The sequence below is a fragment of the Microtus oregoni genome, unplaced genomic scaffold (assembly GCF_018167655.1).
Source record: "Microtus oregoni isolate MIOR12 unplaced genomic scaffold, Mior012 000046F_ref0000063, whole genome shotgun sequence".
Lineage (NCBI taxonomy): Eukaryota > Metazoa > Chordata > Mammalia > Rodentia > Cricetidae > Microtus > Microtus oregoni.
Genome location: NW_024543220.1, coordinates 6,071,266 through 6,143,354, shown reverse-complemented (window position 1 = coordinate 6,143,354; position 72,089 = coordinate 6,071,266).

The following is a 72,089-nucleotide window of genomic DNA, read 5'->3' as shown; positions in this document are numbered from 1 at the left end:
TGTCCTAGAACTAGCTCTTGTAGACAAGGCTGGTCTTGAACTCACAGAGATCCGCCTGCCTCTGCCTCCTGAGTGCTGGGACTAAAGGCATGCGCCACCACTTCCTGGCAATAATAGTCAAGTTTGTAGTCATGTTAGTTAGATTTTCTAGATATATAGAGATATATTTCAATTAGATAGACATTCTTCATATCTTTCAAAGACTTGCAGAACATGGCATTTAAGATGTTTTAATAACTTACGATTTTTCATGACAATGAGACACATCTCCTTCTGGCAGCACCAATCTACTTCAAGAGGAAGATGGGCATCGAAGAGGCTCTGTATGGAGTTTGATAGCCATTTGGACAAGAAACTGCTCTTGCCTGGACTGTTGCATAAACTGGACACAAAGAACCCACAGAAAGAGCACTGCTGAACTTGCCTAAAGATGAGATGGTCTTTCGGGGTTCCTGTTTCATGAAAGGGTCTGCGAGACATTCCACAGGACACAGCAGAAAGTGGCTGACTGTCTTTGAAATTTCTTGCTTCATGGAAATGTCTCTGGATACTATGGGCCTGTAGGCCAAAGATGAATGCCCCAACAGTACAAAGAACTTTGCGTGACTGTCCAGGCAACGAGATGTCTCTGTCACTTCTAGAGTTTTCTTATTTCTTGCTTACTTAGGTAGTATTATATCCTTCTGGAGTCTTTGATGTAGTTGAAGAATGGATAGTTATAGTTTTCCTTAGTTGTGATAAAAGATAAAGTAGATATAAATATTGTAACTGTAATCCTTACTTGATAACTGTTTTGGTATATGTAATTTTTCTATGTTAAAGTGAAAGCCTTCTTTTTTGTTTAAACAGAAAAAGGGGAAATGATGTGGGAGTGTCATCTATCTGTTGCTTTCATTGGTTAATTAATAAAGAAACTGCTTAGCCTTTGATAGGCCAGCCCTTACGTGGGTGGAGTAGACAGAAGTGAATGCTGGGAGAAAGAAGTCAAGGCAGGCAGTCACCATGATTTTCCCACTCACAGACACAGGTTAAGATCTTTCCTGGTAAGCCACACCTTGTGGGGCTACATAAATTAGTAGAAATGGGTTAGATCAATATGTAAGAGCTATCCAATAAGAGGCTGGAACTAATGGGCCAAGCAGTGTTTAAAAGAATACAGTTTCCATGTATTTATTTCGGGTAAAGCTAGCCGTGCAGACCTCGGTGGGAATGCAACCCACCGCAGCTCTTACAACAGCGCTAAGCCTATGTATAAAGTTTAATAGTTTCAATATAGCTATATATGCATATTCATACATTCTCATAATTACAATTTATGAGAAAAGCGACAATGAATCTGAAAGAAAGGATGAGCTATATGGGAGGACTTGGAGGCAGGAGGGGGAAAAGAGAAATGATAAAATTATAATCTCAAAAACAGAAGAAAAATAATTATTTTATATGAACTTGTAATAAACCAAATAGATTAAAAATACTATAATAGTTTCAGCATAGAAGATGGGAAACAAAATTAGCTCCTCTTTATATTAAGCATGCATGTTTATGAATATAAGTGTATTGTGCATATCAAACATTCTTGTAAATTTCATCCCATATTTTCATCCATGATAACTATTCTCTCTGAGAAGTAGTCTCCATTGTAATTTGATAAAATCCAAAATCATCTGCAAGCAGAAGCAGCTCCTTAAGTCATGAGTTTACTGCCACAGCACACGACATTTTTAACTGTGACTGGAAACATATACATTCTTCCTCAGATGCTTTAGCCAAAATATTTCATCACAGCAACTGAAAAAGAAATCAGGACACTCATAAATAAAGGGAATTTATGGTGTATCAAAGGGTAAAGTTGAAATAGATTTTTTTTCAAATTATATTAGAATTGTGAATTAAAAATTAGTGCTGAATGTTCTCTCAATGTGCATCAATGTTAGGTTTGTCCCTTACATGGCCTTTTAATATTCCAACAAACATCACTGAGACATTATGCTATGGTATCCATTTTACAGAAGGTGAAAGTATTTCCTTCTTTTTTAGTTGATGACAGCATCAAACTCATGTTCTTTATTAACAGTTTTGCATTCATGTCTGTTAAGAACAGTAATAGCTTTCTTGTTACGATGCCCAAAGTTAGAACCAGATACTCGATGAAACTACTGTACAGATAACCTATGTCAATGTCTGACAAGGCCACTTATCAAGTTTTGATTACTATAATATTCTTTAAATGTACTCAAACATCAAAGCATGCTGAGTTAATGATAAACATTGAGGCCTTAAGTAAGCCTTTTACAAGGTGTATATTTCTAAAACCTACTCTTCTAGAGGTATGATCTTCAGAAAAATGTGCTATTCAAAATGTAGTATGTGACTCTTCCTTCAATTCTGATCTCTGTGCAGAATGGGGCCTTAGATCATTCATGTGTGTTTCTGCCAAACCCATGGATTAAGTCTTTATTGTGAACACAACTGCCTAGGCTCAGTCTCCAAGACAGATCTAATGCCATATGCACATACATAACCATCACCAATTCTTTCACTAAAGAATGCTAAATGCCAAGAATTTGTATAATTATCTTTGATGAGAAGCAAGGTCTTATGTTTTCTAAGCATAATCATCATCATCAAATATAAATATATATATATTGATCTTATCAATATAATTATATTATGTAGACTATACATTGTCTTGTTCGAACAGAACGAATCATTGCAGGTGATTTCATCCCTGTTGTGATGAACCCACTACTTGTTGACAAGGTTTCCAGAGTAAACAATATTCTAGAGGAAGAATGTATAAAGAAGCAGTTATTATTATATAGAGTTCAGGCCTGAAATTATATAGAGAAATGATACAAATCCTATATTTACTATAGCTTTGTGCTTTCCCTAATAATACTGTGGAGAAACAAAGCACAGTGGTAAGTGAGAATATCATTGTAGGAGAAATCAGAGAACTGGATATTGAGGTACTAAGTTAGCTAGCACATGAAACAAAACCATGTTGGGAATTTTTTGTGAAGTCACAATACACTTCATTTATAGGAGAGGGCTACAGTAATTAACATATTGCAGTTATCGACAGAGGGATAGATGAAATAGCTCAAAGTAATAGACTAGAAAACCCAGAGATGGGCTTACAAATATACTGTCAATTTTAATCTTAGATAGTAACATCATAAGCATGACCAATTAATTTTAATTTTAACTAGGAGAATGAAAAAAATCAGTGGGGAATGAAAATTCTTCTCAATAAACGCTGTCACAATTTGATGATATGAAGAATAAAGTTAAATGCCTAATTGATAGAAACAAACATACAAGAATCCTAGAGAAAAGTTGTTGACCTATGCAAAACTTTTGGTGTGTGCCATGAGTCTTTGATTTGGGTATAATTGCAAGCTATCCTTCCATCTCTCAGACATTATGTTGGTACTAAATGTCTAGTTTCCCAAGTGTGCACTTATTTGGAAACCGAGTATTTTAATGCACCCATAAAACACACATACACACACACACACACACACACACACACACAGAGAGAGAGAGAGAGAGAGAGAGAGAGAGAGAGAGAGAGAGAGTCAGGCATAGATGGAAACAGACTGACTGACGTAGACAGAGACAGTGCGAGTGTGTTTGTGAGAGAGAATACTCGGCAATACTAGAATAATTGGCAATTATTAAGAAGGATAGGCGTATGATAGACATCAAAAATTACAAAACAACTTTAAAACACTAGAAAATTTTTGAACATTATTTTCATGAAATTCATTGCAGGCACAATGCATAATCCAGTGACTTTACTTCTAGAAATTTACAAAATACATGTCCAAAAGAAGAAATACTATGAAAATCATATCAATTTTGAAACATTAAAGCAGTGTATCCATCCATAGGAAGATGGGCATACCACATAATTCTAATTTTTTTTTCTTTTGTTACTATGAAAAACAGCAACAGCAACACAAGGAGGCTTACTTTATTTTATAGTTTGTAGTTCATTACTGAAGGAAGTGAGGGTAAAAGCTTGAAGCAGAAACTATAAAGGAATGCTGCTATCCATCTCTGTCAGCTACCTTTCTTACACAGCGTGGGCCCAGCCTGCCTGGGAACGACTCTGACCACAGTGAACTAAGCCTATCCACAGCAATTAATAATAAAGAAAATGCCTTGCAGAAATAACCTCCAGCCAGTTTGCTCCAGGTCTTTTCTCAGATGACATTTACCTTCCCAGGTGATATTGACTAGGGTCAAGTAACAGCTGATATTATCACTAATATGGGCACATTAATTTTCAAATTGTAACAGGCATATTGCTATAAGAAATTTCAAAAGCCAAAAAAAATAGAATTCATAGTATATGACTCTACCTATAGATGATGTACAATAATAAGACAATATACTAACAACAGAGAATTCAGTAGTTGGTAACACTCTAGTGATAGAACCAGTCATATAGCAGAAGCAGACAGGGATAAAATATGTACTCATAATGGTGGAGAATGACATAAAATAAATAGCAGATGAAATGGAATAAGTGAAATTAAAATTATGATAATTTAAAAAAAAACAATACCTTAGATCTATAAATGTGGAGTTTACCATTTCAAATATGAGAGTTTGATTTTTAAGCCATGTTGGTAGGGTAAAGAACTGTGGGTACTTTTAAAGTTGGATAAACACATTTGCTTTACGATATGGCTGAATCTATGGGGACCAGGGAGTAAAATGTGCTGGTTTGAATAAGAAATAGCCCTCCGAAATTTGGGGAAAAGAATATTATGTCTACAATGACACAATTTGGGAAGCTTACAGGTATGGCCTTGTAGGAAGAAGTACTTCATTAGAGGTGTGCTTTGAGAGTTAATTGCTTATTGCCATTTACAGTTCACTTTCTCCACTTTGTGCATGTGTTGAAGACAGAAACTCTCAGTTTACTGCTCCAATCAAGATGGCTACTGATGCCATAATTCCTTGCTGTAACATGATGGACATTTATCCTCTGCAATGATATGCTCAAATAAGTCCTTCTTTCTACAGAGTGCCTTGGTCATGGTACTTTATCACAGCAATAAATATGTAAGTAATACTAAGTACACATATGTCTAGGTACACAACTATATTTTTATCTATATGCATCCATCTATTTTTAATTTCCAGATGTATTTTACCTTTGAGTTAAACACTACATGAAGTATTTCAGTGATTATGCCTAAGCTAACTAATTTAAATACTTTGCACATGTGAAATTTTAATCATGTGATTTACTGAAAACTTCAGAGGCATTCGCTTCCAAGTAGGCATCAGTACTTGAGAGTCAGAGGCGAGGCAGAGGCAGTCGGATCTCAGAGTTTATGGCCAGCCTGGTCTACAGAGTTCCTTTCCTGAGTTCCAGGAAAGCCAACAGTACTCAGGGAAACAATGCCTTAAAAAGAAATTGTTTCCCAAGACATTGTAGAAATGTTTGACTTTGTTTATGAGACTATGCTAATTTAGTGTAAATGACCAATGACAGTATAATTGGTGCAGTTGCTAGCATTTGATTTTAGTTTTCTTGTACATACATGATGAGAATTTATAGAATTAGATGATCCAAAGCATACTGAATATAAATTTTAAATAAATGTTGGTACCAAACCCATGTTTGAGGATCACAGAGGGCTTCAGTAGGCAGGTGTTTGTAAAAGGTCATTTGCATTTGTCAAGGCCAAGACACCTGTTTCTACTTAAATGACTTAATATGATATGAGAAGGTAAATTCAGCCATCTTCCATGAATTTTTTAATGACTTCCAGGTGTTAAAAGAAAATGACATTGCATTTTATCAAGAGGAAGCTTTGCTATACTAAATTTTTCCATTTATAGAAGTTTTGTATGAATTTGGTATTTAACTTTTCCACGTCTCTGTTGTAAGACATTTTTATAACTTGAAAATCATCCATACTTTCTTGTAATATTTTATCAAACATATATGCTTGGCCCTGTTTAGTTGCTGAGGAATCCCATCTGGACAGGTGAGTGTGTGCTATCCAGGGGCAGACTGTCCCGGAAGAGAGCACAAACCACCCTCCCCCAGCTCCTTCTGCAGGGCTGTCTTTCTTTCGCACGACCGACCCCCCCCCCAGCACCCCTCCCCAACCCTGCCCTGCTGTATGCTAGGACCAGCGCTCAAGAACAGTTTTAAGCTCCTACACTAAGGCTACCCACCCAGAGCGGTGAGTGCCTGCCTACATGGCAGGCTTCAGGGTCCCCTGTTAGGGGGCCTGGGCACCTTCAGCTCCTGCGACAGGCTTCCTGTGCTCTTCTGTATACCGCCCCCACCCTTGCTCCATTCATCCTTTTGGCCCTGGAGCATTGGGCTACCAGCAGCCCTGTTTAGTTGCTGAGGAATCCCATCTGGACGGGAACAGTTCCTGCTTCTACACTGAAGAGATATACCCAGAGAGTCAATCACAGCAAAGACTGGACCAAGACACCAGGCCTCTCCTGGCTCCATTTGAAGGAAGAGATGGGAAGGCGCCAATGCAAGAATTCCTCCAACAACCTGAAAGGCAACATGACACCACCAGAATCCAGGGATCCTGAAATAAGAAGAATTGTACACCCTACTCCAGAAGAAATAGAAGAAATCAACTCAAAAGTGGACTATATGAAAATAATAGAGGACCTTAAACAGGAGGTGAAAAACTGCCATAAACAATTAGAGATTACAAACAAAAAGGTAGAGGAAATGAATTAATCGCTCAAAGACACGCAAGAAAACCAAGAGAAACAAGAAAAAGCAATCAAACAGGTAAGGGAAGCGGTTCAAGACTTGAAGAATGAAAGGGAAGTAATGAAGAAAACACAAACCGAGGGAAGAATGGAGATGGAAAATTTGGGTAAATGAACAGGAACTACAGAGACAAGTACTAACAACAGATTACAAGAGATAGAAGAAAGAATGTCAGACACTTAAGATACCATAGAGAAAATAAACACACTGATCAAAGAAAACAGCAAAACCAACAAATTCTCATCACAAAACATTCAGGAAATCCGGGACACAATAAAAAGACCAAACCTAAAAATAATTGGAATAGAAGAAGGAGAAGAAGGGCAGCTCAACGGTCCAGAAAATATACTTAATAAAATTATAAAAGAAAACTTTCCCAACCTGAAGAAAGATGTACCTATGAAGGTTCAAGAAGCATACAGAACACCAAATAGGCTGGATCAAAAAAAAAAAAAAACATCTCCTCGCCATATAATAATCAAAACACAAAATATACAGAATAAAGAAAGAATAGTAAGAGCCGCAAAGGAAAAAGGCCAAGTTACTTATAAAGGTAAACCTATCAGACTTACACCTGACTTCTCTATGGAAACCATTAAAAGCTAGAAGGTCCTGGATAGATGTACTGCAAAAACTAAGAGGTCATGGATGCAAGCTCAGACTACTATATCCAGTGAAGATTTCGTTAACTATAAATGGAGAAAACAAAATTTTCCAGGATAAAACAAACTTAAACAATACGTAGCCACAAATCCAGCCTTACAGAAAATAATAGAAGGAAAATCACTAAACAAGGAGTCCAACAATGACCACAATAACTCAGCCATCTAGAGACCCTTCACCAGCGCAACTCAAAGAAGGGAAACACACAAACCCTACTACTAAAAAAGTGACCAGAGTTAACAATCACTGGTTATTAATATCACTTAATGTTAATGGGCTCAACTCACCTATAAAAAGGCACAGGCTAAGAGATTGGATACGAAAACAGGATCAAACATTCTGCTGTTTACAAGAAACACACCTCAACCACAAAGACAGGCACCTACTCAGAGTAAAGGGCTGGGAAATGGCTTATCAAGCAAATGGACCTAAGAAACAAGCAGGTGTGGCCATACTAATTTCTAACAAAGTTGACTTCAAACGTAAATCAATCAGAAGAGATAGAGAGGGATATTTTATACTCATAACAGGAACAATTCATCAGGATGAAGTCTCAATCCTGAATATCTATGCCCCTAATATAAAAGCGCCCACGTACGTAAAAGAAACATTACTAAAACTCAAGGCAGCCATCAAACCACACACACTAATAGTAGGAGACTTCAACACTCCTCTCTCACCAATGGACAGGTCAATCAAACAGAAACCTAACAGAGAAATTAGACAATTAATGGAGGTAATGAAGCAAATGGACTTAACAGACATCTATAGATTATTCCACCTAAATAGGAGAGAATATACCTTCTTCTCTGCAGCTCATGGAACCTTCTCGAAAATTGACCACATACTTGGTAGCAAAGCTAACCTACACAGTTACAAAAAAATATTAGTAACCACATGTGTCTTATCAGATCACCATGGATTAAAGTTAGAATTCAACAACAATGCTACCCCCATAAAGCCTACAAATTCATTGAAACTGAACAGTCAACTACTGAACCATACCTGGATTAAGGAAGAAATAAAGAAAGAAATTAAAGTCTTCCTTGAATTCAATGAAAATAAAGAAACAACATACTCGAACTTATGGGACACTATGAAAGCAGTGCTAAGAGGAAAGTTCATAGCACTAAGTGCCCACTTAAAGAAAACAGAGAAAGCACATATTGGAGACTTAACAGCCCACCTGAAAGCTCTAGAAAAAAAAAGAAGCAGACTCACCTAGAAGGAGTAGAAGACTGGAAATAATCAAACTGAGGGCGGAAATCAACAAAATAGAAACACGGAAAACAATCCAAAGAATCAATGAAACAAAAAGCTGGTTCCTGGAGAAAATCAACAAGATTGATAAACCCCTATCCAAACAAATCAAACGGCAGAGAGAGAATTTGCAAATTAATAAGATCAGAAATGAAAAGGGGGACATAACCACAGAAACAGAGGAAATTCAGAGAATCATTAGATTTTATTACAAAGGCCTGTATAACACAAAGCTGGAAAATGTAAAAGAAATGGACACTTTTTTAGATAAATACCATATACCAAAGTTAGAACAGGACCAGGTGAACAATCTAAACAGACCTGTTGGTCGCAAAGAATTAGAAGCTGTTATCAAAAACCTCCCTACCAAAAAAAGCCCAGGACCAGATGGTTTCAATGCAGGATTCTACCAGAACTTCCAAGAAGAGCTAATACCTATACTCCTTAATGTATTCCACAATATAGAAACAGAAGGGTTATTACCTAATTCCTTTGATGAAGCTACAGTCACTCTGATACCAAAACCACACAAAGACTCAACCAAGAAAGAGAATTACAGGCCAATCTCACTCATGAACATCGACGCAAAAATCCTCAACAAAATACTGGCAAACCGAATCTGAGAACACATCCGAAAAATTATCCATTATGATCAAGTAGGCTTCATTCCTGAGATGCAGGGCTGGTTCAACATACGAAAATCTATCAATGTAATCCAGCATATAAATAAACTGAAAGAAAAAAAACCAATGATCATTTCATTAGATGCTGAAAAAGCATTTGAAAAAATTCAACATCCCTTTATGGTAAAAGTCTTGGAGAGATTAGGGATACAAGGGTCATACCTAAATATAATAAAAGCTATATACAGCAAGCCGACATCTAATGTCAAATTAATCGGAGAGAAACTCAAAGCCATCCCGCTTAACTCAGGAACACGGCAAGGCTGTCCACTCTCACCATACCTCTTCAATATAGTTCTTGAAGTTCTAGCAATAGCAATAAGACAACATAATGAGATCAAGGGGATTCGAATTGAAATAGAAGAAGTTAAACTTTCGTTATTCGCAGATGATATGATAGTGTACTTAAGCGACCCCCAAAACTCCACCAAAGAACTTTTACAGCTGATAAACAGCTTTAGTAATGTGGCAGGATACAAGATCAACTCCAAAAAATCAGTCGCCCTATTATACACAAAGGATATGACAGCAGAGAGGGAAATCAGAGAAGCTTCACCATTCACAATAGCCACAAACAGCATAAAATATCTTGGGGTAAATCTAACCAAGGAAGTGAAAGATCTATTTGACAAGAACTTTAAGGCATTGAAGAAAGAAATTGAAGAGGATACCAAAAAATGGATGGACCTCCCTTGCTCTTGGATTGGGAGGATCAACATAGTAAAAATGACAATTCTACCAAAGGCAATTTATAGATTCAATGCAATCCCCATCAAGATCCCATCAAAATTCTTCACAGATCTGGAGAGGACAATAATCAACTTTATATGGAAAACCATAAAACCCAGGATAGCCAAAACAATCCTATACAATAAAGGATCTTCTGGAGGCATTACCATCCCTGACTCCAAACTCTATTACAAAGCTACAGGAATGAAAACAGTGTGGTACTGGCATAAAAACAGAGAAGTTGACCAATGGAATCCTATAGAAGACCCGGATTTTAGCCCACAAACCTATGAACATCTCATTTTTGATAAAGGAGCTAAAAGTATACAATGGAAGAAAGAAAGCATCTTCAACAAATGGTGCTGGATGTCAACCTGTAGAAGAATGAAAATAGACCCATATCTATCACCATGCACAAAACTCAAGTCCAAATGGATTAAAGACCTCAATATCAGCCCGAACACACTGAAAATGATAGAAAAGAAAGTGGGAAATACCCTACCACAGATGGGCACAGGAGATCGCTTCCTACGTATAAGCCCAGAAGCACAGACATTAAGGGCAACATTGAATAAATTGGACCTACTAAAACTGAGAAGCTTCTGTAAAGCAAAGGACACTGTCACTAAGACACAAAGGCAACCTACTGACTGGGAGAAGATCTTCACCAACCCCGCAACAGACAAAGGTCTGATCTCCAAAATATATAGAGAACTCAAGAAACTAGACTTTAAAATGCTAATTAACCCAATTAAAAAATGGGGCACTGAACTGAACAGAGAATTCTCAACAGAAGAAGTTCAAATGGACAAAAGACACTTAAGGTCGTGCTCAACTTCCTTAGCAATCAGGGAAATGCAAATCAAAACAACTTTGAGATATCATCTTACACCTGTCAGAATGGCTAAAGTCAAAAACACCAAGGATAGCCTTTGCTGGAGAGGCTGTGGAGGAAGGGGTACCCTCATCCATTGCTGGTGGGAATGCAATCTTGTGCAACCACTGTGGAAGTCAGTGTTTCGGTTTCTCAGGAAATTCGGGATCAACCTACCCCTGGACCCAGCAATACCACTCTTGGGAATATACCCAAGAGATGCCCTATCATAAGACAAAAGCATTTGTTCAACTATGTTTATAGCAGTATTATTTGTAATAGCCAGAACCTGGAAACAACCTAGATGCCCTTCAATGGAAGAATGGATGAAGAAAGTATGGAATATCTACACATTAGAGTACTACGCTGCGGTAAAAAGCAATGACTTCTCGAATTTTGTGTGCAAATGGATGGAAATAGAAAACACTATCCTGAGTGAGGTATCCCATACCCAAAATGATGAACATGGGATGTACTCACTCATAATTGGTTTCTAACCATAAATAAGGGTCACGGAGTCTACAATAGGTGAATCTAAAGAAGCTAAGTAAGAAGGTGAACCTAAGGAAAAACATATAGTTATCCTCTTGGCTAAGGGAAGTAGACAAAATTGCCGGGGAGAAAATTGGGATCTCGGGGGTGGGGTGGGATGGGGTAAGGGGAGATGGGGAGAGAAAAGTTAGAAGGGAAGGCGGGGGGCCTTGGGGAAGAAGGAGGATTGGGATAAAGGAAGGTTGGACAGGGGAGCACGGAACCACAATTTTTAGTTAAGGGAGCCACTTTAGGGTTGGCGAGAGACCTGACCCTAGAGGTGCTCCCAGGTGCCCAAGTCAAGGTCCCCAGTTAGTTCCTTGGGCAGCTGAGGATAAGGAACCAGAAATGACCCTATCCTAGAGCAATAATGACAAATATCTTGCATATCATCATAGAACCTTCATCTGGTGATGGATGGAGCACTGGACTGAGCTCACAAGGTCCCAATGAGGAGCAGGAGGGAGAACATGAGCAAAGAAGTCGGGACCACCAGGGGTGCACCCACCCACTGAGACAGTGGAGCTGATCTATTGGGAGCTCACCAAGGCCAGCTGGACTGTGACTGAAAAAGCATGGGATAAAACTCGACTCTCTGAACATGGCGAACAATGAGGGCTGATGAGAAGCAAAGGACAATGGCAAGGGGTTTTGATCCTGCTTAATGTGCTGGCTTTGTGGGAGCCTAACCAGTTTGGATGTTCACCTTCCTAGATATGGACGGAGGGGGGGAGGACCTAGGAGTTACCACAGGGCAGAAAACCCTGAGGGCTCTTTGGACTGGAGAGGGAGGGGGAAAGTAGTGGGGGGAGGGGGAGAAGGGTGGGAGGAGGGGGCGTAGGGGGGTAGGAGGGGGAGGTAAATGGGAGGCTGGGAGGAGGTGGAAACTTGTTTTTTTTTTCTCCTTTTCTCAATAAAAAAATATATATATATGCTTATGTATTTTATGAATGAAATTCTGTCTCTAGTAGTTTCAATGATTCCACTTTGACTCAAATTTTTGCATCAATCCTTATTTCAAAGTTTCTTAGGTTTATAATGCAAACAAGAAACTCCATATAAAAATAAATTGTTTTCTTGTTGTATTTTGTGTTGGATATATTATTAATGGATACAAAAATTAATTAACAAAATTATGTAAAGGTACTTAAAACTACAAAGTTTAAATTGTTCATCTAAACACAGAGATGAGAAAGAGAATGACTGTTGTGAAGAGCCCTTTTCTTTTCAGCGTATTAGTTCATTCTGTATATTGCATTGCTATATTGCCTTCAGTTCAAAGATGAATAGCGTTTATGCACAAAAAATCAATGGTTTTAGTTTTACCTCATATTCCTATCTTGTATTAAAGATAAGATGCCAGTTTTGTAAGATAGAAATATTGCCTTACCTACCTTTTTTGAGTAAAGGTAGGATGTATGCCCATAAATAAAGTTTCAAAAACAACCAAAAGAGTTTAAAGACAGGCTCTTTCTATTTTGATTTTAAATTTAAGTGCCTACACTGTAATCAGTCATGAATCTTATGCTAGGTCTTTAAGTATGCATGTAGGCTGGGGTATGATATTCATTAGAGACTGAAAGTTAAATGAAGAGAGTATTTCAGACAAGATACATAGGAAAAGATTGTACTCATGTGAATGAGATTCAAATGGTTCCTTTGTGTCAATCAAATTTTCCACAAAGACACTAGCTGTCAGTCACAATGTATGTTTCTCTTTGTTTTTTCCAAGGATTTAAATTAACACAGTTGGTGGTAATTCTTCATAAGAGATAGGTAGAGGATCTGGAAGCATATGCACCATTTCAGTAAAAACAGCACAAGCATAATATCTTCAAATTTCTCACATGCTTTGTACTGATGACATCTTTGAAATCCATATTCTATAAATAAGACAATTTATGAAAGATTATATTATACATTATATATATATATATGAATATAGAATTTGTTGACAAAACAACAAATTTATTGCCTTAAATGGGACAATAAGACAGTTTGTTATTTAGCCAATTGTGAATGATTGTAGTCCAGATATATAGGTTTTGGTTTCTCCAAGTCCTTCTGCCAATATCAAGTCATCTTTATAAAGTTTATATAGCAGCAGATCAGAGAAAACCATAACTCAAAGCACTTTTGATACATCAATGGAATCATGAAGTGGTAGCTAGATCAGAGTAGAGGAATCTTAGTTATCAGCTACAGATGTTATCTGATGATTGTTAGCCTTTTGGTAGTGGGAAATTGAGGTTTTAAAGTAAATGCATTTCTAAATGTTTTTTAATTACATTTGGAATGTTAGGTCAAACACGGGGTTGAGAAAAGAATGACTATTTAGTGGGATAAAGATAGGCAAAGATAAATTGTAATTAGTCTCTGCACATACAATAGTCTTCACAGTCACTGAAATTTTATTGTTCTGTCAGTTTTCACAAACATGTTTGCTTTCCAAGAGTTCATTTTCTTTTCTTTTTCTTTCTTTCTTTCTTTCTTTTCTTTCTTTCTTTCTTTCTTTTCTAGCACAGGGCTTTTCATTTGTTAGTCTGTATTGTCTAAGAGCGGCATTACTGTATAGTTACAAAGTATTTAATATATATGTACATATAAATACATATATGCATACATGCATACATACATATATATGTATATATACAATAACCATTACTTTCTATCTAACATTTCCTAAAGTTCATATATGATGTCTTTCACTTGCCATTTCAATTTTGTATTGTATATTTGTTTCTTTATATTTTTATTTAATTTAATACTGTTTAATTTTGTGTACTAACCCTAGTTCTTCCTCCTTTCCTCCTGCTGCACCCCTGTCTCCTCAAATCTCTTTCCCCATCCTTGCCTCAGAATATGTAAGGCCAACATTTAAAGTCCACAAAGTCTGGTATACTAAGTTGAGGCAGGACCAAGCCCATCCTCCTTATAGCTAGGCTCAGCAAAGTATCCCACAACTGGGAATGGGTCACAACAAGGCAGTTCATGCACCCAGGATAACTGCTTTCTACATTCAGAGGGCCTAGTTGGGTCCCATGAAAGCTGTGGGATAATGCTCTTGCACCCTGTAAACTTTTGTCACTTGTACTTGTTTAATAAAACACCGATTGGCCAGTAGCCAGGTAGGAAGTATAGAAGAGACAACTAGACTAAGAGAATTCTGAGAAGAAGAAGGCAGAGCGCTGTAGGATAATGCTCTTGTAGCCTCTAAAGTTTTGTTACTCATATTGGATTAATAAAACTCTGATTGGCTAGTAGCCAGACAGGAAGTATAGGAGGGGTGACTAGACTAGGAGAATTCTGGGAAAAAGAAAGGCTCATTTTACAGTCACCACCCAGATGCACAGGAATCAATATGAGAATGTCACACTGAGGAAAGTTACCAAACCACATGTCTAAACATAGACAAAAATTATGTGGTATTTTAAGTTGTAAGAGCTAGTTAATAATAAGCCTCAGCTAATAGACTAAACTGTAATTAATGCAAGCATCTATGCATTTCTTTGGGACTGAATGGCTGCAGGATTGGGCAGGACAGAAACTTCTGTCTACAAATACACCCAAACATTTGGCAAGAATTTTCACTTAAATCTGAGAAAGTTTCAAAAAAGAACAAGAATTCTAAACAGACAAAAGAACAGAATCAGCAAGTCTTCTGGGAAGCAATATTGCCTCAGTTGGGCTCTGTTTGCTAGAGGCAACAGAGCATGATTCCTTTAAGAGTAGCTTCCTGACTCCGCATTAGAATAAAAACAATGCAGTTTTTTTTAAGAGGCCCAGACACCAAACATTTAAATGAAGTTAATGAGCATCCTGGCTGCATGTTTCTTGATGGTAGCATGGGCCTAGAAACACCACAAAGTTGTAGTAAAAGGTGTGGCTCCTGCCAGTACCTCCACCATGAAGCTAGACTCTCAGGAAGCCAAAGCATGAGGCAGATCCAGCCGCCAAGCTGAAGTTTTAATCCTAGCCTATTTCTTAGCGATTTAAAGATTCTTGTGATCAGAAAAAGATGAAGATAAACAATAAAGACAGATTGAGATAGAAACAAAACCTGCAAATGGGGTTACAGTGTTTTTAAAAATATAAGTATGCATGGGAGAGAAGCCCAGGTGTGGTGATGCATGCCTTTAATACCTTCACTTGGGAGGCAGAGTTAGGCAGGTCTCTATGAGTTCAAGGCCAATTTAGTCTACAGACTGAGATCCAGGCCAGACAAAGTTACATAGAGAAACTCTGTCTCAGGAAACAATAAATAAATAATTAAATAAATAAATAAACAAATAAATAAATAAGTGCAAATAATAAAGTCACATAAAGATGGAAAATACCAGAGAATCTGTATATTATATGATATTGTGCTCTTTTTGAATTGTTTGACTGCTGATCAATAGCTGCTAAAGAAATATTTGATTATAAATGCTGCAGGATAAATCCAACCTATATACTTTAAAAATGCCTTGACTTAAAATTTTAAGTCAAAATATATTACTTTGGAGAAGAGCTTTTGATTTTTTTTTCCATAGGAAATGAGAGGAGGTGGATTCATTCTGCATTAAAAAAAAATAAGGTTTGATCAAGGAAAACTTCATGAAAAATCTCTTCAATGGAAATAGAAGACCCAGATGAGCCAACATTTCAGAGCATCTCTGTTAGAATTTCCTCTGAGTTTTTCATCCAGAATAGCCTCAAGACTGCTGGCTGAGACGATTTAGGTTCACAGAATACTACAGTTGGGACTTGACCATAATCCTAAATTTTCTTTTGGTCCTTTAAGATTATCAGCATGCCCAATCAGCAGGAAGTAGCCCAGAAAACTATGTCCACATGTCAATTACAGTCCATGTGTAATCCACATGGATTACAGATGTTTGTCTTTGTTTAGTGTATTGGATACAAGTTGTTATTGATAGTGGTCAGGAAAAAAGCTAAACAAATAAGATTAGATTTAGAGTTTTGTTTTGAAAAGAACAAAATGGAAATGCTGTGGGATAATGCTCTTATACCCTGTAAAGTTTTGTCACTCATACCAGCTTAGTAAAATGTTGATTTGCCAGTAGACAGGCAGGAAACATAGGTGGGGCAACCAGAGTCTGAGAATTCTTGGAAGAGTGAGGCAAAGGGACACAGTACCCAGCCAGATGCAGAGGAAACAAAATAAGAATGCTTCACTAAGAAAAGGTACCAAACCATGTAACTAAACACAGACAAGGATTATGGGTTAAATTGTGATTGTCAATAATAGGCTTGAGCTAGTAGGCCAAATAGCTTACAATTTTTATGAACCTCTGTGTGTTTGTTTGGGTCTGAATGACTGGAGGATGAGAAGGTACAGAAAATTTCATTTATACATTCAGGTTCCCAGCTGTCACTCCAGAGTATATAAATTCCTACTAGCTCTGGTCAATTGTTTCTGTGTCTTTCCCAGTCTTGAACTAGAAACCTGCCCCCTGCTCATATGATCCCTGCTTCCTCTCTTCAACTAATCTCCAGAACTCAGCAAAATATTGGCTGTGGATCACTGCATATACTTCCATCAGTTACTGGATACAGGTTCTAAGATAACAATTAGCACAGTCACTAATCAGATTATAGAGTAAAGCCAGTTCAGGCATCCTCTCCACGATTGCTCAGAGTCTTAGCTGAAGTCACATTTGTGGATTACTGGGAATTTCCCTAGAAACTGGTTTGTCCTAATCCAAGAAATGGCTCCCTCTATCAGGATATCTCTTTCTTTGTTCCCACTCTCTGTCCCTGTCCCAACCTGGATATTTTACATCCTCAAGTTTCCATCCCCCATTTCCTCTCTTCTATTTCCCGTTCCAGTTTACCCAGGAGATTTTCACTATTTCCTTTTCCTGGGGCCCTCCATGCATATACCTCTTAGGTTCTTCCTTTTTACCTAGTTTTCTTCTGGGAATGTGGATTGTAGCTTAGTTATCCTTTGCCTTACATCTAATATCTTTTTTGCAGTAAGGACATACTGTGCTTGTCTTTCTGGGTCTGGGTTATCTCACACAGGATGGGTTTTTCTAGTTCCATTCATTTGCCTGAAAATTTCAAGATGTCATTTTTCTTTTCTTTACAACCTTACAGCACATTTAATCTCTAGAATGTAAGAACTATTCACAACATATACAATGTTGCTATCATGCAATATATTAATAAAGAAATATAGTTTATCCCTCAGTCTTCACCTTTTCTAGGGTATAGGTTCCTTAAAGCAAACAAACAGATGAGTAGACCAGCAACAAAGTACAGAATTCATAGTTGTTCCCATTTTACCATGAGAAAACATTAAGTGGCAAGTAGGAGTGCATGATCCTTTTGGAAGATTTCAGGAAAGAGTCATTCATTGTGAACTGTGACTGAAGAAGATAGCTGAAGTGGAGATAAAAGTGTAGAGCAAAGCTCACTTGAAGTTGGAAGACAAGGCAAGGTGGATATAGGAAGCAAATTATTATGAGATATTATTGTGTTGTATAGCTGAGTAGTACTCCATTGTGTAAATGTACCACATTTTCTCATCCATTTCTCAGTTCAGGGGTATCTAGGTTGTATCCAGATTCTGGCTATTACAAATAATGCTGTTATGAGTATAGGTGTGCAAATGTCTTTGTGGTATGATTGTGCATCCTTTGGGTGTATGCTCAGGTGTGGTATTGCTGGTCTTGAGGTAGACTGATTCCCAAATTGAAACCACTAAACTGATTTCTAAAGTTGTTGTACAAGTTTGTACTCCAACAAGCAGTGGATAAGTGTTCTACTGGCTCAACAACCTCTCCACCATAATGTGACATCAGTATTTTGTTTTTCTTTTTGTTTTTTGGTCATAGACTTTCTGACAGGTGTAAGATGGTATTTCAGAGTCATTTTGATTTGCATTTCCCTAATAAAAAAAAAGATATTCAGCATTTCCTTAAGCGTTTTTGGACATTTGAGATTCTTCTCTTGATAATTTTCTGTTTAGATCTGCACACCATTGTTAATTGGATTATTTTGAATTGTGATATCTTGTTTCTTGAATAGTTAATGTATTTTGGAGATAAGCTTTCTGTCAAATGTGAGATTGATGAAGAACTTTTCCTATCTATAGTCTGTGGTTCTGTCTTACTTACCTTGTCCTTTGTCTTGCAGAACTTCTCATTATAGGAGGTCGCATTTATTACTTGTTACTCTCAGTGTCTGTGCTACTGGTGTTATGTTTTGGAAGTTGTCTCCTGTGATCATGCATTCAAGGTTATTTTCCACATTCTATTTTATCAGGTTCAGTGGAACTGGATTTATGTTGAGGTCTTTGATCCATTTGGACTTGAGTGTTGTGTATGGGGATAGATGTGGATCTATTTTCATTCTTCTACATGTCAACTTCTAATTATGCCAGCACCATTTTGTGAATATGCTTTTATTTTTTCATTGTACAATTTTGGCTAATTGGTCAACAATCAGGAGTTCATAGTTTTATAGATTAATAAAAGGATTTTCAATTCAATTCCCTTGGTCCACAAGTCTGTTTCTATACAAACACCAAACTGTTTTTATTTCTATAGTTCTTTTACTGAGCTTTAAGTCAGGAGTAATGATACTGCTGGAAATTCCTTTATTGTACAGGATTGTTTGGATATCCTTGGTTTTCTGTTTTTCCATATGAAGTTGAGTATTGTTCTTTCAACTTCTGTGAAGAATTTTATTGTAATTTTTCAGAGAAATATCACCTTTCACACTAGCCACAACTAACATAAAGTATCTTGTAGTAACTCTAACCAAACAAGTAAAAGATATTTATGTTATGAACTTTAAAACTTTGAAGAAAGAAACTGAAAAACACACCAGAAAATGGAAAGATCTACCATGCTCTTGGGTAGGTAGAATTAACATAGTAAAAATGGCAATGTCACAAAAAGTAATCTACAGATTCAATGCAATACCCATTAAAAGCTCAGGAAAATTATTTACAGACCTCAGTAGAACAATACTCAACTTCATATGGAAAAACAAAAATCCCAGAATAGCAAAAACAATCCTGTACAATAAAGGAACTTCTGGAGGCATCACCATCCCTGACTTCAAACTCTACTACAGAGTCACAGTACAGAAAACAGCATGGTATTGGCATGAAAACAGACAGGAAGACTAATGGAACCAAATCAAATACCCAGATATCAGTCCACACAACTACAAATACCTAATTTTTGACAAAGAAGTTAAAAATATAAAACAAAAAAAGAATGTATATTCAACAAATAGTGCTGGCATAATTGGATATAGACATGTAGAAAAATGAAAATAGATCCATATTTATCACCATGCACAAAACTCAAGTCAAATTGGCTCAAAGACCTCAACATAAAACCAACCACACTGAACCTCATAGAAGATAAAGTGGGAAATACACTTGAGTGCATTTACACAGGAGATCACTTCCTAAATATAACCCCAACAGGACAGATACTGAGAGTAACAATTAATAAATGGGATCTCCTGAAACTGAGAAGCTTCTGTAAAGCAAAAGGCATGTCAACAAGACAAAATAGCAGTCTACATAATAGGAAAATATCTTTATCCACCCACATGGCACAGAAGGTTGATCTCCAAAATGCACAATGAACTGAAGAAATTTGTCATCAAAAGAACAAATAATCCAATTTAAAAAAATGGAATAAAGACCTTAACAGATAATGCTTAGCAAATAAATCTTAAATGGCTGAAAGATACTTATGGAAATGCTCAATATCCTTAACCATCAGAGGAATGCAAATCAAAACAACTCTTAGATTCCATCTTATACCTGTAAGAATGGCCAAGATCAAAAACACTGATGACAGCTTATACTGGAGGGGATGTGGGGTGAAGGAAACTCTCCTCCATTGCTGCTGGGAGTGCAAACTGTTGTAATAAGAGTGGCGGGCTACGTTCTTGGCACCTGACAGCCTGCACGGCTAGCTTTATACCCGAAATAATTACACGGAAACTGTATTCTTTTAAACACTGCCTAGCCCATTAATTCCAGCCTCTTATTGGCTAGCTCTTACATATTGATCTAACCCATTTCTAATAAAATCTGTGTAGCCCACGAGGAGGCTTACCAGGAAAGATCTTAACCTGCGGCTGTGTTTGTGGGAAAATCATGGCGACTGCCTGCCTTGGCTTCTTTCTCCCAGCATTCTGTTCTGTTTACTCCACCTACCTAATTTTCAGTTCTATTAAAGGCCAAGCAGTTTCTTTAATAATTAACCAATGAAAGCAACAGATAGACAAATGACCCACCTCCATCAGCACACTTGTAAAACTGCTTTGTAAATCAGTATGGCTATTTCTCAGAAAATTAGGAAACAACTTACCTCAGGACCCAGCAATAACATTTTTGCATATATACCCAAAGGATGATCAATCATACAAAAAAAAACATGTATTCAACTATGTTCATATCAGCATTATTTGTCATAGCCAGAATATGGAAACAACCTATATGCTCCTCAACCAAAGAATGGATAAAGAAGATGTGGTACATTTACACAATGGAGTACTACACAGCAGAAAGAAAAAAAAACTGTATCTTGAAGTTTGCAGGCAAATGGATGGATCTAGAAAACATAAATCATATTGAGTAACGTAATCCAGACCCAGAAAGACAAATATAATATATATTCAATCATTAGTTGTTTTTAGAAATTAAACAAAGAAAATCAGCCTACAATTCTCAATCCCAGAGTAGCCATACACCAAAGAGGACCCTAAGAGTGGCATACATAGATCTAATCTACATGGGAAGTAGGAAAAGACAAGATCTATAGAGTAAATTGGGAGCATGGGGATCATGAGAGAGGACAGAAGGGGAGGGGATGATGTAGGAGGGTCATCTGTCTATGTGTTACTTTCATTTGTTAATAAAGAAACTGCCTTGGCCTTTGATAGGCTGGCCCTTAGGTGGGTGGGGTAGACAGAACAGAATGCTGGGAAGAAGGGAAGTGAGTTAGATGCCATGATTCTTTGACCCGAGATGAATGTAGGCTAGAATCTTTCCTGTTAAGCCACCACCTCATGGTGCTACACAGAATAATAGAAATGGGTTAATCAAGATGTGAGAGTTAGCCAATAAGAGGCTACAGATAAAGGGCCAGGCAGTGTTTAAAAGAATACAGTTTCCATGTAATTATTTTGGGTAAAGTTAGCCGGTGGCTGGGAGCCGGGTGGTGGGAAGCAGGCAGCAGTTCCTTCTACAAGGGGGAAGAAAAGAGGGGAGCAAAGAATAATATATAGCTCAAAAAAAAAAAAGAATTGTATTAGGATTTTGATGGAAATTATATTGTATTTTTGTAAGTTTGCCATTTTTACTATGTTGATCATTCCTATCCAAGAGCATGGAGGAGTCTTTCAATTTTTGATATTCTCTTCAGTTTCCTTCTTTAAAGACTTAAAGTTCTTGTCATACAGAACTTGTTTGTATGAGTTACCACACATTCACTTGTTTGGTTGAGTTACCCCAAGATATTTTGTGTTATTTGTGGATATTGAAAAGGGTAATGTTTCTCTAATTTCTTTCTCAGCCCCCTTATCATTTGCATATAGGATGTCTACTGGTGATTTTGAATTTGTCTTGTGTCCTGACACATTATTGAAGATGTTTATCAGCTGTAGGAGCTCCCGGGTAGAGCTTTTTTGGATACTTATGTATATTATCATATCATCTGCAAATAGCCAAAGTTTGACTTCTAACTTTCCAATTTGTATTCCCTTGTTCTCCTTTTGTTTTCTTATTGTTCTAGATATTACTTCCAGTACTATATTAAATAGATATGAAGAGAGTGAGCAACCTTGTCTTGTTTCTGATTTTAGTGGAATCGCTTTGAGTTTCTCTCTGTTTAGTTTGATATTGACTCTTGACTTTTATATTGCCTGTATTATGTTTAGGTTATGTTTCTTGTATACCTGATCTCTCCAATACATTTATCAGGAAGGGGAGTTGGATTCTGTCAAAGGAATTTTCAGCATCTAAGGAGATGGTCACGTGTTTTTTTTTTCTTTCCATTTATTTATATGGTGGGTTACATTGGTGGATTTTCATATCTTGAGCCATCCTTGCATCTCTTGGGATGAAGTCAACTCCATCATGGTGGATGATATTTTTGATGTGTTCTAGGATTTGATATTCTAGCATTGTATAGAGTTTTTGTGTCATTGTTCATGAGGGAGATTGATCTGTAATTCTCTTTATTTGTGCTTTTGTGTTGTTTGGGTATCAGTGTAACTTTAGCCTTGTAAAGTGTGTTTTATTAGCAATGTTTCTTCAGTTTCTATTGTATGGAACAATTTACGGAGTATTGGTATTATATCTTCTTTGAAATTCTGGTAGAATACTGCACTAAAAATACCTGGTTTTTGATTTTTTTGGTTGGATGATTTTTGATGATTGCTTATATTTTTTAATGGTTAGATGTCTATTTAAATTGTTTATATAGTCTTAATTTTAATTTTATTATTTGGTACCTATCCAGAAAATTGTACATTTCTTTTACATTTTCCGATTTTGTGGAGTACAGGTTTTCCAAGTATGACCTAATGATTCTCTGGATCTCCTCACTATCTGTTGTTATCTTCCTCTTTTCATTTCTTACGTTATTAATTTAGATAATTTAGATAATCTTTGCCTTTTTGCTACTTTGGATAAGGCTTTGTCTATATTGTTGATATTGTCAGAGTACCAACTCCTTGTTTCATTGATGCTTTGTATTGTTTTCTTGATTTCTATTTTATTGATTTCAGCCCTCAACTTGATTATTTCCTCGCATCTCCTCCTGGGTGAGTTGCTTCTTTCTGTTCTAGAGCTTTCATATGTGCTGTTAAATCACTGGTGTGTGCTTTTTCCATGTTCTTTATACAGACATTTAGTGATATTGACTTTCCTCTTAGCACTGCTTTCATAGTGTTTCTTATGTTTGGGGAAGGTTGTGTATTCATTTTTCTTGAATTTCTAGAATTCTTTCTTCATTTCTTCCTTGAACCAGTGATGATTCAATTGAGTGTTGTTCATTTTTCCTTGAGTTTCTAGGCTATATGAAATTTGTGTTGTTGAATTTGAATGAATAAGCCCTCTGGCTTATCTGATTAGATACAGAGGTTATTCCATTTTCTGTATATCTATTAAGGTTTACTTTGTTACTGAGTATGTGGTCAATTTTATTTTTTTTATTTTTTTATTTCTTTATTTATTTAAGATTTCTGCCTCCACCCCTCCACTGCCTCCCATATCCCTCCCCCTCCCCCAATCAAGTCCCCCTCCCTCATCAGCCCAAAGAGCAGTCCGGGTTGCCTGCCTTGTGGGAAGTCCAAGGACACCCACCTCCATCCAGGTCTAGTAAGGTGAGCATCCAAACTGCCTAGGCTCCCACAAAGCCAATACGTGCAGTAGGATCAAAACCCAGTGTCCTTGTTCTTGACTTCTCAGCAGTCCTCATTGTCCACTATGGTCATCGAGTCCGGTTTTATCCCATGCTTTTTCAGACCCAGTCTATCTGGCCTTGGTGAGCTCCCAATAGATCAGCTCCACTGTCTCAGTGGGTGGGTGCACCCCTCGCGGTTCTGAGTTCCTTGCTCCTGACTTGAACCTTGGGATTTCAGTCCGGTGTTCCAATTTGGGTCTCTGCCTCTGTCTGCTTTCATCGTCCGATGAAAGTTAATCTCCAGGAGGATGACTATAGACAAGATTCTATGTGGTGCTGAGAAGAAGGTATATTCTTTTGTTTTGGGGGTGGAATGTTCTATAGATATCTGTTAAGATCATCTGGGTCATAACATCTGTTAGTTCCCTTTTTTCTCTGTAAGTTTCTGTCTGCCTATTCTGTTCATTGGTGAAAGTGGAATGTTGAAGTCTCCCACTATTAGTGTGTGGGGTCTGATGTATGATTTTAGCTTTAGTAATGTTTCTTTTATATATGTGTGGGGCATAGATGTTCGAATTCAGATGTCATCATGATGGACGAATATGTGATGTACTTCTCTATCTCTTTTGATTAATTTTAGTTTGAAGTCTATTTTATTATATATTAGGACAGCTACACAAACTTGTTTCTTAGGTTCATTTGATTGGAAATTTTTTTCCCAACTTTTTACTCTGAGGCAATGTCAATCTTTGTAGTTATGGTGTATTTCCTGTATGCAGTAGAAGGATAGGTCCTGTTTTTGCACCCATTCTGTTAGCCTGTGTCTTTATAGAGGCAAATTGAGTTCATTGATACTGGGAAATATGAATGAACAGTGATTATTAATTCCTCTTACTTTTGGTTTTGTTGGTGCTGGCAGTGTTTGTGTGTTTCCCTTTTGGGTGTTTGCTTGTGTGAGGTTATCCTTCTAGTACTTTCTGTAGGGCTGGATTTGTGGTTAAGTATTATTTAAATCTGGTTCTGTCATGAAATATCTCGTTTTCTCCGTCAATATTGATTGAAAGATTTGATGGGTATAGTAGTCTGGGTTGGCATCTATGGTCTCTTAGTGTCTGTGTAATATCTGTTCAGGACCTCCTGGATTTCAGAGTTTCCATTGAGAATACGGGTGTAATTCTGGTATGTCTGCCCCTATATATTACTTGGCCTTTTTTCTTTACAGCTTTTATTATTCTCCCTTTTTTTCTGTATGATTTGCTTTTTAATTATTATCTTCTTTTATCCCTTTATTATTAAGCTTGGTCATTTTATGGTGACATAGATTTCCTGGATGTTTTGTGTTAATAATTTGTTTGATTTAAGATCTTCTTTGATTGAGAAATCTATTCCTCTATCGTATCGATGCCTGATACTTTCTCTTCTATCTCTTGAATTCTGTTGGTTATGTGCATCTGTATTTCCAATTCATTTACTCAGTTTCCATTTCCAGAATTCTCCCAGTTTATGTTTTATTACCTCTTTCTCAATTTTCAAGTCTTGAACTGTTCCTTCATTTGCTTTAATGTTTCTACTTGGTTTTCTTGGCTTTCTTTAAGTTATTTACTGATTTCTTCCAATTTTTTGTTTGTCTTAGCCCCCATTTCTTTAAGAGAATTTCTTCTTTAAGGGCCTCTGTCATATTCATAATGATATTTTAAAGGTAGTTTTCTTTTGTTGTCATCTATGTGAAAGTTCAGGTCTTGCTGTTGTAGGTTCTGGTGCTGCCATATTGCTCTTTATGTTGTTGAATGTATTCTTACACTGTAGTCTACCCAGCTTTTTCTCCAATTGCAGATGGTGGGACCTATGGCTCAGGTTATTGTTCTTACTCCAGGTGCACATGTGCCCTGTGGCTCTCTGGTGGTTGTCAAACAAGTAAGAAATGGTGGGTGTGGGATGGAAGGCTCCTGCTGTCAGGTTACTGGGTGTGTGTTAGGTAGGGGTGGGACACAGGATGTGCTGCCAGAGTTCTAGGACCAAGAGAGCAGTGCTGTTAGCTAGTAGCTCAGATACTCACCTGTTCCTCCAAGTCTTCCAGGAGTTCCTATTCACACATATATAGTACCAATTATTTTTAGAATATTCATTTGACATAATGTTCCACAAACGATATTGTCTGATGAAGCAAACACCCTGATACTATACAAACAGCACACACAGTTCCAATGTGATTTTTCGGCAATATATTCCCAGCCACTGTCTTAGGATGCTCAAAATTGTACGTCAATTCTGATCCAGAACAGCTTACATATATTGGAGATGCAGCTTACATGGTTGGATAAATCAGTTTGTGATCTTGATTTAATGTTACTTGTATGCAGTACAAAACATTAATATGTAGATGAGAATTCAGGATAACATGTGAGAGACAATCTTTTGTTGATTACATTTAATTCTTCACAGCAAAACTCCTGAGCCACAGGTACAGCATTGTCATTTATTTGATCTAAATGCTAAACGTTTTAGTGGTAGAACAAACCTATAAGTCCTGGCTTTGATCTTATTTTATCTTTTGTAAATGTAAGCTCTGATCACCCCTTCTACATTGATAAGAAAAGACAAGTAAGATGATCACTCAGAGTGACTGTGTGAGTGAACTGAAACAAACCATTGAAACTCCAGTGAACTTCTTTTAATTCTCATTTTTATCATGCTGAAATGCTGAGATAGTTGGATTTGCAATTATGCTTGTCCACACACAAGGTCATGTTTACAAATTCAAAGCAAATTCAAAGATGCACACACACACACACACACACATACACACACACAGAGAGAGAGAGAGAGAGAGAGAGAGAGAGAGAGAGAGAGAGAGAGACAGGCAGACAGACAGAGACAGACAGACACAGAAACAGAGATAGATGGTCACCAAACGTATACCACCCAAAGCATGAGCATTTGAAGTCCATGCTCTTCAAAAGCTTAAAGCCAGCCGGGCGATGGTGGCGCACGCCTTTAATCCCAGCACTCGGGAGGCAGAGGCAGGCGGATCTCTGTGAGTTCGAGCCCAGCCTGGTCTACAGAGCTAGTTCCAGGACAGGATCCAAAGCCACAGAGAAACCCTGTCTCGAAAAACCAAAAAAAAAAAAAAAAAAAAAAAAAAAGCTTAAAGCCATGTAATCATGCACTTCTTGAATAATATTCTAATAGACAGTCAAAGAAAGGGGATTTGTCAGTCTTTGTGAGAAGTACCAGGGGCTACCCTGGCACAACTGCATTTGTATTTGGTTTCAACACCTAAGGAGCACTGTAGAAATTTTTTCAAGTCTGATATTTAAAAGCTTCCCATTGTCTTCTAGGTTATTAAAATACTATTTCTGTTTTCTGCCCAGGTCTCCTCTGACTTCAAAGCACACCCTCTTTGTATACTTTTGTTCCTTTTCATTTGCATTGAAATGGGCCTGCTTCATGTCCCAAATCCCTTATGGTCCCTCTGTGTACAGTCAATTACATTGAAAAAGCTAATTTGTGCTACGTTTTTAATGGTCCGTTTTACTGCTCTTCTGAGAAATCATATTTATCTACAATTCTAATCCCCAGTAAAATGGTCAGCCTGAAAAGAACCTCAGTACCAATTGAGGTAAGACTAATGAAGGCTTTTCATGGAATGAGCCCCAGTATTTACCCTGGTACCCTTTCTCCAAGTGGCAGAGAAAAGAGGAATTGCATAGAGAAAGATGCAGAAGGAAGGAAGGGCTTGATATTGCTGGCTGCTAGATCATCAACCATAGCATTGATTTAGAAGATTCACATTACATGCCCTAATGTTACTATAATACTGTTTTGTCTTCTCTTCATCTTTCCTCTCCTCATTTCCAATTTTCCCTTTTAAAAATTTTACTTAAGTTTTATTACAAATTATTTTATAATACAATATATTTGGTCATATTTCTTACAGATCCTGAAATACCAACTCTTCTCTCTCTCTTTCTCTTTCTTCACTCTCTCTCAAAAACTAAAATAAAAACAAAGCAAAAATTAAAATAAAATTAAATTAAAACAATAATATAACAAAACAAAACAGAAAGCACAAAACATGCACAACAAAAATATGGTATCAGTTTCATGTTGGCCAACTTCACCTGGTCAGGGGACCTGTTCTGAAGTGTGGTTGATAAACCCAGTCACACTACATTACCAAAAACTTATTTTCACTTTTCCAAGCAGGTATCAGATACAAATAGTTTCCTGGTTGAGGGAGAATTTTATATCCAATTCTCCTTCATAGTGCTGGGATTTTATTTGATTTGAACTGGTGCTAGTCTTTTGCATTCTGTGTCCATCTTTCAGTTTATATGTGTATCAGTCCCGTACTGTCTGGAAGACACTGCTTCCTTGGAGTCAGCCCTCATCTGTGGCTCTTGTAACCTTTCTAACTCCTCTTCAGCATAGATCCCCGAGCTTTGAGGGGTTGAGTTTGATGAAAAGATCACCTTTACGGATGAGTACTCAGATGTCTCTCACTCTCCATACTGTCAATGTCCTTTTGTGCCTCTCTGTGTTAGGTGTCATCTATCCTGAGCATCAACTTCTCTGATGAGGCTTGAACAAATCTCTGATCTAAGTCACAGTCTAGGGCGGCAGCTGTGGGTGCCTTAGAGAAATATGTTTCTGTGGTCTGACAGAGTCACAAAGCATGGAAATGGGTTAGAAGGAAAGGGTGGAAGGGCTTAAGGGAAGAACTAGGGTGATTTTTTGGCCAAATCAGAAATCCAAGATGCTCGGTGTTAGGTGGGCTCATTCTCCAATTTCAGTATACACAGTGAATTGGTTCTTCTCTTTAAATCTTTCTTTTTTCTTTCCTCTGAAATTGTATCCATTCTTCAAAAATCAGTTTAAAGATTACCTTCCTGCTCTGGTTACTTAACAATTTGAGAAAAGCCAGAGCCATCTAACAAATGGGAAATTCTTTTGCAAATTTGACTCCATTAGACTGGTCATTAGACAAGTCTGTGGAGAGCATTGACTTGATAAATAACTGATAAAGAATAGTTTAGTTTACAATATGCAATGGCACCCTGTGTAGGCGGTCCCAGGTTGTTTAAGAAAGCAAATGAGCTTCCTAGATATGGACGGAGAGGACCTAGGACTTAACACAGGGCAGGGAACCCGGACTGCTCTGTGGACTGGAGAGGGAGGGGGAGAGGAGTGGGGGGAGGGGGAGAAGGGTGGGAGGAGGGGGAGAAGGGTGGGAGGAGGGGAAGGGAAATGGGAGGCTGGGAGGAGGTGGAAACTTGTTTTTTGTTTATGTTTTTTTTTCTTCTTTTCGCAATAAAAAAAAAATTACACAGCAAAAAAAAAAAAAAAAAAAAAAAAAAAGAAAGCAAATGAGTAAGGAGAATTCCTCCATATCCTCTGTTTCTGTTCCTGCTTCCAGGTTCCAGCAAACTGAGTGATTCTTCTTTGAAACATTTCCCCGATATTTTGGGGGAACATATTTTTCCCTTGTCATTTCTTTCACATCGTAAACATAACAGTTTATTTCATTTTCAGTAATAGTATTATTGTCTTTTTTCATTTGTGTGTGTGTGTGTTTTGTCTGTGCATGCACACACATGTATGGATGAATATTGGAGCATACACTGCTTGGAATTCATAGCATGGCACAGGAGTGGTGGTCAGAGGACAAATTCCTGTGTTGGTCCTTGTTTGCTCCCGTATTGGATATAGGGTCTTTGTACTGTTTCTTAACTCTGCACACCAGGATCACTGGTGTGTGAGCTTCGGGGATCTCTCTGTCTCTACCACTCACTCCTCTGTAGGAAAACTGTGATTACAGACATTTACATCCATATAACTTTTTATATGAGATTTGTGTGTTTGAAATCTGATCTCGACACTTGCACTGCAAGCACCTTACCTGTCCTGATTATTGTCCTGATTCTACAAGAATAAAGACATTTATCAACTATGCTATGGTCAATATCATGATCTTTTTTAAAGACTTGGCAGGATGTTTATACCATAAGATGTTGAAGCAAATAGATGAATGAACAAATGCAAGAGAAACTGGGAGGAATCTCTGGTAGTATAACACACTGGAGTTCTTCCATCATCTCTGTTTATCTTTCACTTCTCTGGATAGACCTCAGGACATTGTGCTTGTTTGGTAAGTGCCCTGATCAATTGCTATAGGAATATTATAATAAAATCATTAATCTACTTATGAATTATGAAACTATATTAAAATTTATGGAACTGGATTCTATAAATTGATGATGCTACTACCTCTGTGCTGTGTCTGTTTCTTACACAGATCTCTCTCTGTATTTGCATCAAGAGAGAACAGAACTGCCATTACATAAACTATGCTGAATGTAAAAAAGCTAAAAGGAACAAAAAGTTTAAGGTCTAGTTGCTACCAAGTTATACATAGATTTCATGCACTATTAAATGTGAGCAGTTTTAGCTTCAAAGATACTCGGGCATAAAAATGTATGCCAGATACTTTCTAATTCCTGTCAGTGTCATACGGCTTCGTGATGTATTTTATCTCACGTTGATGGTATTAATCTATCTTTTTCACAATTTTCTTCAGTTTTGATTACGGAAACCTGTCAGTCTTCCTGCAGTCTATGAACATCTGTTGTTTAATTATTCCTGCTTTCATGATTATGAGGCTTACTGTAAGAGACGACAAGCTGTTTAAATAGAATGAGGGCACGGTCCTCATCTACATGCAGATATAAATGAAGTTTGTGTTAAATTATTAGTTTTGGTAGGAGTAAAATAATATGAATTTTAAAGTATTTCTATTATATATAACATTAGTTTTATAGTATCTTTGATTAAGTAGTTATGGCCTAGTGAAGACAAGTTCAGACAATAAAAGAAGACATTTATTATTATTATTCAAAAGTTTACACTCAGCCTGATGATATGTAGCCCTGTGGACTTTGGACAATGTAACGTTGAATAGAATGAAAATAAAAAGATAAATGCAATCTGTTTTGTAAATTTTAATAGTTAGCTTTAAAAATTATTTTTCTTTATTATTCTACTTAGTAGAGTAAAAAAGGACATGAACTTTTATATATACATTAAATACTTTATCATGAACTTTAGTAAATAAGACAGCTGTATATTAGTTAAAATATATAATTAAATGTGTACATGAAAGTAATGTAGAACCAAACTCATGCAGATCTTTAGTTCTCTCTAAATATAATTTTTCCACCTTGGGAGTTAGGCATCTTGTTAATTGTGCAATTTATTTGCAGACTATGAATGAATGGCTGTTGGTCTTTGGTCACCCTTAGGAATGGTGTTTTTGATGACCACACAAATACTAGCGATTTCTGCTTTTTTGCTGTTTTTCTGCCCGTGAGTAAGCACAGCTGTGGTTATTAAAATTTTGAGGGTAAATCTCTGATATTAGCCCTGCCGATCCTAGGAATTAAGCAATGCTTGCTTTGCACAAAAAGCAGCTGCTATGAAATCATAACATAAAACCTTTCCTTTCAGATTTCATATCAGAGACAAGGGGACTAGAAAAAAATTAATAATCTTTTTGCCATTTAGAAAGTAAATTAATGTTTTCTACTTTATTTAGATTTACTAAATATCATATATTTTCCCCATATTAAATTAATAATATAATTTAACTATCATCTGGATTAAAACATTAGTTTTTATTACTTTCCTAAGATATGATCACATGGACATTTTGGATATGAAATGCTTCGAAAACTATATGACCAGCACATCTGCAACTAGAGACTGCATTGTCTCCTTAATGGGTTACTAATGGATATCATCATATTTGTTTTTTGTTCACAGTAAGTTATTAATCAGGAATAACTCTTATTGACAAGCAGCATATTATTTTACATGAAAATAGCTTGTCATTACCTCGCAAGTAGAAGTCAGGCAAAATAACATGTGTTTATCGAGAGGTTTTTTTGTTTGCTTGTTTGTTTTTCCTTAAGATTAAGAAGATAGCAGAGGCAGGACAGATTTAAACTCTCAGATTCCCACAACGATGTCATGGAAATTAAACGTGACAGAGCCATTAGAGTTCTCTAAACGTTGGAACGAGCTGAGCCCACTTAAGGAATGGAGGGAATTAAAAATCACAAGGTAGTTAATAATTGTGATGTTTTTTATGTTATCAACCCAAAACAGATATACACACCAAAATAAGAAATAAAATATTCCACAGCGAGGTTTTAGAATCAAAATATGAATTAAATAACAAAGTGATAGCTAAACTAAAATATAAAACATAAGACAAATTAGAAATAGCTAAACAAAGAAATTAGTAGATGTGAATTATTGTGACTAAATATAGAAACATATATATTTGTTTCTTGCTTTTGGAGATCAAAAACTAGATGTAAGAGCTAAAATTATGGGTGTAACACGCAAACATAATTGTTCCGAGCACTGTACAGTGGTGAGGGAGAGTAGTTGTGTGAATTATGATAGACAAAAAAGAAAAGAAAAACTGAAAGTTTGGAAAACAAAATTTCTCAATCTAAAATAAAGCAGGGTGAATGAGTACCCACAATTCAGGATTAGGTATAGAATTAAAAATCAAAAGAAACACAGCTTTTGCTTTTCAACATGAGTCAAAATGAAGTCAGAAGAAAATGTGAAACTGAAGGAAGACTGTGGAAGATTGAGGTGCACCAAGTCATCATCCAAAGAGTCATCGTACCACAAGACTAGAGCACTGGGAAAGCCTGGAGCAATTGAGCAAGAGCTTTTCTCCTGAAGATGGGGAGATCGGAGCACAGAAAAATGCGGCATGTGTGGCAATGGGTAGCAGGGACAGGAACCCTTATCTGCTTACCTCTCAGCACCACAGCCTTCCCACTTCTCTCTTCTGGAGTTAGATGGCACCTCTGGAGACAGATGGGGGTGGAGGAAAGGCAGTGTGTGTAGTAAAAGAAGCCAGAAACAGCTGGAGGTGAGCTGGGGTGAAGATGAGGCAAACATGTAAAAGAGCCTCAGAACCACAGAGAGTCTGGGATGACACAGGCCAGAAAGGGAGCAAGCATGATCAAGATGTGATCAAACAGATGGGTCCTGACACCCATCAGGGACATCTAGATAGCCCAGCAATTACTCAGAAGACAACCTCATGGGACTTAGTGGTTCCTCTGTGTCCAAGAAATTCAGTCTGGACCTGGGGTGACCAGGGTTGAATGCTGGACCTACATTCTCAAACATAGCAGGGTTGGCTCAGATTTCTAGTGTCATTTTGATGGTGGATGCCCCAATCTCAACTTTCTAAATGGTTGAATTCAACCAAAGGATAGGTCCAGACTAGAAACCATAACATAGGAACAAATATTCCCAAAATGTTGAGTCTTAAAATTGGGGAAAAAAATGTAAAACTTCTCTCAAACTCTAACAACTGACAGCATTCACCCAGGGACTGGGCGTTATTAAGAAAAACAAAAGAAGTAGGTCTTAAATAGAAAAAAAGCAAAAAACAAAAATAACTGTTTCTTCAGTTTGTCTCGTGACTTAGGTTCACTTTTAAAAATGATTCTTGAGTGTTTGGTCTGAAAGCATGAAGACTTGAGTTTGGATTCCTAGCACCCACATATATTGTCTCTGTAATGAGGGAGGCAAACAGATGTATCCCCAAAACTCACTAGCCAACTAATCTAGCAAATCAGTAATAAAGCCAGATGTACGTTTACAAATACCAAAATAAATCTGGTGTATTATAAACATACAGCATATAGTCTACAGTGTCAGGGAAGAGCTATGCTGTGCAGCATGAGGGTGATCCCATCATAGAGAGGCAGATTAAGAGGAAGTTGACACAATTTTAAATGGCATAACTACATCGTGGAACTTAAAAGTATACAAAATAAAGGTTGTTAGAACTTTAAGTATTTTTAAAAATCAAAGCAATAATTTAATGCTTTATTTTAAAAATGCATCAAAAGCAATTAAATAAGTGCACGTTTTAAAAAACAGTAATCAATGTTTATAAAATTAATACACACTTATGAAATACCCTATAAATTAAGGCAAATATATCTAAGTGTTACTGATATGTAAGATATTTACAATTTATTAAATAATGGATGATGCAATTGACTGTAAGAGTTTAAAAGTTCATAGATTGCTAATATTGATTATTAGTACAAAATTTTACATTTTCTAGAAAAAATAAAATTAGAAAAAGCAATGAGAAGTATGTAATAAAACAGACTCTGGAAGTATACACTATATTTTCCTGTTGTTTTTCTTACCTGTAATTAACTTGTATTAGAGAAAACAATACAGAATCTTAAGAAATAAGTACTCCAATGAAGACAAAGATTATAAAATACTGCAGAGAAAAGCTGTGATACAAAGCTGTGGTAGAAAAGTTATAGCATTCCATAGCAGAAAAGAAGAAAATCTGAAAAATAATGTTACTAAGATAGATGTGTCAAACTAACAAACAAGGGGAGAAAATGGTATGAATAAAACAGAAAGAGGCAAAAGAATGAGCTCCCCACCCAAATTAGTTATTGGGTATGTACTAATAAAATTAAAACTAAAGAAGAATGCACTCTGGTCAATTTGCTTTCTGAAATGCACTGTAAATATTTATCCTTACCAGAGGTCAGGATAGCTCTCACCCTTCAGCCAAGAAGACTCCTTTTGCAGTAAATGATGATTATGACAGAGATCTACAACTTGTTAAAATTAGAAAATAAGGGTCCAGAGGATTCCCAGATCTAGTTGATGACATGGCTACAGTGATAATCTTATATCTATATCTCAGGAACATCATGGAAGAATGGATGGAAAAGTTTCTTCCAAAAAGTGGTCTAAAAATTATAAATAACTTAAGTGATGAGCTATTTATCACATTGTTTTCATTATCTTAATAACATATTTCCATTTAAGCAGATCAGTTCTATTCTGGTGTTTGTTTTTGATCCTGTATTTTCTTTATTCCTCATTACACCCAAGTATTAGACCAGTTAACACACAACTGTTAACTCTTCCGATCAATAAGCCTGCATTGCATTTTTTAAGTACTTAGGGAAAAAAAAGGAACTGAATGAAAACTGATTTCCTTTTAAAACTTTTAGTAACTCCCATACAGAATTAGTACCATTAAAAAATGTTTGTGAAGGAGTACATCCTGAAATTACAGGGGAAAAAAACCAAGATTTTTATATTTCTTGGCATTCAGATTATCATTGCAACCCTATACTTCTCTGTAAGTCTGAATCCATATTATATCATTTTGATACACATTTTATTTTCCCCTTTAAATCTGGAGTAAAAATTACTTGTAAACCTGAAATTTCCAAACAAAAGATATGTTTCTATGGTACAGGCTCTTAAGTATTGACCAACTGATTGTTTCTAGTTTTAACTCTTGCACAAGAGAGCCGTGGCACCATCCACTGTATGATAGTTGAAGGCTCTGTGATGTGGGTTAAGATCCACATATCACTACTACATTTTTTTTTTGTTTCTGTATCCTAGCTGAACACACAAATTGTGGTTTTATAGGTGCATGCAGATTTCTTCTACTTCATATGAAATGGAAAAAAAAACAGAGGAAGAAGAGTTGAGAAAAATGGAGGGGAAGTGGGAAATAGAAAATATAAATTCTTCATTCATTTCATAAATATGTTTTATAATTGCTATCTTGCCATTTCTGTCAAGTGTTGGTTACTAAAGGTTAGTGACAATTCCCCATAATAAAGTGAAGGAAATCACACAAGGACATGAATACCTAATACATCTGTAACACCTTGATTAAAGCTTCTAATACTATTAACTATACCTACTAAATGAAAATTCAGGAGAAAATAGCACGTGGCTCAGTTAGTCATCTTTTTTTATATATTACAATAAGTAATTTCTAAGTTAATCATTGTGCTTTTCACAAGTCCAAATTTCAGTGTTCTCACCAAGTATATTGAGTAGCACACTTACTCTGAAATATATTGTAAGCTCTGTGTGATTTTCCTTGATGTTTGTTGACTATTTTCATTTTCATTTTACTTTATTTTTATTTGTTATATAAGATGCTATTTCTTCTTTTTCTCCAATGTTTCTCTTCATTATTTGAAAAAAAATTGATGGTTTTGTTCTGATTTTTTCTTCGACTTAAAACATTTATTTTGTTTCAGGATATTACTAAATAAATTCCTCTATACTTTTAAAACTAAAATCAGACTAAAATATTGAGATAAATGCAAATAGTCTAGGTTCCCAGCATTGTAAACTTGCTCCAGTGAACAGCTGAATGACTGAACAAAGGGAGTTTGGGCTACAGAAATGAGACAAAGCATATCCATTAATTTCAATGCTATAGATGATTAATAGATGGCCCAGGTGAGTCATTGCCAGATTCAGACTCCTAAAAACTACCAGCTATAAAGATCTCTGTCCACTGTCAAAATTTCAGTAAAAGAAATGATGTGAAGATTAACAATTTATATGGACCTACAAGTAAACTCAAAATATTTAAAGAATTTACAGATTTACAGGGAATAGGGACAAATCAAATGGTTGAGCAGGGAAATTTTGATATGCTTTTCTTGGTAATTGGTAAATTAGGCAGAGAAAATCACTAAGAATACAAAAGACTTTAATCATGCAATTAAGCAATTTGATCTAGTGGGTAAGTGCACATTAAAATCAAGAACAGAAGAATTCAATCTAAGCATGAACATTTCCTAAAATGACCACATACTGTGATATGAAGTAAAACTTATCATTTCAAAAATTTATTGTCACTTGGAAAGTACTTTCTTTGTTCACAATAGGACAAATTAGTGATCAATTGTTGTGAGAATAAAGATAATTAGAGTATAACAATTTCTTAGAAGAGAGGCTAGAACATAATATCTGTAGGTTTATATCTTAAGAATTTCAGGGATGCAGCAATTAGCAAATGTTTGAATATAATGGAGTTAATAAAAAAGAGATTTTGCTGAACTATCTTCCCTTATACTTGGACATATGGAGCAACAATAGACATATATCTTGTGTGACAGTTACAGATAAGCATGTACTAACATGTACAGCATATAACTGGAGAGTGAATGAATGAGAGACCTTATTACAGCATATCATGTAAGCTGCTCTAAGGGTCTTGAACTTTGTCCTAAAAGGACAGAAACTATGGAAACAAGAAGGGAAGCAAGAATGTTGACAAATTATAATAATATTTAACTCATGAATTGATAGATTCAATTTACTTTGATTTTCCTCGAAGAAGAAATCACATGGTAACAAAAGCATTGTTATAAGTCTGTGTTCAGAGCCTGAGAAGATGGCTTAGAGCTAAAGGCCCTGGTGCATAAACATGAGGACCAGTTTAGATCCCAAGAAGTAACATAGAATCTAGGTGGATGTGGCAGGAAATGTTACCTAGACAGAGGAATTATGGGTTCAGATAGAAAACCTGTCATAATGTATGAGGTAGAAAGCTATCCACAGAGATACTTGCCTTCAATTTCTTATTTCCATATGTATATGCATACACTACCCATACATTCACATACCCATATGAACATGCAAAACACAAATTTGCACATCACATATATGTATATGGGAAAGAGAAAGAAAGATTAAAAAAAGAAAGAAAGAAAATATTAAAAGGGTACAGTGTAATTAGGATTGAAATCTAGTTTGATTGAAAGTCAAACTAGAAAGAGTGAACCTTATTTTTCTCAAGGGTGATTAATACAATGTTAATACACTTACACAATAGCACAAAGTAAAGATTGTTTCAAAACTGTTAGCTTGAGATTCATCTATGAGACATCCCATCAAATAAGAATAAGACAACTATAGTAGTGAAAGACCCCAACAGTAGTCTCCAAATTAAGATGTTTTTATGATCAGCTAGGCCAGGGCAAAACAGGATATCTGTGGGCGGGCAGAAGCAGTCTTGAGACTGGTTGCACCTGCCAAAAAGGAAAAAGACCCAGTCCTCTGTGTGACCTATCAAAACCAGAGGGGGCAGAAACTGGCTGAAACTGGCTTGATCTAGACTTGTTTTTGTCCTGATGTTGACCCACCCCATATGTTCATTTGACTTGGTCAGTGATGTTGCTGTTGCTATGCTTCCCTGTTATGTAACCCCGAGACCCTATAAATACTTGCTGAAAAAATACATGGGGGGGGAGGGGCTCAGTCTCGTGAGAATACTGAGTCATCTGTAGGCGTCTTCGACAATAAAAATTCCACTTGCTATTTGCATCCATTGGCATGGGTTATTGAGTCTGGGGGATCCTTCCCTGAACCCTAGAAATTAGAAAAAAACTCAGTGATTACTGTTCCAGAGAACTTGGGTTAGATTCCAAGCACACACATGATAGCTCACAACTTTCTGTAGCTCCAGTCCCTGTGGGTCTATCACCTTCTGTCTTCAATACAGATACCCATTTGATATATATACATGTAGACAAAGCTTACATATATAGCTTTCTCCCCTATATTCTAGTGGTTTGGGTACAAGAATGTACTCTGCAGACAAAAGGGCTAGCTTGCTGCCTGCAGGCTTAGTGAAACGAAGGAACTCGTGCCCAATTGCACTCACCACCCCCTCACAGAGCCTCAGCGCCCAAACAGGCTGAGTTGGAGAATCTTATGACCCTGCAGATGGGCAGGGGTACCTGGGAGCAAGCTGGGATGGGATAGGAAGAGAGAGGCCCTGCAGAATGACCAGAAAGTTTATGAAGTTGAGGGATGTCTGTGCTCTTTTTCTGGGGCTTCTGCCAGTCAGTCAGGAACACACTCACCTCCCCATGGATCTTCTGGTACAGGGTCAGGGCCACTTGCTGGCCAGGGACTTCATGGCACTGGGTTTTGAGTCACTGCATTTACTGGCTTTGTGGGAGCCTAGTCTGTTTGGATGTTCACCTTCCTAAACCTGGATGGAGGGGGAAGGACATTGGACTTCCCACAGGGCAGGGAACCCTGACTGCTCTTTGGACTAGAGAGGGAAGGGGGAGGGGGAGGAAAATGGGAGGAGGTGAAAATATTTCATAACAAAAAACCAAAAACAAAACAAACAAACAAAAAAGAATGTACTCTGCATGCAACCAAAAGAGGAACATAAGCACCAAGACAATGGCAACATCTTTGATCTGCAATGCTGTACTGCCTGAAATATATGCAATGGTGGCACAAGGCTTGTGAAAGTTACCAACAAAAAATGATTTGACTTAAGGCTTACTCCATGAGATGGAAACAATACCTAACACTGTTTGGATGATGAAGAACAAGAACCTGAGATTAGATAGTCCAAGGATCTAGCCCCAAATGAAATACTATGGTTATAAAACAAGAAAAAGGAACTGTAGTAATGAAGTGACTTTTAATGATATTCCGCCATACTCGGAGATCAGTGACTTTCTCAGCCGTTATCAGAGATGCTTCCTCCTGCATCAGATGGGAACAAATACAGGCACCCACACTCAAAAATTATGCAGAGGGTAAAAAACCTTGGAACATTCTGCTATAAATGGGATGCTTCCCTTAAGTTCCCATCAGAATCCAGGAAACCCCAAAGAAATGGAGGCAGACAAAGTGTAAGAATCAGAGGGGATGAAGGGCACCAAGCAATTCAGGTTCTCTAAACCACCATGGGCAAAACTCAACTTAAATCACACAAACTGAAGCAACATACACAGGGCCTATTGGATCCATTCCAGTTCCTCCACATAAACATGATGGCTTCCATTTAAGTGTTTTATGGGATTCCTTAGGTTACAGCCAATAGATATCTAATTCTTGTGTCTTCTCTTGGGATATTTCCCTTCTGTTATATTACCTTATCAAATTTTGATGTGAAAGTTTTTATTTTATATTTTGTTTTATTATATATTTTTTTAATTAACTAATCAATTAATGAAAACCTAACTTCTCGGATCAAGCTTAACAACTGAACTGTCACTTATACCTGCTGGAAGAGTTGAAATCAGTATGTCCAGTGCAGTGACTCAGGATATACTAAACACTTTAGGGCAGTTGATCAACATACAATGGACTCCAAAGGTTTTTTCCTGGGTTTGCTTTTATTTGGTTACAGGTGTTTTTTTCTTTGTGAGTGTTGTTGTTTGTTTCTTTTGTTTGTAGGAGATGTTGTTATATTGGCTCTTTGTGATTTTTTTGTTTTGTTGTTTTCTTGGAAAGTACTTAAAGTTGGATGAAGATATGGAAGGACATAGGGTAAGGGGAGAGTATGCTCTAAATGTATATGAATTTAAAAATTGTTTAAAATAATAATAAATGATAAAAATAAAAATAATAACTAACATTGAAAAATATTCAATTAAAATTGAATCTTGTAATGAGTATTAGAAACTTTACCTGGACACACTTTTGATATATATTTGATATTCAAATTAATATAGTGATTAGGAAATTTGATGTAGGGAATAGAATTAAGGAGAAAAGCTTTGGTAGACATAATTTTGGGGAGAGGATAAAAGTAAGAAAAAGGTATTTAAATTTTCTGAGATAAATGATAAAAATCAAGAAATGATATATGTAGACAGAAAGACATTCAAGTGTTAACTCCTAAGGAAAGCCATTACTAAAAGTCCAGCAAAGAATAAGACATAAAACTATGAAATTATAACTACAGGTGAATAAATCAAATTCAAGAATATAATCAAAAGCACATAAGTTCTAATATTTTGTCCATTTTAAAAACATATTTATTGTAATGGTTGAATTAGTCAAAATTTTTAAAAAATAAATCAAAGAAAATAACACTACAGATCAAAATACTCAATCCTAAACAAACATCAAGGGAAGAACAGACAATCTAAGGAAAATAAAAATAAACTGCACATAAGAGAGATGAGACAGCTCAGGTCAGGACTCTGCCTGTGACAGACTTTGAGTAGGTTTCTGGCAGATACATTTAAAAGTGGTTACTTTAATGTTGGGCTTTACTAGCAGACTCTGGATGGAGAGTGCTTTGGCCTTGACATCATATGGGGCAGACCACTTAACCCTGTTAATGTACTGTCAGATGGTACCCTGACATTACCATGATGGCAGATCTGAGGAACTTCACTATGGTTGCTTTAAAATGTTTATCGCTGGGGAACTCCAAAGAGTTTAATCCCTCCAGCCTTCATATCCCATGACAGCTGCTCCATGGATGCCCTTTATCTATTTGAAAAAGTTGACTGATTTAGGAAGACAGAAATTCTTTCACCCAGATATGAATATCATCAGTTCCTGCTGTACCTCTTGAATGTCTCCCCAGTGTGCTCAACTACTATGAGGACAGTGATGACCTGAAGTAATAAGGGTGGCGGCGGGGCTGCGTCCCCAACACCCCAGCCGCCTGCCCGGCTAGCTTATGCCCCGAAATAATTACACGGATACTGTATTCTTTTAAACACCGCTTGGCCCATTTCTATCTAACCTCTTCTAGGCTAATTTTCACATATTAATTTAGCCCATTTCTAATCATCTGTGTTGCGCCCCTAGGTGCGTTTACCAGGAAGATTCTAGCCTATGTCCATCCTGGGTCGGAGCTTCTTAGCGTGCGTCTGCCCAGGAGCCAGGAGCATGGCGTCTCTCTCAGGCGTCTGCTCCGGAGAGGAAAGCGGTCGAGTCTCTGAGCTCACTTCCTCTTCCTCCCAGGATTTTGTTCTGTTTACTCCTCCCACCTATCCTCTAACCAATAAAATGGGCCAGGGCAGTTCCTTTATTAGCCAATGACCTTCCTCCATCATTTCCCCTTTTTCGGTTTAAACAAAAAAAAAAAAAAAGGCTTTAACTTTAACATAGCAAAATTACATATAACAAAACAGTTATCAAGTAAAAGTTACAATAATCTTTATCATAACTAAGGAAAACTATAACTATAACTAACTATTCTTAACTCCATCAAAGACTCCAGAAAGATATAATATTACCTAAGTAAACAAGAACTAAGAAACTTCAAACTCTAGAAATGACAAAGACATCTCGCTGCCTGGACAGTCACCCAAAGTTCTTTTGTACCGTTGGGGCATCCATCTTCAGCCTTCAGGCCCATGGTATCCAGCAGACATTTCCATAAAGCAGGAAAATTCAAAGTCAGTTCAGTCACTATCTGTTGTGTCCTGCAGAATGTCTCGCAGACTCTTTCAAAATGAATCAGGAACCCCGAAAGATCATCTCACCTTAGGCAAGTTCAGTAGTCCTCTCTCTGCAGGTTCTCTGTGTCCAGTTTATGCAATAGTCCAGGCAAGAGCAGTTTCTTGCCCAAATGGCTATCAAACTCCATAAGGTGCCTCTTTGATGCCCATCTTCCTCTTGAAGTAGATTGGAGCTGCCAGGAGCAGAGTGTCTCATTGTCATGAAAAGTCCTCAGTTATTAAAACATTAAATGTCCTATTCTGTAATCTTTGAAAGACATGAAGAATGTCTATCTAAAATATATCTGCGCACATCTAGAAAATATTAACTAACATGACTACAAACTTGGCTATTATTTATGATTATCTATTAACAACTTATATTTCCTAATTATACATTACATTTTTTAATGAACTACACAATCACAATACCTTAATCAATATCAGAAATACATATACATATAACAAAATTGACCGTAAATCTCTATCAATAAAGCAAAATCTATACTAATGCAAATTATTCATACCTATATCATATCCCCCTTTAAATGTAAAAGAACATTTATAAACATTTTTTTGGGAATATGGGCGCAGTTATTTCTCTCCAAACTGCTTCCTGCTGAATGGGGGCGTCGTTAATTAGGTCTTTCATGGTATAACCTGTGTGCTAGTTTCATCTCAGTTGGCAGTTGAGCGAAGCAATTTTCTGAAGGCATGCACAGGAACCATTCAGGAGGACGTGGTCCACCCTCTGTGAAAACAAAATAAGAAACTCCTTTCCAAAGCATCATGTCCTTAGATTCAAATTCAAAATATCTATGTTGGATTAGTTCAGCAGCATTTATAAATAAATATCTTTTAGCATCTGTTGCTCCTTCCTCAGCATTTAAATAATTTAATGAGAGCATAATAGCATACAGTATCAAAATTCTCTGTGTATTTTTCCATCTTTGTGCAGCTTTGTTTTAACCTCTATTTTGTTTATTTTTTACTTTTAACTCTTTGCTTTTTGAGACAGGTTCTCTGTATCTTTGACCTGAAGTAACTCTGTAAACCAGGCTGTCTTTGAACTCTCAGAGATCCGCCTGTCTCTGCCTCCCAGGCATTGGGATTAAAGTTGTAAGCTACTACACCTTGAACTCACAGAGATCTGTTTGCCTCTGCCTTCTAGGCACTGGGATTAAAGGCGTGTGTTACCACACACAACAACTCTCTTCCTTTTTTTTTTGTTACTTTAAGAACTTTAAATTTTAGTCTGCATATATTTTTAACACACTTTAAACCATTTAGAAATTTTCTCTGTCTTTGAATCTCTCTTTACTGTATATCTCTCTTTTTCTGACCACATGAATCTTTAATTTACCAAGCAATATCAGTAGGATTAAAGGCATGGATTTGCCGGCTGGATCCAGCCCATTCCTTAGCTTTCCAGTCTCATGGCTGAGGTACTGGCTGTAGCCAGCAAGCGAGCTTCAGCAGCCTGTGCTTGCAAACCGCACAAACCGCCTGCGTAAAAGAGTGAGAGTTTGTCCCGGCAGGACAGCCCAGAAAGCCGGCATTTTTAAATGGCGCAGCTTTTTTCCTGCTACGGCTGAAAACCGAAAAGCATGCGTTCAGCTTATCATCAACACCCTTTAAGTGTTTCGTGGCAGGACCTCTTAATGAGCTACAGGTTTTGCAGCTAAAGCTGAGTTAGGAAGCCTCTCTTAGATGAGGCGCTTGCTTGCCTCTAGCAAGCAGAGTAGAACCGAGAAATTGCTGCTACCAAGAAACCAGGCACAATGCTTTCATTTTGTTCTAGAATTACTTCCCAAGCTTTCTCAGGCTTTATGTGGAAGCAGTTGTCCACGTGTGCGCCATTGAAGTAATAAGGGCGGTGGCGGGGCTGTGTCCCCAACACCCCAGGAGCCAGGAGCATGGCGTCTCTCTCAGGCGTCTGCTCCTGAGAGGAAAGTGGTCGAGTCTCTGAGCTCACTTCCTCTTCCTCCCAGCATTTTGTTCTGTTTACTCCTCCCACCTATCCTCTAACCAATAAAATGGGCCAGGACAGTTCCTTTATTAGCCAATGACCTTCCTCCATCAATGACCGACAGGTTTCAGTTTGGGAATGTAATCTTGGTGGCCTTGGTGTGTAGGCTGGTATTTGAGGAAGACCTCTGAAACACCATTTAATTCTTCTTTAGAATGCTTTACAAGTATTTGAAGAAGGCAAGTAGATCCATATCTGTCATCCTGCATAAAATTCAAGTACAAGTGGATCAAAGACTTCAATAAAAATCCAGAGACTTTAATCTGATAGAAGAGAAAGTGGAAAATAATATTGAGTGCACTGATGCAGAGTCAACATCCTGAACAGGACACCCAGAGCACAGACACTAAGATCAACCCTAACAAATGGGACCTCATGAAACTGAATAGTTTCTGTAAGGCAATGAACACTGTCAATAGGATAAAATGCAGCCTACAGAATGGAAAAAAGATCTTCACCATCCCCACATATGTCATAGGACTGATTTCTAAAATATACAAGGAAATAGACATTAAGAAACCAAATAATCCAATGAAAAATGTGTACAAATCTAAACAGAGAATTCTCAACAGAAGAATCTAAGAGGACAAGAAATACTTAAGGAGATGTTCAATACCCTTAGCCATCAGAGAAATGAAAATCAAAATGACTCGTATTTCATTTCACACCTGTCAGGATCTTTGCCTGCTGTGAAAACTAGAACAACGAAAAGAAAAAACCAAAACCTTGTAAGCATTCCTTCTTTTAATTTCTTGAATCACATATCATATACATTGATGCAATTTTTCATGTGTTGGATATAATTAATTATTGAAAGTATTTTGTCTGTAGCCTTCAATTTGGGGGAAGTTTTTGATTCCTTATCCCCTCTCTTTAGATTCAGTCGGAGACCCCTGTATCTTCTTTATGGGGTCCTTACAGGCTGTGTAGGTGTTAATGCAGAGTAATTTTGGACTGTGAATCTGGCAGTAAGATTTTCATAATTTTCCTGTTGTCCTATTTCTGAGGCAACTATTTTTATTCATTTGAAACTTTTGTAAGCCTCTTAACTATTTTTTAGCTTTTGGTAGTTTCACACACATGCTAACTAATTTATTCATTTTTCACTCCTCACACATTACACTCTCTCATCTTTCTTATTTTGCAGATATTTTACTTAGATGAATTTCCTTTTTTAAAGACCCATATCTTACTTATGACAATTTGTGTGTGTATGCTTGCATGTTTTTTTATGTGTTTCTCCTCTAACATTTATGAATTCATATTATGAGCTACCTTTGAGATTTATTTGTTTGTTTTCTAGTCCTTGAGTATAATAATATGTAGAGACATTTTTGTGACTATAGATGCTGCTAACCTCAAAATTCCTTATCAGTACTCTTCACAGCATCTTCAGTGCCCTTTGGTTTCTGTGCCCTCTTTTATTTTTCATAAGGTATTTTCAATTTTTAATTAACACTTGACTCAATAGTTATTTCAATGTATGTTAGTTAATTTTTATGAATGTTAATTGAATATTTTTATACAGTTCTTCATTTATCTCTTATTAATTAAATCATGTTTCCTTCCCCTGTATTGAAAAACTAGTTAGAATGCTTTTATCCTGCTTTTCATTGTATGACTTTTTTAAAAGACATTTTTAGTTTAATAATCTATCTTGGAGAATTTTCCGAGCATATGCAAAGAAGGTCTATACAACTGTTGGAACATTAAAGCATTGATACCTTACACGGATGCACTACTGTCATTAGATTAATTGTTTTCTTCTTGGGATTTGTTATTTCCTCCCACTTTGCAATTCTACTTTGCTGTATTTACTTTTCTTTCTTGTGAAACATCTTAATTTCTCATACTGTATTTTTTTAAGGATTCTTCCCCCAATGGAACTTGTACAAGTAATATAATTACAAAAGATTGTTTTATGTTGATTATGAATCAAATTAAACAGAAAAAGTATATTTATATCACTACCATATGCTACTGATATAAGAATTCACTTATTTACATGGCATATTCATTAACAGCTCTTATAATTTCATATACTCTGTATATATTTTCTTCACACTTTTGTGCTACAATATGAACATAATTTACTAATATTACTATGTTATATTTTCTGTATTAACCTGAGAAAATTCACAATATTTACATTTTCTTTATATTCATGTACTTGTAGCATCATTTTCCGTCAACACATCTTAAGATTTATTTTTTTGATGTTTACATTCGAGATTATTTCAACAATAATTATGAATTTTCTTACAAAGTGTATGCTTCCATTTCGCTTTTAATGAATTATTTCAAATGTATTTTATTTGTTAGATTATTATCGTTTGTTACTTTTTGTAAGTTCTTCTACTGTTCAAGGGTCTTCAGTTATCCATTTTGAAATATGATAATGGTCTTTCGATGATTAATTTCTATGCGACAAGTCATTTTTTTCTTTTCAATGCTCACTGTTTCTATTAATGACAATGTGTCTTGACACGTGACACTTTAGGCTCAATTTTGGGGGGTTCTTTTAAATTTAAGTTGTTCTTCCTATATACGCTTGGGTGTGTGATCTTCCACTGGACTGTAGTCTACTACTAGTGGCCACACCCTTAAACTAAGCTATTTTTATTCTTCCAATATTTATTAATTGCCAATAGCTCCTCAGCTAAGGAATAAACTTTATGCCCACATCCTTTCTGCATGCTGAAATTTGCTTGCTTGAGCTTGCCCAGGTCTTGTGCATGCCACCTCAACTACTGTGAATTCGTATATAAAACTACCCTGCTGTGTCTTAAACTTCTGTGCCTTTATAGTCATGCATGCACCCACTGTAGTTTTTTACAGGTTTCCAGAACACTCTTCCACAATGATCCATGAGTTTTGGGATTACATTATGTGAAACAAATGTTGTGATTCGGGCTGAAATCTCTGAAGTTTCTTATTCTCTACAGGAAGACAAGTTGTGGGTCTCTGTTCTTATCACCATTAATAACAAAGAGAAGCTTCTTAAGTGAGAGTTGAGATATGCATTAATATTTGAGTTTACTACTACACCCATTTTGTCAAATAATGCTTGTTGGTTCCCTTAGGGACTATGACCTATCTAAACATGTTTTGGATCAAGATCAAAATGTCTGCACTGAGATAACAATGACAAGATACGTATAATGGGAGGTCAGATGGATAAAAGAAGCTATATTTCTGGCTCCCTTTCTCAACCTAAACTCTCACATATCACTGTTATTTTAGTGAAATCTTCACACCACTGGTGTATACATTGAATTATACAATATTCCCATACCCTTCTTCATAGAGAAACAAATGTGTCTAAGTTCATCCTGTGGAGAAGGTACTGGTAACCACCAATCTTCCTTGACATTTTTTTTTGTAATATGCATTAATCCCTTTGACTCTTTTGTTTTGCAATTATGACACAGGTTTTAAATAGTTCATCTCAGTTTTAAACACAGTGAGGCCAATGAAAGCTGGAACCCCTAACTTTCCTGTCTACATGTCGCAAATGCTGAACTCTCATACATATACTGCCAAGTCCTGCTCCCATTCATCATCTTTGTAAACTACTTTTGAATATTAAACAATTAAATTTTATTTATATTGAAATTTTTGCTAATTAAATTATAACCTCCATGGTTCAATGTCTGCTTAGATGGTGGGACACGTGTTTCAGTGGTACATCCTCATGGCCAAAGTTCAGCTAGTCTCTATTCTCTTTTTCTTTAGTAATAGAATAGGATTATTAGTTGGTCCTATACACACATTAAATACATTTATCTGTCCCCTATCAAGAAAGATATGTCAATAAGTTTAACAAATTAATATAATAGCTGAAAAAATATTATAGGATGATGGGAGAAAAATTTTCTTCAGTCACTGACTGTTTTATTTAGAGTTAAATGTAACTATCAGCATTGTTTTAAATCTATCTTCCCATTGTTCAAGTAGGACCTAGGCAGCCATCTTGGTCTTTCACTAGAAAGCTGAAGATGAGATTGGAAGAGAAATTTGAGTGAAGCACCCAGTATCTATTATTAATCTGGTGGAGCCAGGGTCCTTATATGAACTAAAATGATTTTTTAAAGAAGAGAGAAATAAATATAGTGTATTTCACTCACTAGTACTTTGTTTTTCTTGTGTATAAATCTTACCTGCAAACCTAAATAACATAAGTTTTTGCTAAACCCTCAATATGAATACTTACAGGATTTCAGAAATGCAGAGGTGACATAGAACTGGAAGCTGTCCTAAACATAAACACAAATATCCCCAAGTATGCTATGAGGGCTTCAAAATGAGGAATTGCATATTTCCTGAGTATAAGAAAGGGAAACCATACCCATATCTCAACAATTTTGCTGCCTAAATAAGACCAGCATAATGGTATCAAAGATGGGAGCGGGATTACTATCTCACCAATTGTCTGTATTTGAAAAATAACTCTTTAGATCTTATAGAGTAGTATTAGGAATATTGCTGACTTACCACATTGTGAATGGAATGATGTGTGTCTGTGCATAGTCAGATATGCAACTCTTCCTTAGCTGTTTCAGATGAGTAACACTGGCATTGGCTCAACATTCCACTCATGGCCTGTGTATTTATCTACCAGGATGAGAGAGCACTAATAGATTCCTATTACTAGCCAGGGGGCAAAATGGGTTTCTCTTTGGCATTTCTGTGACTGTCCTAGCATTTTGCAGTGAATGCCCAGAGCAAAGTGAAAGATTTGGAATTTAATAGAGATGAAGTGAAACGTAAAAGACATAGCATGGTGCAAATGGATATTTTTATAAAAATTATTCAATATAACTCTTTTTCTCTGATCTATTGAGAGGATATATTAAATTACAGTTTCATAGAATTACAGGTCTTAAAGCTAAAAGGCAAGTTGAATAATAATCTCTTGCAAACCACAGCTTCCAGGCAGGAGATGTATCATACTCCCAGTCCACACACTTGTTAATAACATCTTCCAAGATTACAAAGCAGAAAATTAATGTCAAATCCAATTTTTGACTTCTGATATGAAAATGCATTATAATATCCTTATATATGTCATAATGTAATGTAAAGTTTAAACTACTATATCAATTTTAAATACTTAGTGGATGAAATGTCAAATAAATGTTGGTATTATGTGACCAGTGACAACATGGAGACACAACAGAGGGATAAGGAAATACGAAAGAATATGTATCTATTACAAATAAAATCAGTTAAACCTGTTAATGAAGAGAAATCTGTGATTGATGATTTTAATGATTTTGAAGCTAAACAATGCTACTCTGGCCAGCAAAGGAAACCTATGTTTTACCTGGGGATCTTGTAAAACAGTATCTCAATGTTGCTCAAAGTTCATATGGCATATTGAAAGGCACCATGTGTGTGTCAGCTGAGATGCAAAATTTCTTTGTAAGTCTTGTAAAATTTGTAAAAAATGTCCCACACACAATAAAGAGGAAAAAATAATTTACATCTTTAAATAAGAAAATTGAAGAGTCTTCATTACATTTTTTTTGTGGCTATTATAAAGTATTCTGATAAATACAATTCAAGGAGCAAAAGTCTTAATATAGCTCATATTTCCAGGTTACAATTCATCATGATATAGTAAGAAGTCCCAGCAGGAAGTAGCTGATCACTCTGTATCCACAACAAAGAAGCAGAGAGTGGCAAACACTGTGCTAAGCTCATAGAATAGGGAATGGTGCTCCTTATAGTAGGCAGGACTTTCCCTCTGTTAACCTATTAATCTACTGAAAACACAAAGAGTCTCTTTGTCCATTGGACATTAAAGCTCATCACACTGACAATTTAAATTAACTATCATACAGAGAGCCTTTTCCTTCTTTTTGGTATTATTCAGACATATTTTGGTATTATTTGTAGCCTTCAAAGGGGAAGCAAAATACCACTGAAAAAATCTGAGTTTGAGTTACATGAGTTACAACCAAGTACAGCTGTCATAGTTTTCCCTGGGTAAGCTAGCAACTGTAGAAAAGAAAAGACTTTAGAGGAACATCTTGTCCTAACAATCTAATTAAGCACTGTAGCTAGGAGACCTTAGAGAAGTCACGGCTCTGGTGGAGATCAGGAATATGAGACATGGAAAACTTGTTGAGAGAGTGAAGGGATTTATAAAGATAGATTCTCATAAGTATTTTTTCTGACCATCTTTAAAATACTGAAATAGAAATAAATATCTGTTTCAAAATATTTTAGTCAAATTGAAAGAAATTCAGAAAATTTATTCAATAATCATTTATATCACAAGAGAATAAGTTTTTAATAAAATGGAAGCTACTATCACATTTGGTGTTTATTTCTATTGTTTCTATTACAATAATAACTTAAAAATTAGTATCCTACATGAAATTGAGAATAAATAACTGAATCCTGGAGATGAGCAGAAATGTAATGTTTAACTGGCAGTTATTATTGTAAATGTATGGCTGAAAGCACAAGATTAGACTAAATATTCACAAAAATTAATTGTCTAGCTGTTTGTGTAAAAGGCAGAATTTTGTACAATTTCAATATTCTATGTTAAACAAATAAACACTAGAACGGGTGTGGATCAAAGTGTGAGTTCAGGAACAGACAAATTGGCACATCATTGTGCATGCCTGAATAAATAAATCACAGGCTTCAAAGCATTCTCTGAGTAGCAAAGTATGCTGGCTTTAGGCCAAAATGAAAAATATGCAAAGTTTTCTTTCAGCGGCTGTCTGTTCAAAAGCGCTGCAGGAGTGGAGGAGGGATTCTGGAATGTGCCCTGAAAAATCGTTCAGGATTGGCAAACCTGAGGCACATCGTGCCATGTTCTATTCTCTCTGTCATATATTTTCATAAAAGTGAACTGCAGTTAAATGAATATTTGAAATTGGCTTATAGAAGCCTGGAAGTCATAAAAGAGCAGCAGGGCATTAGAGGTGTACAATAAAGAGTTTTATAAGAGGCTCAGCTTGCCAGGGAGTTGACACAGTTTCTTGCTAGAGGAGACTCAGGTTTGTGTAGGAGGTCCTGACACAAGTACATTCTCTGCTGGTAACAAGCTTACAAGTCATCGCTCAACCCTGAGATGGGGATGGACTCCAAACATGGTCTCCAAAGATAATATACCTATAATAACTAACATACAAAGTTCCTTTTCTGGGGTACAAAAATAGCACCCTTCTTTTGGACTTAAAACATGGCCCCATCAACATGGAAACCACAACTACTTACTCAATGTCCTAAGGGTTCAGGTCTCCTTTACTTGCTTTCCCATTATTAACCCACATGATTCACTATTATCTTTCTAGTTTCACAGCTGAGTAACTTAAGTAGAAGTAGTCACAGATCTCCAAATTCATAAAAGAAATTCTTGACTATAGATAGCTCTGCATCAATCCTGTGGGCCTAGCATGTTTTTCACTATTCTAGTTAATCAGAGCAGGAAATGAATCATGTGACATATGTCTCTGAGTTTTAAAACTGCTTTTCTTTATTTTATTTTATTTTATTTTATTTTTTTGGTTTGTTTGCTTTAAGACAGTTGTATAATCCACACTAGCCTCAACTCTTCCAGTTACTAGGACTCTAGCAAGTGATTACTCAGGTAGTTTTATCACAATGGATTTCTGAATGCCAGTCTTGGCCATGTCTGGGAAAAACTATACTGTATCATAAATGAGACCACAGAAGTACAATTATTGGAACTAGTGATATCTCGTGGTGACCCATCAAGATCCTCCAAACCATATATATTCCTCTGTTTAGCTGTGCAGGATCTGAGTAAATTCAATGCCGACCAAAGTTATTTGATATCTAGTTTCATCTCCTTTATTTGAATGTTTTTTTAAGAATCTCAGGCTAAAAATATGTTAAATGAAAACTAACAGATCATCATGTACCACTTTAAGTTGAAAATGACTTGTATATTCCTGCTTAGTTCACTGGAGCAAGTACTCATGAGGACTATATGTCCAAGTATAGAAAATTTCCATTCATCCATGGGGATGTTCAAAGACCTGCCTTAAGTCACAAATAGCACACAACCCTGTATGTGCTATTGTTGGAGGAAGGCTGCTTGTTCATCTGGCTTGCCTGGCTAGCTTAGACACGAAATAATCACATAGAAGCCATATTATTGAAATCACTGCTTGCCCCATTATCTCTAGCTTCTTAATGGCTAACTTTTACTTCTTAATTTAACCCATTTCTATTAATCTGTGTATCACCACAAGGCTGTGGCTTCCTGGGTAATGTCCCCAGCTTCTGTCTCCAGTGGCAGCTCCATGGCTTCTCTCTGACTTCACTTTTCTTCCTCCAAGCATTCATCTTCATTTTTCACGCATAGTTTTTTCCTGCCCTTGCCATAGGTTCAAAGCAGTTCTTTATTCATTATCCAATAAAAGCAACACATAGACAGAAAGACCTCCCACACCATTTTCCCTATTTTGTTTAAACTAAAAGGAAGGCTTTAATTTTAGCATAGTAAAATTACTTATAAAAAACAGGTATCGAACAAGAATTATAGTTACAATATTTATATATACTTTGTCTTTTATTATAACTAAGGAAAACTATAACTATAAATTCTTCAACACCATCAAAGACTTTAGAAGGATATAGTATTACCTAAGTAAACAGGAAGTACATTGTAAGCAACTTCCAAAGCTCTAGAAATGACAGAGACATCTTGCTGCCTGGACAGTCACCCAAGGTTCTTCCATACTCGTAAGAAACCCATCTTTAGCCTATAGGCCCATGGTATCCAGAAGACTTTTCCATGAAACAGGAAATTTCAAAAACAGTTTCGCCTATATTGGCAGTTGGTCAGTCCTTTTCTTCTGTGTCCAGAAAAAAGAAATGTCTAGTAGACTCTTTCATGAAGCAAAAACCCTGAAGGATCATCTCACCTTTAAGCAAGTTCAGCAGTCCTGCATGTCCAGTTCAGCAGTCCAGGCAGGAGCAATTTGTTGCCCAAATTTCTAGTAAACTCCATAAGCAGCATCTTTGATGCCCATCTTCCTCTTGAAGTAATTGATGCTGCCAGGAGCAGATGCATCTCACTGTCATGAAAAATCATAGTTTTTAAAACATTTAAATGCCTTATTCTCTAGTCTTTAGAAGAATGCCTATCCATCTGAAATATATCTCTGTACATCTAGAAAATCTAACTAACATGACTACAACTTTGACTATTACAGATGACTCTCTATTTACCTATATTTCTTAATTATACATTACATTTTTAAATAAGCTGCACAAAAATAATATCTTAATCAAGATCAGAAATATACATATAACAAAATTGACCTAAAACTTGTATCAGTAAACCAAGATTCATACTAATGCTAAGTATTCATATCTATAGCATATCCCCCTTTAAATGTAAAGAAACATTTACATATAATATTTTGTAATATGGTTGCAGTTCTGTCAAAACTTTTTCCTGCTGTTTATTGGGCAAAGTAATTTTTGATAGTGTTCACAGTGACCTCTCAGAGGGCCATAGTCTATCAAGCCATATTAGCCTGGAATAAATCCACAGGTTTTTATCCTCTGGGAAAACAAAAGAAGAACCTCTTTTCCAAAGTAACATATCCTTAGACCCAAATTGTAACGTCAAGATACCTTTATAATATACATGCTGGTTTAGCTTAGCAGCCCATACAATGAATTGTCTCTCTCTACATAGGTCCTTCACAGTCAAAATATTCAAAGAAAACCCAAATATATATATATATATATATATATATATATATATATATATTATATAATCCAGACTCTCTATGAATTGTTTATTTTTACATGGCGTCTTTTTCCTTACCCTTTTAAATCTATGACTGTCTATACTATGTCTCTTTAAAGACATTGTTTTATTATTTTAAACCATTTACTTCATTTTATAACTCTCTATACTTTTTTTCTTCTCTCTTCCAAGCCTTACATTTTTCCAACACTGACTCATTTAGAGATCTTTTATGTCTGAATCTGTCATACTGTGCTTCTGTAATTCTTTACTGTCCAGGAGTGCTTCCTAAAATGATAAGTGGTTTTTAAAAACTTAAGCTGTGCCATTGCTAGGGGAAATATGGTACTACCTGCTTGCCCACCCAGTCTAGCATGGTGAAGCCCCTGGCCACCTCTGAAAGACATGCACAGTTACCTATCTCTTGGCACACAGCCTATCCATGTTGCCACCAAGCAAGCCATAGCACATTGCTCATGAACCCCATTGAAATGTTTGGTCACCTGAGAAAGCCAGAGGTAGTGCCAACAGCAAGGCCACGAAAGCCAGCATTTCAAAAAAATACAACATTTTTCCTGCTACCGCTGATTCAGGAAAGTCTCTCTGAAAAGAGCTGTGGCAAGCCACCAGGTGAAAAAAAATGTAGCTCAACTTTAATTTTTTTTTGTTTCTAGAGTTCCTTTCCAAGCTCTCTCAGGTTTTACATGGATTCAGTCCACCATGTTGGTGCACCAATTTGTTGGAGATGACCCCTGTTCTTTACAGCTGCTTGGCTAACTCTGACCCAAAATAATAATCTGTGTATTGTCATATGGCTGTGGCTTAAAAGCTAAAGTTCTGGAGTCTATCTCTGGCAAGGCTTCTTCTTCACTCCATCCTTCTTTCTTCTAAGCCAATTTCTTTATTTATTAACCAATCAAAGCAACACATAGACACCATGCTGTATTTTAATCACACATGCAGATAGAAATCTAATTTTTTCCCACTTTACTCTGTCACTTACCATACTCTGTTTTATAGTTTTGTCAAAAATAAAAATAGAGTAAACTAATGTACCTTCTGCAACATTTTATACGAGATGTTTTCTTAAAATAGACCTCAGAAACCACAGTATTTTTTTATTCTCTTTGTAAAAATCTCGACCTTTCACAGGGTAGCAACATTTTATTTTATATCTTTTGTTTCATGTCAAGATGGACAGCACAGCTAATCTTTCATCATGAAGCCATTAAGAACTATGGTTATTACTTCAGAATGAGTTTGAACTGTTTGAACTTAAGTGGATACTATGAGGCTGATAAGCATTTACTGTATATAGTATGGATACTCTAATAACTGATGAATTTTAATTTCCATGCATTGCCCTGTTGCACAATGGGAGATGATTCATCATATGGAATTTTTCATTGAATAATTTTAGATTCTTGATGCTTAATTATATATGAAGAGGAAGTAATTTAGACATATAAAATGACTATTATCTTACTGAAGAAGGACTTTTGAGAGAGCTTCTCTTGTTTATATGATTTCAACAAGAACTTACTTATCATGTATTTAGAGCACTCTTGTTTGATGAGTTTCTATGCATAAGCAATAATATGTTTTACTATATAGTTTTAAATCAAACCTTTTTCTTGCTTTCAAACTTCACTTTAAAATTTCAGAGTCCCTTCACTCTTACAGGTATCTCCCTCCTTGCCTTATACACTGATGGACAACTAGAAATCTCTTTTCAAATCAGAGAACCCAATTAAGCAGGTCTCTTCCTTCTTGCAAAATAACATGTTTTTATATATTTTCTTTCTTGGTTTCTGGCATTGTGTTAGTTGAAACAGATGGTCTTATAGTTATTTATAGGCTATCTGTAAAGCAAGACAGTAAACCCATCATATTTTTATAAAAAATTATATTTATCTTCTATTCTTGCATTTACTTCCACAACTACAAAAATCAGTAAATCTTTAAGTTCGAATTAAGAAATAAACTAAATTATTTGCAAAGTTCAAAGACTATACTATGTCAGTCAAGCAAAGTAAAACAAAATAAGTATAAAATTATCTAAATAATTTTTCCTAAAATTCATTTGTTCCTGATTCTGAAAGTAAAACAAATCTATTGATGCATTTATTATATGTGACTTATTTTAGATTACTAAATTAGTAGACCAAATTTGTCATAACTATAAACCTGACTTTCTTTTTCATGAGTTATACTTCGGGTCTCAGTTGAATGGTAGAAATGCAGCCAGGTCTTGTGTATACTGTCAAAGTTTTTTGAGTCTATATGTGTATCAGTCCCTTGGTTTCTGGAAAATAGTATTCATTTAGAGTTGTTCACTATCTCTTGTTTTTATAATCTATATGCGTTGTCTTGTACATGGATCATTCAGCTTTCATGAGAGAGGTTTGATAAAGACATACTGTTATTTATTTATTTATTTATTTATTTATTTATTTATGTAATCTATATTCTGTCTGTGTGTATGTCTGCAGGACAGAAGAGGGCACCAGACCTCATTACAGATGGTTGTGAGCCACCATGTGGTTGCTGGGAATTGAACTCAGGACCTTTGTAAGAGCAGGCAATGCTCTTAACCTCTGAGCAATCTCTCCGTTTAGGGCAGAGTATGCCATGCTCCAAGGTCTCTCACTTCTCTACATGTTTTCCAGTTGTGAGTCTTGTGTCAATTACCAGCTAGTGCAAGAAAAAACTTCTCTGTTGAGAGTTGAGTGATGCCAAGTTAATGGGTTCAGGCCTCATAAGATCAGCTATACGACTCTGTGAATATATCCAAAAGATTTTCTATTCTATTACAAAGATATTTGCTCATCTTTCCAGATGCTTTGCACCTTTCTACTCATCCACCTTCATATTCTTTCTCAAACAGTACCAGCAACCAAAACCACAAAAAATAACCCCACAAAATGAGTAGGAAAACACAAAAGCACATACAACTTGAGGCAAGTTTTGCTGCCATGCTTAACCTTCCTTGCAAAGTACAAAGAAGGAAAAGTTTTATTTCATCTTCATAGTAACTACTGCATAACTCAGAGGCAATGAATAAACATTTCAATGTTTGATTAAGCCCAGAAAGCACATATAGAAGTTAGTTTACATATTACATATAATGAGTTACCTCTGTTTTTAAGCTATTTTGTAGTATATTTGGTTTTTAAATAGAGTTTGTATATATATCAAAATTATTCACAGTGATTACTGTGCTGTGTAGGGTTTGTCAACTTGACACCAAACCAGATACACTGGTAAAGGGGAGTCTCACTTAAGAAATTTCCAACATAGTATTGGTCTGTGACCATGTCTGTGGGGCATTTTATTGGTTAAAGTTTGATGTGGGAGATCCAATTCACCATGGACAATCCTGTCCTGGGGAAGTTTGTCCTCAGAGATGTAAGAAATGTATCTAATGAAAAGCCAGTAAGCAGCTTTCCTCAATGATTTTTTGCTATGTCACTTATTATTATGTTGCCGCTTTAAATTCCCTCAAAGATGGAATGTGAGTGGGACATGTAAGTCAAATATGTCCATCCATCCCCAACTTGCTTTTAGTCATGACATTTAACACAACTACAAAATGAGGATATTTATCATATTAAAATTATTCATATATGGTTTTCCATGTTTGAAATCACCTATGTATTGAAAGTTCCTAGTACCCAGAACTTCCATACTCAAGATCAGCATGTATATAAAAAAAAAAAAAAACAGTACAGGGAATGGAGCAAAACCATATCAATAACAACAAAACTGTGCACTACATTTAGAAAAATCTTAAATTTAATCAAGGTGAAAAGACTGAAAATAGAATTCATACATCATATATGACATTTATCAGAATATCTTAAGAAAACTGGTACTTAACATTTCCAAATGGAAACCCGAGAAGTATAAACTCAGAAACGTACTTTTAGTACATAATATCTTAAAGGACTTCATTTGTTTGCACTATCAGTGTAACTTACCCATATATATTCTATGTTGGGCTACACTTATACAGAGATTCTAAATGTGATTGAAAACTGACAAGCCGGGCGGTTGTGGCGCACACCTTTAATCACAGCACTCGGGAGGAAGAGGCAGGAGGATCTCTGTGAGTTCGAGACCAGCCTGATCTACAGAGCTAGTGCCAGGACAGGCTCCAAAGCCACAGAGAAACCCTGTCTCGAAAATCCAAAAAAAAAAAAAAAAAAAAAGGAAACTGACTACTTCTTATATTTGTTCTGTATTAAAACCTATCATTTTTGTCAAGTTCTTTACATTTCTGCATTTCTAAAATTTTATTTATATAGAGTTAAGTACTCATCCTGTATGACTCTTGGAGCATTTCTAAACTCTGAACTTTTGTGTTTAAATATATACTTATGTTTCCCTGCATAGTTATGTTTGCTAGTTGTAATAGGAGCTCCAAACAGATTTAAAATATGAAAAGTTTCTTTATTGATAAATCATCACAATGTTCTTTAAGAAAATGTTATTATATAATTCCAACTTGATTGTTCTATTCACCTTTTCCAATATTGTTAATTCAGTCAATCACATTGAATTAAGTTAATCTTTTTTTTTTCTTGATGAGCTAATTCCCCACTTCTCTTCATTTTTAAGTCCTATCTTGGATTAATACATTAAAGCGTTCCATTAGCTTCAACTGGTCATCTCCATTTCACCAATGCTTACCCGACTTGAAAGCTTGTAGTCCAGATTCCATCAATCACACTGTCATGGCCTTAATGCAACCCATGTGCATTTTTTGGAATGCTACTGTATTCTTACATAGAGTTTCTAGCTTTCTAGTATTTCTTGTTTTATCATATACAGGGAGACTGTATTGTGTATTTTCTGTGAATTATCCATTACATGAAATAATATCAAGATGTGAATCTAAAAATTATAGTTATCCATATTTTATGTTGTTTCCTCTCCTTTCCTTGCTCATATATGTGGAAAAACGTATGTAGGGAAGATCATTTAATACCCAAAGACTTATGCATGTATACTTTGAGATGAGGGAGAAGTTGAAATGGTACATATCTCAATAAATGTCAATGAAATTTTTTATAATATACTTGAATGTCTAGGTCCATAAATATTTGTTACAAGTGTTAACTCCCAAGTAACTATTACTTCTTGAGGCACAAAATTTGTATATATTCATGAGGTCCCTTATTACAGTTTGATGATTACATACACAAAGTGTAATAATATCTAACTATTTGACACTTCTGTTCATCCATGAAACCATAGTGATAATATCAGATCCAGAATTATATGACAACAGATATGTCCTTGATATGGAGATATTATGCCTTACTTTGTCTTTCTTATCATTTTTTCTTGTTGTGAGAGAACCTAAGTGTTCTAAGGTTAATCTGGTATACAGAATAATTTTAAAATAGCCACTTTTTTGAGCAATCATTTATGAAGGACTAACATTTAAAGAACCTTGCTGTATCATTTTTCTTTTTTGTGAGATTACAGCTTCTATTCTGGGAGCAAATAAATTTAGATGGAGCCTAAAATGTTCTCTGCACAATTTTTAATTTGAACAGTTAGTATTCATTTTATTTATGATGAAATGCCAAATAAAATGTTGTAGAGTGTTAATAATTGCCAATAAATGACTGAAATAGAAATTCTCTTGGAAGGACAGAAGGAGGACCTTGTGCCAGGGAATAAATTTGAGTAGAGGATTTATGGTATGTTTCTCAGCAAATATTGTAAACACATTTAATTTTTACTTTTAGGATGACAAAAACAGATGAGAGACTACTAATATTTCATCAGTAGTTATTTGGTATCCAATTTCCCTAAATATTGAATGTAAGAAGGAAAGGTAATATATTAGTTATTCCTAGCATTATTGATAATTTCTTATAGACTAGCCCCCATTGATTCAGTGAGTTTATGTTAAATGATTATTGCAAAGCTCGTTTTCTACTATAACATAACAGATAAAGTTATATGATATACAAGACAATAATCAGAGAAAATTATGATATGTATAGTTCTTTTGGTTACAAAATTATTCTCTCATTGTTTTTTTTAAAATAACATTTGAAATTAGTATAAATAAATTGAAGGGTTTTTATTTCATTTTTTGTACAGAAAAGTGACATTTTTTAAAAATTCGATATCACCTTAACTACACATACTGATGATTGCCTTCTGAAGATCACAAGGCATTTCTAAGACAGAAGTAGTCCAGTGAGCAATGGTAAATACACATTTCCCAACATTAACTTAGAAACTAGCTAGCAACTAATTGTGTATGTCAAGATGCTGAACCCAGGGGAGGAATAAAAACTTACAAGACCAAACTTCTATAAGTACTAAAGAGTACAAAACAAGACTGCTTTATATGAAGGCTATAAGCTATATTCAAACAATATATCCATTTATATTAAATGTTATGCTGCATTAAGACTTGAAATTAATGAAGCCCTAAGCAATAGTGGAGAGTTTACCTGAACTGAGCTTGACCTGTAGTCAGATTGATGACTATTTTAAATGTCACCATAGAAGCTTCATCCAGCAAATGATGGAAGCAGAGGCAGAGACCAGCATCAGAAACTGGACTGAGCTCTCAAAGTACAGTTGAAAGGTGGGAAGACTGAGAATATGAACAAAGAGGTCAAGGCCATGATGGGATACCCACTGTAAAAGGTTACCTGAGCTAACAGGAGCTCAGCAACTCAAGCAGGTCAGAGAAGTAACCAAAAATGACAAAACTAGGTCATTGGAATATGGTTGACAGTTGTATGTCTGGGGCAGACAGAGGAGCCCCTGGCATTGGGACCAGGATTTATTCCTACTGCTTGTACTGACTTTTTGGAACCCACTCTCTTTGGATGTATACCTAACTCAGCCTAGGTATAGTAGGGAAGGTCCTTCCTCAAAGCAATGTGCCTTAACCTCTCTGAGGAGTGGATGGCAGGGGTAGTGGGGGGAATATGCAGAAAATGGGAAGAGAGGAGGGAGTGGCAACTGGGATTGGTATGTAAAATTAAAAAGATAGTTTTAAATAAAAAAGAAATAAAAATAGACTTAAAAACACACAGTTGTTTTTACTTTGCTTCGTAGAAGAGGAAAGGTGTGGTGAAATTTGAAGAGTTGAGAGATGGGAGGCCTGTAATCTGGATGTATTGTTTAAGGTAAGAATAAATTCAAAATAAGTTGTTAATAAAACATAAAATCCACTTTCAAATATAATCCCTTTCATTTAACGTAAATAAAATACAAAATTCTTGCATCCGCACAAATACCACTCAAAGCCCTCAGCCAGGCTTATAGTTTGAACATTTAAAGAACAGTCTGAGGTGTTATGCTGTTAGGAAGCTAGAGTACCAGTCTTGCACATCACAACAATGCTTCTATAGACTAGAGACTACTGGGAGTTGAAGAGATTTCCTCATCTTAGCACACCAACACCATCAAAGGGCCATTTACACCTGCAAGTTCTATATGGAGCCTGCAGGGACGCAGCGATCCCAGTGGATGTGCACCCCAGCTGAGGAACCCTGAGCCAAGAGAAATGAAACTTTAAAGAAGCTCTGTACACAAACCTGTATTTTTACCTGTAAAGTGACATCACCCTTATTGCACTAAAGAATAAAGAACATTTCATGTTGCTTAGGAAAGTTTTTAACCTTGCACAAACCTGTTTACTATATCTTGAGAAGACAGGTTGGGAAAAAAGGAAATGGTTTTTCAGCCACGAGGCTTCCAACAAGGCAATGGGGTCTTGTGAACTCTAACTCTACAATATTATTTACTAACATACAGTAATTAAATTTTGCATCCCTCTATTTACTTTTGTGTACTATCAGGCCACTTGTTTGTCCCAGCTGCCTGGCTAGATTAGCCCCGGAAAAACCACACAGAAATTGTATTCATTAAAACACTGCTTGGCCCATTAGCTCTAACTTCTTATTGGCTAACTCTCATATTAGTTTAACCCATTTCTATTAATTTGTATATCGCCACCTGGCAGTGGCTTACTAGCAAAGATTCTAATGGGCATCCATCTCAGGCGGAGGATCCGTGGCATCATCTCTCTAACTCCACCCTTCTTTCTCCCAGCATTCAGTTTCATCTTCCCTGCCTACTTAAATTCTGCCCTATCAACAGGCAAAGGCAGTTTCTTTATTCATTAATGAAAGCAACACATAGACAGAAGGACCACCTATACCATTCTTGATTATTTATTTAGTGAGTATTATATCTCCAATAAAGGACTATACTTTTCTTCCACAATTGTTACAACTGAACAGAATTGTTCATTCAACTTAAAATTAATCAATAATTTAACACTAGAGTTGTATGACTGGGGTAGTCTGTGGGGCCATTGGCAGTGGGATCAGGATTTATCCTTTGTGCTTAAGTGGGCTTTTTGGAGCCCATTCTTTTTGGAGGCATACCTTCCTCAGCTTAGCTATAGTGGGGAGGATGTTGATCCTGCCTCAAAGTGATGCGCCAGACTTTGTTGATTCCCCATTTGAAGATTTACCCTCTTTGAGGAGAGAATGGGAGATGGGGTGGGTGGAAGATGGAGAGATCCAGAAGAGGGAAGGCAGAGGTAACTAGGACTGGCATATAAAACGAGAAAAGATTTCTTTAAAAAATAAAAAAGACAAAAGAGATAATGCTACTATTTTTTGATTTTTATTCTACTCTGAAAAAAGAGTAACATTTATTTCTACTACTTCAATATTTTTCATAGTGGAGCCAAATGAAATATCACACTCATCAGTTACTTCCCTTTGATTACTACAACTAAAGCTGAAAGAACATCTTTGTGTGTGTGTGTGTGTGGAGACAGCATGACACTTGCAATTTTAATTCTATAGCACTTCCAAAGTTTTGCTATTTTAACATCTGTCAGAGTAGTTGTTCTCCTAATTCAGAATGTTAATAAAATATTCAAAATTCTCAGTCCCAATATTCAATACCCCATGATGCCTTTAAGGATCCCTGCTCAAAGGTGGAAGCCACATAATAATCGAAATTTATATATTTGGCATTTGATGTGTATGTTGCAGATGGTTTTTGATTTGATATGCAAATAATAGTAATTACCAAATAGTTACATCATTTACCCTAATTTTTTCATTGTGATTCTATGAAGGAATGTGTGTGTGTGTGTGTGTGTGTGTGTGTGTGTGTTGAAAGAGAGATAGAGAGAGAGCGAGCGAAAGAGAGAAAGGTTTAATAGACAGAGCTGGAGGGAGACTATCTTGATGTTTTGTATTCTCTATTTTTAACCACATTACTATGCACACTGAGATATAATTCAGTAATTTAGTTTCCAAATTCTAATGTCTACTACTAAGTCTTTACTAAGGTAAAGAATATTTCCTTAACATGCTACTAATGGAGGTAAGTAAGACAAGAGGAAGAAACAAAAGGGATACAAATTATAGATGCAGATTTTTCTCCTTTCTGCCTGTTCCACTGGCTTTATTTTTCTCTGCCCGTCAGGTCCCCTCAGCTGCTTATGAAATAACCACTTTGAGATTTAGTATCATTTAGAGTGGTTCGGCCAATGACTTAAGCTTTTTACTTGCTAGCTCTCTATTGCAAGTTAACTCATTTCTATTAATCCATGCATAACTATGTGCTTATAGTTTACAGGTGGTGCCCTGGCATCTCACTTCCGCTGCATCTACATGGTGTCTCCTCCGCTATCTGTCTCTCTCTCTTTTGTTTATATGTCTCGCCTGGTACATTCTGCTTGGCCACTGGCTGAAACAGCTTTATTCACCAACCAATAAGAGAAACACTATGTTCATAGCAGCATTGTTTGTCATAGCCAGAAACTGAAAATAATCTAAATGCCCCTCAACTGAAGAATGGATAAGGAAAATGTGGTACATTTACACAATGGAGTACTACACAACATTAAAAAAATGGCATCTTGAATTTTGCAAAAAAATGGATGGAGCTAGAAAATATTATTTTGAGTGAGGTAACCCAGACACAGAAAGACAATTATCACATGTACTCACTTAAAGGTGCTTTTAAAACATAAAGCAAAGAAAACTAGCCTACAAACCACAATCCCAGAGAACGTAGACAAAAATGAGGACACTAAGAGAGACTTACATAGATCTAATCTACATGGGAAGTAGAAAAAGACAAAATCTCTGGAGTAAATTGGGAGAATGGGGATCCTGGGGGAGGGTTGAAGGGGGAGGAAGAGGCAGGCAGGGGAGCAGAGAAAAATGTAGAGCTCCATAAAAATCAATAAAAAAAGGAAAAGAAAAAGGAAAGAAAGAAAGGAAGGAAGGAAGGAAGGAAGGAAGGAAGAAAGAAAGACAGAGTCACACCATACAGGACATCCTACATCAACAAATAGGAAAAGACATGGAAATAAGTAAAACAAGAGGAAGAAATAAAAGGGATGCAATTAAGAAAAGAAGACAAAGTATAAATAAGGGACCCTAATGATACCACATAGAAAATTAACAAGGTAAAATCAGTAGAATTCCTATATGCCAAAGACTCACATAATGAAAAAGTAATCAGGGAACAATCTCATTCAAAACAGCCAGGGAAACAATAGCAACAACAAACAACAATAATAATAATTCAAAAACACTTGAGGAAAAAATTAGCAAGAAAATGAAAGATCTACAATGAAATGTTTAAGAAACTAAAGAAAGAAAGTGAGGAAGGAGGAAAGATATCTCTTGCTAATGGTTTGGAAGAAATAATAATATTAAAAACAACTTAGTACTGGCACAAAAACAAACATCTACACCGATGGTAAGAATTGAGAAGCTAGATGGAATTCCACATAGTGACAGGTACATTAGTTTAACAAAGGTACCAACAATACAGATTGGAGTAAAGATAACCATTAATATATAAATGCGTATTTATATATGCCCATGTATTCTGTAAATTTCCAGTATATAAATATATTTTTAATTTTATTATATTAGCTATTATAAATGCATATTTTTCTTTTATTTAACAATACAATATAATTAAATAATTACATCATTTTCCTCATCCATTTTTTTCTCTTTAAGCTCTCCCTTGCACTTTGTCAAATAATGTCCTCTTTATTTCACTAGATGATGATATGTGCATATGTGTATATGTATGTACATATATCTAAAAATGAGCAATATGCATAAAAATGAACATTTCACAAATGCTCATTTACAACAAATAGTGTAACTTCAATTTAAGGCACAGAAGAATATTATTTTTATAACATCTTGCAATAAATAAGAACAAGTTAATAATAATAAATTTTGTAAGAATATGATTTCAGGCTTTTCCACTCAGTTCAATGCTGTTTATTGACTTGTCCACTGTTGACTTCATTATGTTGAGTTATTATCCTCCTCTTACTACCTGAAGGCCTTTATCCTGAAAATGTACTTTATTTTGAAAAGGTTTTTTTTTTAAATTAGTTTGTTTTGTTTTCTCTTGATTTTACATTTATTGAGATGATAATGAGTATCTGTCACTTAATTTTGTTTACTTAGTGTATGGCATTATCAATTTGTATATGTTTAACAATTCTTAAAATCAAAGAATGTTTTTAACTTGGTCACGAAATACGATCTTCTTAATGTGCTGTTGAATGTGGTTTGTGATATTTTTTTGGACATTCTTTTTCCTCTCTGTCACCTTAGACATTAATTCTGGGGAAATTGCACATTCAAATGTAAAAGCCTGGAACTTTATCTTTATTTGTCATCTGTACACACACATCATCCCTTCATCCAAAGGGCTGGAGTTATTTTTCAAAAGTAAAGAGATGCTCTTTCAGAAAGCCTGTCTTTCCTACAGCCAATGTGGCAGCTCAAAACTACCTGTAACTGCAGGTCTGGCCATCAAATGCCCTCTTCAGGACTCCATAGGTACCAAGTCTACCTGTGATATACTAGACTCACAATGATAGACAGTCTTCACATAGAATAAAAATAAATAATTTTTAAAGTATCACCCAAAAACAAATTAACAGCTTTTGTATAAGGCTTACAAATTGGAATCTAGTAAAAACAAAACAAAACAGAAAACACAAAAAATTGAGACAGAAGCAATAACTTTAGGGAAATTACTCTAATACCTCTAGAAATTAGCAAATAAAAGTCACATTTCTTTGTATAATAAATATATATTTTTAGCTCAATGAAAACTTTGGTACCAACAAAAAAAAATCCAAAGCGTAGACAAACTGAATAGTGGGAGAAATGCATTGCCAGATATTTGTTATACAGACAGTGATTGTATATTTGAAGAGCCCAGAAAGCAAACAGAATTACCAATAAGCTAAATCACAAATGAGCAATTGAAATGAGCACTTATCTAGTAAATAGTGGCCAATAAATGCATGGCAATGTGATCAGCACCTTTAGCCCTCAGGGAAATTCAAATTAAAATGACATTAAGTTTTCTTGTTACCTCATTCAAAATGCCTAAAGTCAAGAAAACAACAGTAAATTCTGCGGAAAAATTCCAGATAAAGGAACATCTACACATCAATAATGATAATGTAATAATAATGGTAAATTTATCCATTTACCATAGACATTTGTGAGGAAGTTTCTTTCAAAATTAAACCCAAAACTCCCTTCTGAGGCAGCTACAGCACTCTTGGATATATACCCAGAAGAGTCTAACTTAGCCAGTGCATAGTGTGTTCCTTACTTTCTATTGCTATGATGAAGCACCACAAGGAAAGCAACTTACAGAAGGAAGGGTGTATTTGGGCATATGGCTCCAGATTTTATGAGAATCCATCATGGCAAGGAGAAACAAGGAAGGGACAAGTATTGCAGGTGGAGTAGCCAGTTGAGAGTTCACATCTTTAACAACAAGCACAAGGAGAAGAGATTAAGCTGTAAATTATACAAATCTTTAAACTTCCAACTTCCACCCCCAGGGGCCACTTCCCTACAAAGGCCACACTTCCTCAATCTCGCAAAATAGCATCCACCAACTGGGGACCAAGAATTAAAATGCAGAATGCCATGGTGGTTGTCTCATTCCAATCACCACATAGACCTATCTGCTCACTGACGTTAATCACTACACTGTTCACAAATGGCTAATTACAGAATCAGTCTCCATGCCTATCAAGAGATGAATAGAAAGAAGACATAGTGTGTTATGGTAGTTTGAATGGATAATATAGCTCGTGGGTTCATGTGTTTGATTATGTAATTTATAGCTGGTGGTATGATTGTCTTTGATACAGAGCCTTCACCTTCAGATTCTAAAAGAATGAGTGCTCATTGATTGACATATTCTCTCTCATATAAAAGTTTCTTAGAATTTTATCAATTCTTTTGTACATTGTGAATGTGTCATTCTAAATGTTATAATAAAAAGCTGTCTAGCCAATATCTAGGCAGTATTTCTAGGCACAGAGGACACTGGAAAAAAGAAGGTAGGGATGCCGGGAGAAGTAGAGGAAGTAGGATGGGCAATACATAGGAAAGATAAATGTGCCACCTAAAAGAACATAGGTTAAAATATATAAGCTCATTTAAGTTATGACTTGATTAGAAACAAGTCTAAACTATCAGCCGAATTTCATAATTAAGTCTTCCTGTTGTTGAGGAGTCAATGCTCCTGAAGAAAATTTCCACTATGCTTTTCTTCACTAATTCACAGACATGGGATTCGATAACCATGGATTCCAACCAGATGGTAATCTCTTCTCCCTGGAAACTCATAAACAGCAGCCTGGTACAAGAGATGAGCAGTCCATACCAGAGGAATACCGCCATTTGTGATTCCTGCTCCAAGTCTTCTAGCATTTGCTATGAAACAAACCATATCCTCTCTGAGATTTTTAATCCCTCATTTATATTTACAGAAACATATTATGAATAGGTAGCTGTGAAGCAAAGCAGCCACAGCAGCAGAGAGCTGAGCAGAGCTCACACTGCATGCTGGTAAATCACCCTCTTCTTACTTGCCTCTTGCTAAGTACTCATTCTGAGCCATCAACAACTCTCACAGGAGAACTGAAGGCCTGCTGTTCCCATAACTTCTGTAGTTCATCATTTTGCTTCAGTTGGGGTTATTAATCTATTTCCATTGATTGACAGTTGCACAGCAGTCATTTGATTTATAATTTGCACCCAAGTTATTGAATTTATAATTTGGACAGAGCTCTAAATGCATTTTTGATTTATGTGTGTCCCCCATGTAGTTATAACAAATCATTGGTGCTTGAGCAACATTTACTGTAAGACATGTACATTTAGCAGCTGAATTTTTAAAGGGCAAAGGAATCTGAATTTCTTCATATAAAATAAAGAATCATTCATTCAAATAGCAGTAGAAGGAATACTGTGTACACATGAGCAAGTGACAATGACAGTGTTTAATAACCAAAGAAAGCCAGATCTCCTTTGTCATTCTGCCTCTCCACAGGTTGTACGACAAATCTGCAGTTTGCCAGAACACAGGACCTTTTCATTTCCCCGTTAAGTGCTTATGGCCACAGAAGAGTTAGTGACAAAATTCAGAGTGTAAGCAAACTTACTATAACTCCTTCTCTAATCTGTCCAATGTTCTGCATTTAATTTAACTCTTTGAAACACGTAAAGAAAATAATATATTGCTCTGAGGTGGGGTTAACAGCATGGTTCAGTGACACTTAAAGCAATTTAAAATACAAAAGCAATAAACAAATCGTGCCTTGATATTTTGGATTCTCAGTAAAGAATCTAAGGACCAGAGGAGACTGGATTTTTCCTAGATGTTATTTATCACAGAACCAACATGTTCAAGCATTTGTTCCTCGTGGAACGCCAGCATGCACTTGTTTTTATATTTTTATTAATTGAGCTTTTAATTGGATCTATGTTTGGAGAAATGTATGAAATCAAATGTGATGTTTTCACTCATGGATAAATTGATGGTTATTAACTCACGGAAAGCAGTAGATATTCTACCTTGTCCTTTTAAGAAATCCTGAGTTTATTGTGAGCCCACTTGAGTTCCTGACTTGTGTCTTGATATGGACTGTTCATTACAGCTGTCTGTACTCTGACTTCTTGACCATGCAACAGCAGAACCTGCATTTCTGTACAGCTATGCCCCTGTTTCCACTGAACACCTGATCACAACTACTTCTACCCCTAATATCCAGTATGTGGTAATTGCTATTTTACACATAACTTTTATAAGGCTAACAATCCTCTGTTTTCATATAAGGACAAGGCCTTGCAGTGATTATTATTTGCTACATGGCTTAAAGTAAAGTCTCCTAACACATCCATGATACCACAAATGATCTGACGCCAGAATTTCTTAGGTTTCATTTGCATTTTTACCATGCATATGTACGATCCTTCAAAATTATTTAACTATTATTTTATTATATTCATTTATTTATTTATGTTGAAAAAATTTCCACCTCCTCCCTGCCTCCCATTTCTCTCCCCCTCACTCCTCTTCCTTCCCCCCCTCCCCCCCCCGTTCCTCCCCTTCCCTCTCCAGTCTGAAGAGCAGTCAGGGTTCCCTGCCCTGTGGGAAGTCCAAGGTCCTCACCCCTCCATCCAGGTACAGGAAGGTGAGCATCCAAACAGGCTAGGCTTCCACAAAGCCAGTTCATGCAGTAGGATCAAAACCCAGTGCCATTGTCCTTGGCTTCTCATCAGCTCTCATTTTACTTTTATTTATTTTTTGTATTTTTGGTTTTTATTTTTTATGGTTTTATTGCATTTTTAATTTTTTAAATTCATTTTGCATACCAACCACAGGTCCCCTTTCTTCCCTCCGTCCATCTACTACTCAGAGAGGATAAGTCCTCTTATGAGGATAATAACCTGTGGTTTTAATCCTTACACAATCTCCATGATGTTTTCTCTTTTTCAAAAGACACAAAACTTTGAAATATACTTCTTTCTTAGAATCATACCCAAACTCTTACCTGTGTCATATATTTTTTTTCTCCCTTGCCCCTGCATACATTTAGATAGACTCTGACATGGGAGTTAATGGAAGACAGTAGAGTTAATACTTTTTAGTCAAACAAAAATAGCTGTCTCTTTAAGAGTCACCTCTAATTGTAAAACAGTTTTCTTCTTGCTATGGTATTAGGTGTCATATTAATCTTTCTTTCTGACCTCATTCTGGCAAATTGTCTTGGAGAGAGAAATAAATAATGTTCCTGTAAATTGATTTATATGAACTCTAGAGATATAACACTAGCAAAAAAAAAAAAAGATGTAGCGCTGGTCAGTGGATCAAAGGTGTCTGTACCTTATCATTTGTCTCAGACTGAGTTCTATGCAATTACCAAAAAGTCTACTTTACTAATGCCATGCCTTCAATCAAATATCCTGAACTTTGGCTTGTAGTGATTGAGTCTCAGATATAATGCAATGACTTTTTCCACTGGCCAGGAAATGACCTAGTCTAGGAATCCGAGCTTACACTGGAGGGTCAGGTTAGAGAAACAAAGATGAGCATTTGGGGCAAGGAGGCCATGGCTTTGGATTTTTTACTTCTTCCATAAATTAAACAAAAGTACTGTATTTCAGAACACCACAATCCTTTGTCCTTTCCCCTAAATCTGAGGTGAATAACTGCACACACATGATTTGGTTTCAGTCTTAAACTCACCTTTGCTTGCTATCAGAGCCAAGCTTTATGCAGCATGTCAAATACCCACAGTATTTTTACTGTATTCATTACCTATTAGTTCGCTAATTTTCTTCTGTGTAGAAAGTGGCACAATTTATTTTAATAGTATATAACAACTTTTCTTACAAGTTCTATCTATCTTATATACTAAGTGTTTATATTATCATAGAAATCAAGTGTTGACACCACCATAATAAAAGTGAAAGCATTTGTCCACTACCTTCTTAGATCATTGGGTCATGAGAGTGAAGCTTTACTAAGTGGGATTAGTACATTTGTGAGAAGGGGCAGGAGAAATATTGTCTTTCTTTGCCAGCTGAAGATTCAGACAAAAGCCAATTGTTGGCAAAATAGGAGAAAGTACTTTCTGAAGAATGAAATCTTGGACTTTCCAATCTCCAAAACTGTTATGATATGTCTTCCTGTTATCTCTTCTGTTGTGTTTCATTACTACAACCTAAGAAGATTATCAACCTGCCATTTGATCAGTATTGAAAATAAAAAAAAAATAGAGTACATTTTATTAACTGAAATCCACTACTATATCACTGAGTGTGGAGACATCATTTAAGAGTAGTTCGGTAGCAAGGCAATTGGGAATAGAATTATCTATAATCATATTATAAGTGGTTCTCAACATTCCTAATGCTAAGACTCCTTAATAAAGTTTCTCATATTATATTGACCCTCCATCATAAAAAGCTGTTTTTCATTTATACTTTATAACTGTAATTTTGATGCTGTTATGAATCATGATGTGAATATTTTTGAAGATTGAGGTTTGCCAGAGGAATCACGTCCCACAAGTTTAGAACCATTGAAATAAAAACAATCCAAGAGATAATAAAATAATGAGACTAAAGAAGACTATCATCTCAAGGAGAGGTTGTATGGCCAAAGTGACAGAGCTTATCAATAAACAATGTTCATTCTAACAATATCTAGGTGTTCCCCAGATAATTAAATAGGAAAAAATCCAAGGTTAATCATAAATGAAACCAAAACCAAGGGAACATCAAAGTGCAGATAGTATGTAATTTATTCTGTGCTATATAAAGAAAAAAACTTAGGAGAATGGACAGAAAATAAAACATCAGGCAGGGAGTCTTTCTTTCAAACACTATGTCAGACTTAGAGCAACTCCTCAAAGAAGTTAAGGAGAAGAAAATCTACCTGGCAGATGCCTCTTGAGAAGACTCATTCAATGATTCCTTTGCACATTTGTCATTATTAAATGCAAATATATGAGGTAAGATCACATTGAAAATAAGTGGTCAATATATCTTCATGTAAGTATGAACAAGATCTGTATAATGAAGTATGTTTTCTTTCCTTTGCATTTAAAATGGAAATTCTGCTTCACATGTATTATTCTTTCCAGCAACCTCACAAGGTGATTCCTTGTGCTGAGAATATTTCTGTTCATTACTAAAGCACTCAAAGAGCATTTGCTCCATACCACACAAAATTATAAATTCATAGTTTGTATCCTGTCCTCAAAGTATGGAAAAGGATTAAGTAAGAATAACATATTCATAAAAATACCATATACAAAAACTCATGTGTACTTGTATTTTTATTTTATTTTAGGCAGACATGAAGAGCCTATTAAGTGAGAATAATAATAATTTTTATCTCCTCGTGTATGGACAAAAATGAG